Genomic DNA, 60,948 nt, shown 5'->3' with positions numbered 1-60,948 from the left:
CCACTAGAGTGGAGCCAGGGCTTGGCCTGTCTTGTGCCCTGCCATTGAAATTCAGTTCAGTCAGCCAATTCCCCGCCTCCATGCCGCCTGGAAAATCCCACTCTAATTACAGGCCCAGTTTGGGGCGAGGACAGTGGGTGGGATGGCAGGAATCATTGCAGCCTCCCTGAGGTGTTTAGTCGCATATTGGCAGACGGGACAGAGAGTCAGAGCTGGAAGGGTGCCAAGCAAGCATCCAGTCTGGGCTCCCATTGTACAGACGGGCACTGCCCTAGTGAGAGAGGGATCCTCGATCAAGTTCATGCCCTGGATGGTGGGGGCTACGGAGAAGACCCTCAAAGGGTTGAGGCTGCTGGAGACCTCCTTCCAGGCTCAGCATGCTGTGTGACCTTGCCCAACCCTCTGACCTTCTCTGGGCTTTATTGTCCCCGGTCTGTACTTTGGCTGAGATGGTCCCAAGTTCTGACACTGGAAGCTTCTATGAGTCCTCTCCTGAGTGGTGCCGACCTGCAGAGGGCCTGCAAGGGGTTAAGCTCCTTCTGCTCCCTCTCACTCTGCACGCAGACAAACCCCCTCCTTCTGACAAACACTTGTAGGAAATCAGGCTGGGCGCTTCCTGCCGAGGCGAGGCGGCCTCAGCCGCAGCAGGGGCGGGGAGAGGTGGGGAGCGATGCTAGTCTGTGAGCAGCGACTGGGGCTGGCAGAGCGGCCTGGAGGCGGGCCAGGGCGCCATGGAGGCAGGGGGCTCCCCAGGTTTGGAACAAAGACTCCACATGCAGGTCCCCTGAGCCTGGGCCAGCAGGATGGTGGCGGAGCCCGAGAGAGGTGAGGGAGCCGAGGAGGGCGGGGGTTGGGGGAGCCGCCTTCCCCCTGGACGGGCCAGTCACAGGCTCTCTGGGACAGTCCGGGCGGCTGGACCAGCCCAGCCAGGAAGTTGCAGCTGTGGCAGCTGTATTACTTCTCTCTGGCTTAGGGGAGCCCGGCGCCCAGGGCAAGGGTGGATTTCGGGGGGGCATTTCCTCAAGCCTCAGCATGCTGGATCCCAGCCAAAGCTCTGATTCTGATCTCTGTGAACTTGGGCAAGTGCTGGTCCCTCTCTGTGCCCGGGGTGTCCTCATCTGCACGTGGCGAGTTAGCCCCAGGGGCTGCTAAGGGGCTTCAGACATCAGCACGGGTGAGGAGCAGCCAGGAGGCAGCAGGGGGTCCCTACTAAAGAGTGGCCCCTTCTGCCGAGTAAGGACAAGGAGAGGAGCCAAGGATGGGCCGGCAGACCCAGCCCGGCCCTTCAGGCTGGCGGGACAAGAGTCCGCAGCAGCAAGGGGGGCATCTTTCCTCTTTCTCCTCGGCCTCTGCTGCCGCCGAGAGAGCTGGGGGCAGGGTACGTCCAGAGGGGGAAGTGGCTGTGCTACACGGCTGGCGGGAACTGGTTTCTACACAGCTGGCGGGAACCCCTTGAGAACAGTAGGTCTGTGCCCTGCCAGCTGCTCAGGGAGGGCTGCCGAGTATGGGGCTCTGAGCTCAACAGCCCAGCCTTTCTGGAGGGGCCCAGCCACTTGGTAAGGGGTCTTCCTTCCCCTTCCTCTCGCCGCCCCACCAAGTCTGATGGACTTGGTTTCGGAGTCACAAGCCCTGGATTTCAATCCCTGGCCACACTTCCAGGCTGCGAGGTCTTGTGAAAGGCGGCCACCTCTCTGCGGCTCAGTTTCCACATCTGGGAGATGTCAGGGACTGGGTGGGAGCAAGGGGGGTGGTGCCTCATAGAGCTCTGATGGAGAGTGAGGGGCTTGGGAGGGCATGAGGAAGCAGAGGTGGGCTGCGTTGCTGAAGTTGGCAGAGGAGAACCTGGGGATTGAGCCATAAAGGGAAGGGTCTCCACTTTTGGACCTGGGGGCAGAGAAGCCCCCTGGGGGTGGCTGAGCCACTCGGGAAGGGGACAAAGAGACCACAAGGGTCTCGCAGAACCTCGAGAGAGCCAGCGGCAGAGGTGGTGTGGATGGAGGGAGGAGATGTACAAAAGGACGGGGAGTGGGTGGTGCCTCCTTGGGGGGCTAGTTTCTCCAGGGCTGGCAGGGCCCCTGAGCCCTGGAGAAAGCAGTCCCACGGGGACAGCCCAGCCCTTGAGGGGGCTTAGTGCTCACGGGGCTCTCCTGGGCTCAGCCTCCCAACCCCACTGGGCCTTCACCCAACCCCACTGCCCCTCGGGAGCAGCCCTGTGCCCTCGAGAAGGCTGTCTAGAACCACCCTGTCTTTGGCCGCCATTCAGGGACCCCTGCCATAGCTCTCTGTCTAGTTCTGTTCGTACTTTCAGACCTCTGTGCCTTTGCCTGTGCTGTTCCCTCTGCCTGGAATGCCCTTCCTCATTCTTCTCCCCCAAATCCTCTTTGTCTCTAAGGCCCAGCTTAATGCTTCCTTCGACAGTAATCCTTCTGTACCACCCCCCATCTGAAATTTTGGAACGCTTTTACTCAGGTCTTTATTCCTCAAGTCTTGTGTGGTGCTTGGCACACAGTAGGAGATCATAGGTTTTCTTAATTTGCACCCACTGGGTGCTCAATATATATCTTTGTTACTCTGAAGTGGGACCTCAGGGAGGAGGAGGGGGTTAACTGTTTGGAGTCTGTGGTCCTCAGAAGCCAACAAGTCAACCAGGAACCTCAAAGTTCACTTAGCCCCTTCCCCTACCTCCCAGCCCACCCTAACAGGGCGCCGCTCCCCATGGTTGCGAGAGCAGGTGGCATTTTCTCCATCTTACAGTGAGGAAAACCTAAGCCCGGCAGTTCACGGTGGAGCAGCACCAGGGCTAGAAGCTGGTCTCCAGACACCCTGCCTGCTTCTCTTTCACAGCGGCCCAGTGAGCAGGCGTCCTCATCCCAGCGTGAGGTCAGCGCGTGCTTGGCACTCGTGTGTGTTTGTTGACTGACTGGCTGACGGACTGGTCCTGAACTCCATGGCACCCCGGGCTGTGGCGTGCGCAAAATGCAGAGCTTTTGCTCATGAGAGGCTCACAAGTTTGGGGGCCTGGGGAACATGTGCAAAACTCCAGCCAGTGACCGCAGCTGCCTCCAACCAGTGGCTTTCCCTGGTCACAGTGAGATTTCTGCAATGACTGAGTCATCCCAGGAGACAGGATGTTCCTCTTTGTGCACCCGAGGCCTCTGTGATTGGACGGGCTGCTCTGTGGCACGGCTAGAAAAAAGCCCTTTAGAAGTCAAAAAAACCCACACGCCTCCCCCAGCCACTTCCTTGGCGGAGGTTTCAGAAAGAGAAAAGCAAAGGCTTTTAGCACCTTCCACACCTGCCATCATGGCAGGGTCCGGAAGGCCTAGTCAAGGTCAAAGGGTGGGCCTTGCCTGGGGCGCTGGTTTAAAATGCGGACTCCTGGGCCCCATCCCTTCAGGTTGACCTTAGGGATCTGCATTCTTAGAGGATTCTTAAGAGCACTCAAGCTGGCACGGATTTCCAAGAGGGGTACAGGCGCCCCGAGAGGGTGTGGAAAGCAAGCATTAGAACTTCCTTTTAAAATATTTATTTTCTATTAGATCTTTTTAAAAATTCAATTTTAGATATATTTTTTCTAACACGTAATATATTCGTGTGAGAATGCATGCAGGTGATGTTATAAGAAATACATGTTAGGTATATGAGCAAATATATTTTTAATGATGAGTTGTGTGATTAAAAAAAAAAAAAAACACTGGAGACCACTCACTGGGCCAAAATCGACAGTTCCAAATCTTGCTGTCACTAACCAGCTGGGTGATCTTGGTCAAGTAACTATTCCATGCTAAGTTTTAGTTTTCTCATTTGAAGAATAGTTTTCCTATGACCTACTTACCTGTTTGGGGTGAGGGCAGATCGAGAACAGGCAGTAAAGCTTCTAGCCTGGGTGGCACAGCGAGGGCCCAGCATATGTGGCGGGGTCACGCGGAGGCTTACAGGGTGATCTGGGGGAAATTCAGGGAGGAGGGAGGAAGATTGTGTCGGGGGAAGAGGGTGAGGCCCCTGAGACCAGAGTGGGGACAATGTTAGTCCCCGTTCCTACCCCAGCCCTTGAGAAGGTGGCAGCCAATCCCTGGGGGACTCTCTATCCAGAAATAGTTGCCTGCTGACTTTTCCCAACGGTATGAACCAAGGCTCTGACCAAGACCCAGTCGCACACGAGGCTGCAGGGACAAACACAGGGCGTGTCTGTCCTGGGAGGCCTGGAGTTATTCTCATTGTCTCCACAGCACGGAGGGAAGAGCCGGGACCTGAGCTGCAAGGTAACCTCTCATGCCAGCCTTGTCCCGACCCATGTGCGGCTTCAGCCAAGGACCCTCTGCTCTCTGGGCCTCAGTTTTCCTGCCCGTAGAGTGGGTGCTTTGCATGAGCTCCTTGGGTGGGACCATGCCGCTGCTCTGTCAACCTTGTGTTTCCAGGGCTCAGAGGAAGCGCTTGGGGGTGTTGGCCATAGCGGGAGGGGAGAGGAGATGGGAGGGAGAGAAGGGAGAGAGGGAAAGGAGGAGAGGACAGAAGGCAGGCAGGGAGGAGCCCTTCTGCAGCCATCCTTCCTGTGCCACAGGTCCCTGTGCAACCAGGCTCTCCCTCTGGTTCATTCTCCCCAGGCAGCCAGAGAGAAACTTCTAACTGCACCTCGACGTGCTCTCCCGTGGTCTGCATGCCCACACTCTCTGCAATCAGAGCCCCAGCTCCTGCCCCCACTAGCACAGCCATCGGGAAACCACTTACATGTCGCCCCCTCTTGCCTCCAGGCCTTGGTACTTGATGGAACCCCTGCCTGAAAATTTTTTTTTAATTGAGATGAAATTCATATAACATAAAATTTAACCATTTTAAAATGAACAATTCAGTGACATTTAGTATACTTATAAAGTTGTGCAAGCACCACCTCTATCTAGTTCCAAAACATTTTCATCACCCCAAAAGGACGCCTGTGCCCATTCAAGCAGTCACTCCCCTCTCCCCACTCCCCCAGCTAAAGCACTAGTCAGCTTTCTGTCTCTATGGATTTACCTATGGTGGATATTCCGTACAGATAGAATCATACAGTATGTGACCTTTTGTGTCTGGCTTCTTTCACTTAGCATCACGTTTTTGAGATTCATCCTTGTAGCACGTGTCAGTGCTTCACTCCTTTTAGTGGCTGGATGATATTCCACTGTGTGGATAGACCACAACTTGTTTGTCCATCCATCCACTGATAGACATCTGGGTCGTTTCCACCTTTTGGCGATTGCAAATAGTGCTGCTAGGGAAGTGCGTGTACACGTATTCGTTTGAGTACCTGTTTTCAATTATTTTGGATACTGGAATGCTCTTTTCACCGGTCCCCCACTCACGATCTGAAATCTTACCCAAGAGCAGGTCAGGAAGGTTCCCAGAGGGCGTCGCCTCTAAATGGGACCTATCCTGACTTCCTGGGCCTGCCCTGGGCCCCCAGGGCCCCTCCCCGTGCTTTCCCATCGCTCTCACTTTGATCTCTAGTTGCCGGTTGATTGTCTGCTTCCTCCTGGGCCCTCAGTTCTCATGTGAGCAGGGCCTGTGCCCTGGCGCCCACGTGTGGAGCCTGGCACATGGTAACAGGCACCAGCACACATGGGACACCTGCTGTGTGCCGGCCGCTGGCCTCCTCATTCCATATCTCAGGTAATTTTATAAAACTCTTGAGAGAGAGAGGAATTATTACCCCAGTTTTACTGATGAAGAAATCCAAGGTGGAGTGATTTGGCCAAGGTCATGCAGCTTCAAAGGGGTGGAGCCAGGAGCTGAACCAGGGCTTCTGACTCCAGAGTTCCTGCTGGTAATTTCTGCTTCTGAAGAAAGGAGGGAATTCAAGGATTAATGCCTCTCCATTTGATTGTGTCCCCGACAGGCCACAGGCAGGATGGCTGGTGCTGAGAGGAGCCGGCGGGAACTCTGGTGCCCATAGGGGCAGCTCCATCTCCTGAAGATGAAGGGGCCCAGGTGAAACTCAGGCCAGGCCCAATGGCCAGCTCCGGGACGGAGGTCCACTGGGCCGAGTCAGGCCTGGGAAAAGGGCCCCGGCGGAGGCGCTGGGCCTGGGCTGAAAAGGGAAAGGATGCTGATGGGAGTGGCGCATGCAGCTTGGTAGAAGAGGCACCCTTTCCCAGTGCCACCAGCCCTGAGCTCCTGGAGGACTTCCGCCTGGCCCAGCAGTGCCTACAGCCACTGGAGTGGGGCCCGGACTCACAGCCTGATGGGCGCCCAGATCCTGAATCAGGAGAGTCTGCAGAAGAGGGTGAGACCGACTCCCCTGCAATCCCACAGTGGTGTCCCTGAAACATTCGCCCCTTCTGGCAGGAGGCAGGAATAGAGAGAGTTTCAAAAATTTTTTAAGTTAAAATCTACGAAGCCTACAATTTAAACTTTTTTTAAGATTTAAATTATATAAACAATACTGTTCATTGCAGAAAAATCAGAAAATACAAGCCAAAGGAGAAAAAACTAAAAATTACTTATTATCCAGATAGCTGCTGTCTTTCATATGTGTGTGTGTGTGTGTGTGTGTGTGTGTGTGTGTGTGTGTGTGTGTATAAATGTAGTATGAATATGCAACAGTATTCTACAAACTTTATTGTAACTTGCTTTTTTGTAACTTAATAGACATGAACGCTTTCCCAGCTTATCAAACATTCTTCCACAAGTCATTTCTAATGTCTGCGTAGGAATTCCGTGGTGTGGATATTCTGTAATTTCTTGGGCCAGTCCTCTTACTGCTGGGCATTTAGGTAGTTTCTCAGTTTTTGCTATTATAAATAATGCAGAGATATGTCATTAGTATATCTTTGCACACTTAATTTGATAATAACCTTGATATTTTAAATTGCTTGGTCCAGGGGTTCTGCCCATTTCTACGATTTTTTAAAATCCCATTTAGCAACGAGAATGATGGCTTCCCTTGTTTTCTAAAATAACTGTTTTCTTTGCATCAAGAACAACTGAGACTAAATTCCCAGCTTGGCTCAACAAGTCCCTTCTCCTCTCTGAATCTTGGTTTCCCCATCTGTGAAATGGGAGTAATAATACCTTTGAGCTTGATTACATAGTGATTATTGCATTCGAATATGAATGAAACGCCCCTGTTTTAGGATTCTGGAATCAGGCGGGCCCCCGTAGATGTCAGAGAAGCCGTCAGGCTGATAGTAGATTGTGCAGTGACCCCAAGTTCCTCATGCCAGGTCTGTTTAAAGTGGGGTTTGCCCACAGCTACCCACTCAGGAGCCTTTTCCGAGCTCTCCTTAGGGAATGGTGACGGGGATGCACTGGGATGAAAGGGCAGAGGCGTCTCTTCCTGAGGTCACATGATAACCCCCTGCTGTAATGTAACAGCTGCTGCCATGTCCTGTGCCCTTACTGTGTGCCAGGCAAAGGGCTGGGCAGGGCGCAAGCCATATCTCCACCTTTCCTCACCACCTTCTTCCAGGTAGGAGAGAATAGCCTCCAGGTAGAGTAAAGGTTGCCACAGAGGTCAGCTATTTGTTCATGGTGCCCTATGAGGCATCAGAAGAGCCAGGATTGAAGCCAGGTCTGCCCGGTTCCAAAGCCCGATCTCTTCATCCCACTGCATGACCCCCATCAGCGGAGACTAACTTGTCTGCATAGCTGGGACCTTGTTTCTAAGTCCAGGACTGCTCTGAACCACTGCATGATCTTTGGCAAGTTACTTAACCTCTCTGGGCTTCAAGTACGCTGCTGTAAACAAGAGAGACTCGCTGAAGGAGATTTTGAGGAGATGAAAGATGTAGAGGTGCCAAGGGTAGGGGAAAGAGCATGGGGAAGCAAAGAGTGATGTAAGGATTATGACAAAGGTGCATCTGGCCAGAGCAGAGAGTCTGTGCTTGGTGGTACCCAGACTGTATCTCATGAAACTTTGGATCTGTGCCAGAGGCTGACACAGGGTCTAGGACAGAGGAGGTGCTCCATAAGCGCTGACTGCACGGATGATGCACAGGTGGATGGATGAAGGGGTAGGTGGATAGGCAGATAGGTGGATGGACAGATGGATGGATAAGTGATAGCTGGATGGATAGGTAGGTGAGTGGGTGATGGGTGGGTGAGTGGGTGGATGGATGGACGATTGAAAGGATGGATGGTTGGATCAATGGGTGAGTGGGTGTTGGATGGGTGAGTGGGTGGATGGGTGAGTGGGATGGCTGAATGGATATTTCTTGAGCACTTACTATCTAATAATTATAACAACTATCCATTTTCTGGGAGCTTTGCATGCCTTATTGTCCTCCTTCCTTCTTTCTTTTCAGTCAACAAATATTGAGCACCTCCTCTGCAAATACAATAATAAATAAAAACAGAGAGCATCCTTGCCCACATGAAGCCTACGGTGTAGTGGGGGAGGAAAATATTAATGAAAGAATCACATAAATAAATGGAAAACTGAAGCTGTAATAAATATTTCAAAGTAGAGGTATTCAGTCATATGAAAGCCTATAAAAGAGAGCTTTTGACCTAAGTTAGAGAGATCAGAGAAGGCTTCCTTGATGCGGTCAAGGTTGAGTTAATGTACGAAGGACAAATAGGAGTTAACTAGACAAAGGGAGGGAGAGAGGACCCTAGCAGAGGGATCAGCATGTACAAAGGCCGTGTGGTAGGAGAGGATGTGGCATGGCTAGAGCAGGGAGAGACTGAGGGGAACCATGGAAAGAGATGGAGCAGGAGAGCTAATGGGGGGTGGAGACAGGGACCTTAGGACCATATTAAAGGTTCAGCTCTCTCCTGGGAACAACAGGAAGACAGTGAACGTTTTCATGTGGAGAATAAGAGTGAGGATTGAGATGATTAGGTGGCTGCTGCAGTGGTCCAGGCAAGAGAGGATGTAGACTTGGGCAAACCTGCTGGTTCTGGACTCTAGAGCAGCAGGTGAGTTTGAGAGCACCATAGGAGGTAATCGGGACAGGACCAGGTGACAGATTGGATTGTGGGGGATAGGGGGAGGGAGATGGCAAAGATGCCTCCCAGGTTTCTGGCTTGTGCAGTTGGGTGGGATGATGTTTCCATTTGCTGAGACAGGAAACGCTAGGGGGACAACCAGGTTTGAGGATTGAGTTTGGAGGACCTTTGAGACAACTAGAGATGTTCGAAAAGTATTTGGCCCTATGGGGGGATCGCTGGGCTTCTTGCCGTCACCATGTGATGAGGCAATGAAAGCCCAGAGGGGTGAGATGGCCTAGGTAATGTGACACAGCGAGTCCAGACCTGGCGTATACTAAGCAACGACCTGTCTTTCCAGAGTTTGAAGCAGAGGATGTGGACAGCCCAGAGAGTTCCAACTTGCCACTCAGCTGGCCCCCCCAGCAGGATCCTCAACTGGACATGACTGAAGAGGAGGCAGATGAGGCCGTGGGAGGTCCTGAGGTCCAGGAAGCTGGAGAGAGCTCCCCAAGGTTGGGGTATGAGACTGATCTCAGCTCGGGGGGCAATGGGAACACCAGCCCCATGGCTCTGGGCTGGGGTCAGCCCACAGGCTGGGTGGCTTCTGACGAACAAGCCAGTGGAGACAAACTTCCAGAACATTCTGAGGTCAACCCAACTGTTGACTTCAGCTCTGCCAGGTCATGGAGCAGTGGAACTGTGAGCCTCAACCCCCGCAGTGGCAGCCTGGATTCTACCTGGGAGGGAGAGACTGATGGCCCCGCGCCCGCTGCCCTGGCAGAAACTTCACCCCAGAGCTCCAGTCACCACCTCCTAAACCCGAACGATAGAACTGGAGGAAGCGTTACTCTGGCGACGGCCACGGAATTCCAGGAGTCCTCAGCCCCTCCAGCCCAGAGCGTCCAGTGTCCTGCAGATAGATGGCGGAGAGAAACCACCAGCCTCTCGTGCCCTCAGCCCGGGGACCAATCCTGGAAGCGGACACGGATATCACCTAAGCCACTCCCTTCCCGATTCACCGGCTCCATCAGCCCCCTGAAGCCTCCACCTAGGCCAGCTCGACAGGACAGGCCACCGCCCAGGCCGGGAGCCACTCTGGCTGGTCACTCATCTTCTGATGCCCCCAAGTACGGCCAGGGGCGGCTGAACTACCCACTCCCTGATTTCTCCAAGGTGGGACCCCGGGTGAAGTTCCCCAAAGATGAGTGTTACCGCCCCCCCAAAGCCAGGAACCACAGCAGGCTGCCGGAGGGCCCTGCCAGGCCACTGATCTTCAAGTCACCTGCCGAGATTGTGCGGGAGTTGCTGTCAAGCAGCGGAGAAGTCTGCCCGGGAGAGGACCCCCCTCCTACTCACCCCACCACCAGGGTACCCCGAGAATTTCAGACGCCTGAACAAGCCACCAAGCTGGTCCATCAGCTCCAGGTAAGCCCGACTTATTTCTACACCAAGGCACCTGTTGGTCTGGGTTGGAGGCTGGTCGGGGTGGGGGGCCTTGGGGCTCGGTCAGGGGTCCCCTGCAATGGGGACAGTCCCAAGCCCTTGGCTCAAAAAAGCAGTGATTGCACTCATGCTGCAAGGGTAGGCCGTGTTTGTTTGTTTTTAACTCCTCCTGCTATGAAAAACTCAAAACATATACAAGAGAGAAAATAGTATAACGAACCCCCATGGACCCATCGTCCAGCCCCTGGCAACCTTTTTCATCTATGGCCTCACCTGTTCCTCCTCTCACCCTACTGGAGTATTCTGAAGCAAATTTCAGGCTTCAAATCATTTACCCCCAAATATTTTAGTGTGTATGTCTAAAGGTAAGGAATCTCTCTTAAAGATAACCATACTCTCAGCATACCTAAAACTTAACACCAATTCCTTAATATCAACCAACGTCCAGTCAGCGTTCACATCTCCCACTCTGTCTCATAAATGGCTTGTTTATTTTGGTTTGTTCGAATCAGGATCCAAACACGGCTCAGATATTGTATGCGGTCGATGTGCCTTTTCAAGTCTCTGTGCACCACCTCCCCACCCTGCCTTTCTGTTTGCATTCTTGGGCAGATCTCTTTCTTCCTTGTAATTTATTTGTTAAGGAAACCGGTTTCTGTCCTGTAGAGTCTCCCACACTCTGCGGTTTGCTGATACACTCTTTAATATTTCTTCATGTGTCCCGTTGTCTTCTCTGTGTCCTGTGTTTGGCCCAGTTAGAGGCAGAGGCGTTTTCAAGTTGTTGTCGTCTGTTTATTTCCCCCCAGATCATGAGCTCTGTGCCGGTAGGGATTTTTTTTGGCAAGAGCCCATCATAGGTGGTGCCTTCAGGAGGTGTAAACGGCCTGCTGGTCTCTCATTTGTGGTGTTAAGGACCCCTGATGGTCGTCGTTGCCTTGATCCAGGCTTTCATTGGGGGTGACAGAGTGGTAGTGTCCTAATGCTAGCATTCCTTCTGCATTTATTTGCGGGAAATCTTCTATAAAGTGAAACTTGCCCTCATCAACTATTTGGTTACCAAGGCCTCGTTCACGTGGGAAAGACAGGAGAAACGCTTGATTCTGCCCTTCTAACTACCAGTGTTCAGAACAATGCCTCAGTTCCCTGGCCTCCTTCAAAGGCGACCAGTGACACTTGTTCTTGCTTTTCCCCTGTAATGACTTGTTTTAAGAAGCTCTTCAGTTTTGTTTATGGCAAATAGTGACTCTGAGTAAAGGCAACTGTGATTTTCAAGTCTTCTACTTTTCTACTACTGGACCCTTAGATGATTCAATCAGCCATTAAAAAATACTTATTAAACACATATTACTTAATTCCTGGGAACAGAGCAGTGGGGAAGACAGATCAGGGCAGGGAATTCGGACAAATAAGCAAGTTGCTATGGTTATGCATCGAGGCGAACCAGCCCAAAGGCCCTCATCCCTGACTCACTGTCAGGGGTGTAGAAGGGATGGTGGAGGAGTTGTCCTGCCACCTCCGACTCCCTAGAATTTGGCCGTGGGGGTCTGTATTGCACGTGAGCCTGAAGGGTTCTGCTGAACTACCACTACAGAGCTCTTTCACTCCGAGGGACCCAGAGGCCCCCTTTGGGGGATGGGTCCCCTGCGAGGGGTCTCACAGAGAGGGGCCTGGTGCGTGACCTCATTGCCCACCCCCATCTCCTGCAGGAGGACTACCACAAGCTCCTCACCAAGTACGCTGAGGCTGAGAACACCATCGACCAGCTGCGCCTCGGAGCCAAGGTACTGGGCCCGGTGGGGTGGAGGGGGGCGCTCGGGAGACCCTGGGGATAGGGGAACCCGGTCCTTCCTTGTTCTACCACAAGGTCACTCTGTGACCTGGGGCAGTGACCTTGCCTTCTCCAGACTCAAATCTCCTTTACTGTTGATGAACTTTGAGTCCTTGAATGCTGGAATCCAGGGTGCCCAGGAATTTTCACCAGAAGCTCTCTCCTTCTAGATGAGCTCTGGAGTGAGACCACCTGGGCACAACTCCTGGTTGCATTACTGACTAGCTGTGTGACCTTAAGGAAGTTACTTGGGCTCTCAAGCCCCAAGGGAGTAGCACAGAATTTCTGCTCAACCCCTGAGGCTGATACTTGCTAGATCACACCTTTGCCTTTCTCCTCCCCCATTTTCTCACCCACAGCTTCTCTCCTCACTGAATGTTTAGTGTGGGACAGGGGGAGGGGGGAGGCGGGGAAATCCACCACCCCCATCCTGCCCAGCCTCCACCCCGTCTAGGGGAAGCTGTGAATTCTGCATTTGGGACCTTCCCCTTTTCTGAGGTGAGGCAGGAAGTGGGACTCTCACAGCCCCTCCTGGTTTCCTGCTTACCTCTCCCCGCCTCTTGCCTGATGGAGGAGGGGTGGGAGCTGGGGTGCAGAGATGCAGACCCTCCCTCTCACTTGCCTCCTCACTCACGACCCCCCCACACCCGGGCTGTCCCCGTCACGCTCCGAGACCCCTCCCCCTGCCAGGCCGCTGCTCTCCACCATCTAGCGAGGCTTCTTTTGTGAAATGTCGCCGAGGCAGCCACGAAGAGGAAACGAAGGGGCCCTGTTCTAGGAGCAGGACTTCTGCGTCCCCATACCCACCTCCTGACACAGGCAGGTCCTTTCCATCCTGGCCTCCTTGGGCACAACTGTAAAAGGGGGTTAATCGGGCCTCCTAGGAGCCAACGGGCTCCCCTTCCTCCCCCCACCCCATGTCTTAAGGCTTCTTGCAGCTCTCTGAGCCAGTTTCAGGGGCCGAAGGGATGGGGGTGGGGAAAGGGGAGCTTGGTGAGGCATCCTCTCCGGGGAAACCACATTTTCACGGCCGCAGGCTCCTAGAAGGTCCGAGGAGAAAGGAACTGGTCATGGGGTCCAAATCCTCAGCTCCCCTATCTCCCAGATTGAAGAATCAGGACCCCAGGAGGGGCATAGGTTGCCAAAGGTCAAGGTCAGGGTCAGAGGCTGGGAATATCTCCTCCCTCCCTCCTTTCCTTCCTTCCCCCTTTACTTATTTAAAGGAATGAGTTCGTGTATGGAAAGTATGTACCTGGCACCTGGCAAGTACTTCCTAGGAGTTAGGGAATCTTATGGTGATTAATAGTATTAATATGAAGGTGTTCACTGGGTGCCCATGTGTGCCAGGCAGAGGGACACCATGGGGGCACAGCTGTGTGCGTCTCCTGGACGCTCCCCTGTCCCAGTGGGGACTCACCACGCGCACCTACACCGGCCTGGCTGGTGCCCCAGAGCCCTGCGTGTGTGAGGGGGCAGAGGAGGAAAGGTTGGAGAGGCCAGGAACGGTTCAGCACTAGCTCACCTGGTCTTGCTTTCTGGAAAAATGACTCCTTGGCCTGAGGGTTCTCCTCAAGAGAAGGGTGAGCACAGGTAAGCTGGACTCTTCTGGAAGCAGGACGATCCTCTCCGCGCCCTGGGACGCAGTACAGGCAGGGCTGAGGAGGACGTGGGGCCTGAGTGGGGAGGGGCCTTGCCGGGCTCCACAGAGCCTGAGGGAGCCGAGATTCCAGCCGGGCTTCTCACTGTGTCCGGACCTCTGCAGACTCTACCCCCGAAGGTTCGGGAACCCCCAGAGCAGCTTCCCACTCAGAGCCCGTGCCAGGGAGCCCAGTTCGCAGACACGGAAGCGGTACTGCTCCCCCAGGCTGAGCTGGCTGATGCCACCACCCCGGGGGCCCGCTGCACTCTGCTCAGAGCCCCCAGGGGGAGGGCTGGACCCCAGGCTGGGGATGTGGCCCTAGACACCCAGGCCAGGCCTGGCTCTAGGGCAGCAGCAGTGGGTGGGGACCAGGGGAAGGAGACTGGCATTTGCTGAGCAGTAAAAAGGTGCCAGGCCCCAGGCTGAGTACACTGCCAGAGTCATCTCATTTGATCCTCTTCACAGGAGGAAACTGAGGCTCAGCCAGGTGGAGTGGTTTGCTCAACATCCCACGGCTTGTAAGGGATTAAACTATGTTTGCCTGGTTCCAGAGTGGGCACTATTTTCCCCGTGCCTGGGTGTGCCCAGCTCGGGCCCTGGCAATGGGTATGTGGCAGAGGCATGACAAGGCAGAATGCTGATGTTACAGTGATAATATCAATAGTAATACATGATGTTTACAGACCACTGTCCTCAGTCATTTACCATGGGGGAAACTGAGGCACAGAGGTTAAGGAATTTGCCCAAGATCACTCAACAAGTAGGTGCCAGAGCTGGGGTTTGAGCCCAATAGCCCACAGCCCACTTTTTCTTTTTTTTTTTTTTTTTTTAGGTTTAACAGAGCCAGACTAAATGATTGTGAGCTCTGCCACTGGGGAGGCTGACCAGGGAGTTCCAGGACCGGGCCGGGGGGCACTACTGGATCCTGTCTGGGGTGCGGGCAGGGAGCCAGGGCTGGTCAGGAGTCACTGCCCGGTGACTAGCTTAGGGCCAGAGTTGATGGGGGTGTCCTGCATTCGCAGCTGTGTTGCCACCTCCCTCCAGCTGCTCTCCCCCACCTCAGCTGTAGGGGGATCTGGAGGGGCTGAGACCGGAAATTACCCCAGAAAGAATCAGGGGGGATGACATAAAACTGCCTTTCCTAAAGTGTGTGTTCTGATGGCCACCTGGTGGAGGTGAGGGTGGGAGTGGAAGGGGGGAGGGGGAGGGAAGCGTAAGGATGGGGTTGGGGGAGGGAGGAGAGGCTCGAGGGAGGTTTGTGTGTTTGGAGGAGTTGCGGAAGCATTTCCTAGTCTCTCCACTCCCCGCCCCATTCATAAAAGTCCATTAGCATTTTAAAGGCTGTGAGGAACCCATCTGTGCTGAGATTAGTCAGTTATTTAACCCAGTGTTTCCCGCACTCGTCCACCCTTCCCTGCTTAACGCCCCTGAGGGAGCCAATCCAGCCTCAGGGAGCACCGTGGGACACCCTGGTTTAAACAGGGGCCCTGGGGGTGGGTCCTGCCTGTGTCCAGAGACGGGTCCAGGAGGGACAAGCCTGAGCAGCTCGGCAAACCCACACTCACCCCGGCACCCTGCTTCCCGGGCCTCTGCGCGGGCCTTTGGTCCCTCTGTGCAAACAGAGGTGGTGAGAGCAGTTTGTTCCTGTCGCTCCCCCAGGTTGGGCCTTTGGTGGGCCCGGGCTGAGGCTGGCCGATGGGTGGGGTGGGACAGGGGGGAATGCAGGAGGACCGGGCCTCCCCCAGATTTGGGTCACCTTGGGAGGAGAGGGGTGCTGGTGGGCAAGTCCCCACAGGCGGGCCTGAGCAGATGGCCAAGGGGATTATTAAAATCCAGCTTTGTTCTCATCAGAGGCTGGGCCTGAAAGAGGGGGGGAGGCAGCAGGGTGGCCCAGCCACGGCTGAGCCATTGTCCCTCACTTTGGAGTAGATTTTTCTGCCACGGCCAGGACGTGAAGAGCAGCTTAAGCAGGGAGAGGCTGCCTTCTGTGGGCCTGGGAGCCCACCCTGAACTGCCCACTCCTGACCTTAGGGTAGCAGAGGGCAGTAAGGTAAGCTGCCTGACGTCATGAGGACCAGGGGACCCTAGGAGAGTAGCTTTTTTAGGGACCTGCCTCCGTGATGGCCACATACATGACAATGGTGATGATGATGGTGATGGTGATGGTGGTGATGATGGTGATAGTGATGATGATGGTGATGGTAATAGTTATAATATCGACGGTGATGAATGTGAGGGTGGTGGCTGCTATTGAATGAGCACTCACTTTGTGCACAGACAGGTGAGTTCAGTCAGCTGCTCTAGCACTCAGAGGAGGGTGGTGGTAGAGCCTCAGTGTGAACCCAGGCACTGCAGGGCTCACATGCTAAGCCAGAGATCAGCAAACTTTGTCTGTAGAGGGCCAGATAGTGAATAGTTTCAGCTTTGCGGGCCATATATTCTCCATGGTAACAACTCATTTTGGCTGTTATAGGATGAAAGCAACCACAGACGATACAAAAGCAAGCGAGCATGGCTGTGTTCACTAAAACCTTGTTCACTAAAACAGACCATAGTTGCCATCCCCTGCTTTAAACCACTTGGGTCTTTAACTTCAGAAGGTCTTCCTTGGCCATCTCCCTGACTCTCTACTTCTCTCCCAAACACTAGACTATTTACCATATGAAATCCATCCTCAGATGATGGAGATCTGCTACAACTGAGAGATAATTCCTTTACTTGTTGATTGACTCATTCATTCAAACAGTCATTAATTGCTGTTATTATCAATGTAATGATAAGTATTGGAAATATTTTTATTAATAACAAATATTAATTATTATATAATATAATTATACTTGTTTTATGTTAAATATTATATTGATTACAATATTTTTATGATCTGTTATAACAAATATTATTAATAAAATTATTAATATGGAAAACCATAGACTTTGGGGTCAAAGCAGAGTTATAATCCCAGCCCAAGGATTTTTCAGCTGGAGATTTTGAGTAAGTGACTCAACCTCTCTGAGTCTCAGTTCCCTCTTCTGTAAGATAGGCATATGGTCCCTTCCTCTCAGGACTGCCATAAAGAGAGAATGAAAGGATATGTAAGCCCTTGGCCCAGTGTTTGGCCCCCACCCAAGGGTTCCACTAAAAGGTATTATTTATTATACAAAGGCATGTTTGTTGAGCGCCTGAATGATGGCATGAATGAAGATGAGGCCTTTTGGGTGGGTTTGCCCCAACCCTTGGCTCTGCTGTGCCTCTCCTCCCTTAAAGGTGAACCTGTACTTGGACCCGCCCCAGCCCAGCCACAGCATCCACGCGGGGACGATGCCCCAGGGGACCAAGGTCTTGTCCTTCACCGTCCCACAGCCCCACTCTGTAGAGCGGTGGCCGGGCCCCGCCAAGGGCCTGCAGGCCTCTGAGGCTTCAGGTGAGTCTGGGAGAGGAGATGTGGCTGAAGGGCTCCTCTGTTGTGACCCTGCTCTAGGGACACTTGGTTCACCCTGGGGTGGCACTGGCTTCAGGCCAGGGGAGGGAGGGAGGTGAGGCCCCTCTCTGGGCCCTGTGACTTGAAGAGGTCAAATGGAGATGTAGAAAGTGTCTGCTTTGAGCCAGAGCAGCCTGGGCGAAGCCCTAGCTCTGCCACCTAGCAGCTGTGTGATCTCGGACGAAAGAGCATCGTCCCTGTAGAGCCCTCACCTGGTGAGGTCCCCACTGGTGTTACCCGACTGACAGTCAAGGAGACCAAGGCTCAGAGAGGTGAGGACATGTAGAAGGTCACACTGCTATGGGGGAGGGTCGGGATTTGAACCCGCATCTTTCTGAATTGGAGCCAACACTATTGACTGGAAACCCTGAGGCCTGGCTTGGCTCTAGCTGTGTGATCCGGGGCTGATCCACACCTTGTTCTCTCCTATAAGTGGGGACAGCACTGCCCAGGCCCCTTCCTCAGGTCGATGTGAAGATGGCACGATCGTGAGATGGCTGAGCTGTCATTCGAGGATGGAGGTGGTGGATTTGAGGTTCAGCAACAGTCTCTCAGCCCCAGGAAGGACTGCTCTTGGCCCCAGCATTTAGTGGTTGTATGTTCCAGGGTGGCCATCAGCTGAAGGAGACCTGAACCCCTCCTCGCCCCCCAGCACACCCGCCCTAGGGTGGCTTCCGGAGAACCCGGGCATCGCCCAGGACCAGCCCTCAGCGGAGCAGGCCCAGGAGCTGACTTCTCGGGCCAGTCGGTTCCTGGCCAAGGTGAGTGGAACCCCAACTTTGCCCACGAGAGATGGAACTCACCTGGAGAAAGCAGAGCCTCTGCCCGCTTGGATGAGGGGCTATCTGCGAGGCTCGCTCATTATTCCCCTGCTGGAGTTAACTTGGAAACAGAGCCCCCCTGACCCTGGTTTTAGAGACCTCCTGGCTCCAGCCTCCTCCTTGTCACCCAGTGCTAGATTTAACTCCCTTTTTGCCAGTGTGTCTCATCAAACTCTCTCTAATTGTGCTTGAAACTATCTCCAGTTTCGCTTCTGGGGGAGACTGTCTGCTTTTTCAGGATTCTGGAAGGGTTATGGGGCCTCTCTCTACTCTACCTTCCCTCCTCTTTAGGATAGATCACCTCACTTCCTTAGTTTCTTTCGTTATGGAAGTCAATGTCAGTCACTTCTCAAGGGGCCTTTATATTTTCATCCAAATAACTATGAATTGTTTGCAGGTCTGTTTATAACTATACACTTGGCCTTATTCCAAAAGTACTTTAAAGCAGCTTAGAAAATACATGCATTGTAACCACATTCTGAAAACGGAAGTGAGGAAACTGGGGCAAAGGGGAAGTAAGGATAGGAAAAAAATAAAATGAACTTAGGGAGAAGTGAATAAACAAAATGTTCTGCTGGACCCTGAATGCTTTATCAGATTCACATTTGGTTTTGAGCTTCCTAGTTGTCAATGCAGAAAGGGAAATGCGATAGTTACGTCACCATGTCCATAAAACAAATTCTTTCAAAGAAACACCACCATTCTTTCTTCCCTTCCTTCCTTCCTTTCCTTCTTTCTTTTCTGTAACATCTTTATTGAGACATAATTCACATAACATACAATTCAGTCATTTAAAGTTAATGCTTCAGTGGCTTTTAGCATATTCACAGTTGTGCAGCCATCAACACAATCAAGTTTAGAACAGTTTCATCACCCACTAAGAAACTGCATATGCATTAAGCAGTCACTCCCCATTCCCCTTCCCCCCAGCCCCTGGCAGCTGCTCATCTACTTTCTGTCTCTTTGGGTTTACCTATTTTGGACATTTCCTATAAATGGATTCATGTAGCATTTGTCCTTTCGTGTCTGGCTTCTTTCACTTAGCATAATGTTTTCAAGGCTCATCCATGTTGTAGCAGCATGAACTTTATTCCTTTTTATCACTGCCATTCTGGGTCCTGTAACTGGAGAGATGTTTCTCCTTGTCCTGTGTGCTGTAAAGTAAAGCAAAGCCAAGGTCACCACACTGAGCAAAGTCTGGGGCACCAGCTGACCCCTAATGATCCAGGCTGCCCTGTCCATACAGGAGCCACTGGTCAGGTGGCTAGTGAGTACTTGACATGTGGCCACTCCAAATTGAGACGTTCTGTAAGTGTAAAGCACATGCTGGATTTCAAAGACTTTGTGCAACAAAAAGAATATAAAATTTTCAATATATTTTTTTACATTGATTACATGTCAAAATAATATTTTAGGTTTAGAAAATGTATTATTAAAATTAATTCACTTGTGTCTTTTCACATTTTTAGTATGGCTCCTGGAAAGTTTTAAATTACATATGCAGCTTGCATTACATTTCTATTTTATGTTATATAACTTATATAATGTAATTATATTAGGTAAATTTCTATATTATATTTTGGCACTGATCTAGAGCTTTCCTAGAAATGCTAGAAATCTCCAAATTGTCTTTGCCTTTTTTTTCCTAATTAAAAAAATTTTTGTGACAGTGATAGATACCCATGGTAAAGACCCTCACACAGGACAAAGAATATATTCAGTGAAATCTTTTCTTCCACTCTTGCCCTTCTGCTTCATGCAAAATGTTTAACGCACACACATGCATTTATAGAAATGGTCACATGAGTATGTACACTATAATGTACCTTGACTTTTTTAGTGTCCCACATTTGAATATTTCTGGGTAGGCAATAAGTTCACTTTGTTCCAAGTTCAGAGGATACATATAGTAGAAAACCTTCCTCCCATCTTTGTACCCGCCCACCACCCAGTTCTCCTCCCTAGAAGCAATTAATATTTTAGTCTCTTGCATCCTTCTAGAGATAGTTTATAATATACCTTCTAGAGATAGTTTATAATACATAAGCAACTGTGTTTGTATTTTTCCTTCTTTGTTCTCTCCGTATCTTATACAGATGGTAGCCTACCATAAGCACTGTCCTGTACCTTGATTTGATGCTGAAAAGTAGGTCTTGGAGGCATTTACACATGAGAACACACACATGTGCCTTCATCTCCTGGATGGCTGCATACCGTGCCACAGATAGGCATTCAGACTGTTTCCTGTTGCCCCACGCCCACCATGCTGCTGTAGGTTTCATGCACAGGAGTAAGTGCGCTTTGCTGTCGATAAATTCCTGGAGGTTCCACTTTGATTTTTCCCAAGGCTGCCATGGCCAAGGCCAGTGGTGGAGCTTTTCTGGCACACGCCTCTCCGTGCTTGTCAGAAAACCCACATCCCAAGGCAGGGCCCAGCTCTCCGCACCAAAGTGTGACTGTGGCTAAGTGTGGGAGTCTGTAGGACTCACCTTCTGAGTCTGGATTAATGGAGCGTGTTTCCTTCCCTTTCCAATTCCCAGGTGGAGTCCTTTGTAGAACTGCTGCAAGCAGGACAGCTGACACCCCAGGACCAACTCAAGGTACTGCCCACTTCAAGAGATGCCCTTGGAGCTGCCAGACAGCTGCTCTGTCTCCCATGGCACAGGCTCTGAAGCCTCGTTTGCTGCAAGACAGACCAGAGAATCCCAGACATTGTGTCTCCTTTTAGAACAAACAGCCCCTGATTAGCTTTCCATGATAATGATCATTATATCACAATAGTCACCATTTATTAAGCAAAGATGCTGGTGTGCCAGGCACTGTGGTAAGCCCTTGATGTACATTATTTCATTTTATCATCATAAAAACCCGGCAAGGCAGTTACAGTCATCACCCCCATTTAACTGGGATGAACTGAAGCCCAGAGGGGCAGCTGGAAGGCCACACAGCCAGTAGACGGCACAGCCCAGACCCAGGCCTGTCTGATTCTCAAGTCCAGGGTCTTAATCGTTGCCCTGCACAGCTTCCCACGGATTATATTGCCTGTCGGCAACCAGGAAAAGGCCTTTTCTTTTTATAATTTTCCTTATTATAAAAGTAGTTGCTAAAATTTGAAAACTGGGGGGAAAGAAACCCCTAATCCAACCATTATTGGCTTATTTCCTTCCGGGCTCTGGTATTTCTAGATAACTGTGGTCATATATAAAATTTAGATTTCTGATGCATCAGCCAGGGTCCCAAGAAGGAACAGATGGAGCTCTCAGAGCTGCGGGTTTAGGGATCAGTGAAGGGACTATTAGCTGGGGTGTGGGCAGCAGCCTCAGGGAGCCCGGCCAGGGACAGGGAAGCCCAGGGACTAGCACCTGCCCGGAGCAGTTCCCTCCCAAGTCTCTTTCCTCCCATCCTGTGACCTCTAATAGATGCTTCCCCTAGACAGGCCCCAAGGGAAACCAGCAGGTCAGGAGCCCAGCTGATGCTCAAGGCGCAGAGCAGGGTGGGGAGAGGAGCTGAGGGAGGGTGAGCAGGGCAAATGCAACACATTTGGTTTGATAGTTTTTACTGTTAATATTATGTTACTAAGTATTATGTTATTATATAGATGTTACACACATTCTCCGATTACAAAATGTGATATGGATTGTATTATCTCACTGAGTGAATGATCAAGGACCTTGAAAATCAAAACCATTCTTTTTCTTCCCCCATCTCCTGATTCCCCCATATGCAGGGAGATTGAGAGCTGTTGGAAGATAAAGCTTGACTGGGGGCTAGACTGTAGGTTGTCCTTGGCCTCAGTCTATCGTCAGCATAGGATGAGTGAGATGAGGATGATAAAAAGCCAGGGATAATGAGCCCACCTCCCATAGTTTTAACCTCCCATGAGTTAGCTACTGTCATGTTTACTGTGGGGACCTAGCATAATCGTTGGGACCATGAGCTCTGGAGCTAGAGGGCCTGGGTTCATATCCCGACTCTACAACTTGCTCACTCACTGTGTGACCTTCACTGACTTAAGTAATCTCTCTGTGCTGTAGTTTCATCCTGTTTAAATGAAGATGATAAATTACCCCTCTCATTAGGGTTATGTTGAGGATTAAATGAATAATGCAAAGGGCTTTAGACAGAGCCTCAATGCTCCATAAATGTTGGTTATCATTCTCAACAGTATGATGGTGATGATAATACCATCTGTTGTGATAGTCTATAAGGATTTGGGAAAAGAATGACTAATGTTCCAAAATCTACTGTTTTGAGAATCGAGGATGAGGATCTAAGGTCTCTCAAGTACTAGGTCCTTATGGGGATATAGTGATAGCATATTTGGCGCTATGACCATCATGGAACATTGGGTTCTTGTAGGTCTACCCAGGAAGGACTGGTACCCTCTGGGGCTGGTGCCAGTGCTCTAAGCCGTGCCTCTGCCATACCAATCTGATGGCAGGGAGAGTGACCAGAGCGAGCAGGCTCCAGAGGGTACCAACCCCAGCCTTCCAGATATTCCGGGGCCCGGAGGCCTCCACAGTCCCAGAGTCCCATGCCCCTCCGCTCCCCCAAAGAGCTGTCTCGTCCACTGTGTCTGCAAGGATGGAGCCCACGGGGGCTGGGCACTCAAGTCTTCCTGGCCTGTCTGGTTTCAGGTCTTCCAGCAGCTAAAGGCTGCCCACGCAGCCCTGGAGGAGGAGTATCTGAAGGCCTGCAGGGAGCAGCACGTGGCCCAGCAGCTTGCCGGCTCCACGGGGACGCCCGGGAGATTTGATCCCGGCAGGTACATGCTGGGGAGAGAGGCCTCCAAGGACAGATGGGTCAGGCCCTGGGTTCCCACCAGCAGGGGGACAGTTTGTCCTCACAATTCACACACTAGGGGAACAGGGAGAAATCCTATCCCAATTAACAACATGTCCAGATGGGGGATACTTGAAGGCTGAGATTTGTGTCCTTTTTGAACTCCCTTCAATGAGAAGTGACCTTGGAGATAAGAGTTAAAGCCCCTCATTGGACAATGGGGAAACTGAGGCCAGAGGGGGAAGGGATTTCCTCAAGCTCCTGCAGCCAGATGGAGGCAGAAGGGGACTCAGGCTGAGGCCTCCTTATTCCCAGTGGTGTCCACTTTCACCTTGTTGATTTTGCTCTCCACATAATCTAAATTATGATGTCAGATGCACTCTCCATGGGCACCTCTGGGGCCTCTGCTCTGAAGCACAGCCTCCCAGACCTGCCTGATGTTTCCTCGTTCCAGGGAGCTGGAGGCAGAGATATTCCAGCTGGGAGTTCGCCTGGATGAGCTGAAGGGCCACATAGACCAGAGCCAGCAGGAGCCTGAGCCAGCCGGGTCAGACTCGGCTCTGGACAGCTCCCCAGCCATGCCCTCCCCCCACCAGCCAACGGGCCTGCCCTCTCCTTTGGAACAAGCCCCCACGCCAGCCATCCAGACCCTCTGCCCTGAGGTACCTCTTTGCCCAACCGTATTGGACTGTTCCTTCATTCACTGTTTTCTCCATTCATTAACTTCTTCATGACATATCTGAGAAGTTTGTACTATATGCCAAGACTCATGACACATGGTGGGAATTCAGTAGAAAACAACTGAAATAATAGGTGGCCTGTACCCTCATGGAGTTTTCTGTCTAGTTGAACTAGTTACCCAGTTACTTAACTATAATTTTGATCAGTGCTCTGAAGGAGAATTATGAGGTTCTACGAGAGTAGATAACAGGGTAACATATCTGAGTTTAGGGGGTCAGAGAAACTTTCCTTGAGGAAGTAATGTTTAAATGAGATCTGAGGGTGAGTAGGAATTACTAAGTGCAGAAAAGCCATCTGGCAGGAAAAACAGCCTGTGCAAAGGCCCTGTGGTTAGAGTATGGACCCTGAGGGGGGCAATTGTCTAAGAGGCAGGGGAGACAGGCAGGGAAGGGGAGGAGGCTGGGGAGGCAGGCAGGGGCCTCAGAATGTAGGTGTGTGGGTCACATCAAGGGGATGGTCTTAAACTCTGCTGGGTTTTTCAGCAGGAGAAGATACCAGAGGATTTGCAGGTAGGTCAGAAGTGGGGAGGTGGCAGGGCAGATGGAGAGACGTGCATGGACTTGAGAGAGGTTTAGAAGGTACATTTGACTGGACTTGGATTGGTGATGAGAGGAAAGGAGCAAACGATGACCTCCAGGCTTCTAGCTTTTAGTCCTGGGTGGATTTGGGGACTATTCACAGAGGTGGCGACACTAGAGAAGGGCTGTACATGGAAGGGGCTTTGTAGAATTCTCTCTAGCCCACGTCACAACCCCGTGAGAGACAATCATCTCGAGTGCATCATCTTGAGGGGCTCCCCTGCTCCCATGGTGATGGTGTTTTGAGGGTCTGGGTGTCCATGTTGGAATGGAAATCTGGGTTCAAATCTAGGCTCTGTCCCTCACTTCTGTGTGACTTTAGGCAAATCATTTGAGCCTCAGTTACCTGTCTGTAAAATGGGTTGTAATAACCTAGGTACTGGTGGGATTGTTGTGAAGTGATGTCTGTACAGTGCCTGGCACGTAGCAGGGGCTCAATCAATGGCAGTCAGTATCAAAGATCACATGATCCAGTCCCTACTTTTGCACACATGAAAGGATGATGATAGGTTAGTGAACCTAACCTATTTCTTACTCTTTGGCACCCAGCATGAGCCTGGCATAAGGTGGGTCCTTAAAAAGTGGTCTTAGGTGTCTGCTGAATCTCTGCCCCTCCTCCTTTCTGGCCCCAGCTCGACGCCATCAACATTGGCCCCCACCCATTGCACGTGAACTTGGATCTGAGCGCTACCGGCAATGAAGTAGAGGACAGGCCGCTGGGCCTCCCGACCCTGCTCAGGCACAAGGAGCTGCAGGTGGAGCAGGATTTCCACGGCCTCCTAGAGCGGTGAGTGCCCACCAGCAGTGAGGCCAGGGTGGTGGGCCTAGTGGTGGGATCTTGCTGGCCCTGCTGGGCAGAAGTCACTCTCCTCTGTGTTCTTCTGCAGGTACCTCAGTGTGAAGTCTCTCCCAGAAGCCCTGAGGCTGGAGGAGGAGGAGGGGAAGGGGCAGGGCCACACCCTGGAAGTTGAGGGGCCGGCTTCAGCTCCAGGAAAAGCGGCGGCCACCAGGCTCCCCACCAGACAGCCCCCAGCACAGGCTGAGAGAAGTCACGGGGGCCCCCTCGAGTATGTCAGTGAGCCTTCCCCGCTTGTCCCACACCAGCTCAGAAACCGCAGGGGTGGAAATTGTCATAGTGAGCTAGACAGCCCCTTACAGTTTAGAAATGGCCTTCCTGACCTGTAGCTCAGTGTCTCTCTAAAACGTGCAACATATACCATTGATAGCATTTGAAATGGTTTGGGGTGTTGTGGGACGAGGTTTCTGGTAGGACAGATGCAGCATTAAATAACATTACTCTCCTTCTCAGTCTCAGACATTCCATGTACATCAAGGAGAAATCTCAGGGCTATTATGTCTTCAGTGCCTCTCTTGATCTTCCTTTATAAATTTTTTTTTTTTTTAACTTTGGGTTTATTTATTTATTTATTTATTTATTTATTTATTTATTTATTTATGGCTGTGTCGGGTCTTCGTTTCTGTGCGAGGGCTTTCTCCAGTTGCGGCAAGCGGGGGCCACTCTTCATCGCGGTGCGCGGGCCTCTCACTATCGCGGCCTCTCTTGTTGCGGAGCACAGGCTCCAGACGCGCAGGCTCAGTAGTTGTGGCTCAGGGGCCCAGTTGCTCCGCGGCATGTGGGATCCTCCCAGACCAGGGCTCGAACCCGTGTCCCCTGCATTGGCAGGCGGATTCTTAACCACTGCGCCACCAGGGAAGCCCTTGATCTTCCTTTAAAAAGAGAGAAAGAGAGAGAGAAAACAAGCAGGCCTCAGGCCCAGAGCCTTTACTAGGCAACAGGATCTATCTAGACTATGATAATATTGTTTTCATGTTTCTTATATTTATTTGCAAAGTTAGTTTCTATTTGTAACACGAAATACTGGTCTTCTGTTTATAACAGTGACATAAAGTCTTTTTGAGTAGATTGAGGTTGATGGAAATGGCTGGAAGAGCGAAGATGGAAGGCAATTCCAGAAGCCTGGGAAAGGATGCTTTAGCGCATCTCTTTCCACACTATTTCTGCTGCAGTGTATAGGGTGGGTTTTGTAGGCATCCCCATTTTACAGTTGAGAAAACTGAGGTTCAGAGAGGGGAGGTGCCTTGCCCAAGGTCACACAGTGAGAGGGTGGCAGAACCAGGGTGGGCACACAGGGGTTCCTGACTCCAGAGCTTGTGCCCTAGACTGTGTGGCTACCGGGACAGGGCTGCCCAGCCCATGCCAGGGCTCAGGGCCAGTGTGCCTCTCCTTCCCTGCCAGGGAAACCGTGGAGCAGATGGCATCTGTGAAGCCAGCAGACTTCCACGCATCCGTGGCCAGAGACAGGCACCTGCAGGGCCTGGACAAAGCTGAGGCAGCTCCTTCAGGCCCAAGCAGGCCCCCCCGCACTCAGGGCACCAAGTCTGCGGAGTCCCACCAGAGCAGTCTGACCAGCCTAGAGGGAAGTGGCATCTCTGAGCGCCTTCCACCGAAGTCTCTGTGCCAAGCTGGCGGGCCCCACCTGGAGGTATGCGTCTGCACGGGGCATGGGCTCAGAGCCTCAGGGCCATTCCCGGCATCTCCTGGAGCCTCCTGCCTCCAGGCCTTTGCTCAGAATGCCTGCTGCTTCCGCCCCTGCCACTCACAATCCTGCCCAACATTCAGGGCTTATGCCGTAGCTCCCCACACCCCCGTCCCTCTGCCAGGAGCTCCTCTTTCTCCTCTGAGAGCTTGTGATTTGCAGGAATCACAAATCACTGTGGAAATGTGACTTATGTGATGGATCCTCCCATAGAAAAACACATACGTATGCATGTGTACACACTCACTCACACACACACACACACACACACACACACACCCCTGTAGTCCTAATGAGCCCATGGTAAGGAGTCTGTACTCGACCATGAACTCATTGAGGGCAGGCACCCGTGTCTCTCTGTTGGCCATCTTTGCACCTTGCATTAGATGCAGTGTGTCGGAGGTGTGCATATTTGATCAAGTTTATTTTCCCAATTCATCAGGCCCGGGCATTTCTGCAGTCAGGTAGGACCATGGTGTTCCAGGCCCAGCCCGGAAGCCGTGTGGACATGAGAATCCCATTCCCGCCACGGGACGTTTCTCCTCCTCTTTCTATTCTCAACTCAGGATATCTCTCAGTATCTCTCCCAAGGGCCCTGGCTCCCACTCCTCAGGGAAGCGGGACTTGCTCAGCGTCTTCTCGGGGCGCGGAGTCCCTGAGGTTGGCTGGGTGCTCGTGCTGCAGGACCCTCACACCCTGCGCCCGGCTGTTGGGAGCTGGGCCAGCCTCCCTGTCTGTGAGCCTCTGGAATGTAAGGCCCAGGCCAGGACTTGGGAAGGGTTTCCCAGTGTGCCTCAAGCACATTTCTCAGATTTAAAGGGACACTGTTTCTTTCAGGAGCCCTGGATGGCATCCCCCGAGACAGACAGTGGCTTTGTGGGCTCAGAAACCAGCAGAGTGTCGCCCCTCACTCAGACCCCAGAGCACCGGCTCTGCCAGATCAGGTATCCTGGGGACCCCATCAGTGTCATACACCTGAGATAGCCTGAGAATCAAAGTGCCTGTGAGCTCAGAACAGGGACAGATGGCCTGGGCGTTCTCAGAGCCCACACTTCATCCCCCCAAGGATGGTTCATTTCCCCCATCTTATTGATAGAGGGGAACTAAGGTTCAGAAAGGGAAAGTGACTTGCCCAGTGTCACTCCGCCAATCATCGACAGACTGGGAAATAAATATTTGTTGAGCAAATGGATGATGAAATGGTGAATGGATAAGGTCTGTAGGGAGGGTGACATGACAGAGCCACCAGATAGAGTGATAGTCTCCAAAGCTGGATGCAGGCCCCTCGGGCTACCCAGGGCTGCCTGGGAAGGAAGGATTACAAATTTTATTTCTTTGTATATTATCTAAAAACTAAGTTGAGCTTTATAATTTTGTGTGAGTAGGCAGATGTACAGTTCTGCGGTTTATAAAGAAAATGCACGTATAATGGGGGTGCATCCTCAGAAATACTGTACTGCCAGGGGTGCCAAGTCCCAAAGGTCAGGAGTTCATGGTTTAGCATGTGGAGGGTCTCGGCGGCTGTGGCCTCCTTCTGTGTGACCTCAACGTGTCTCTCCCTCCATGGTCTCCCAGCACCCGAGGGACATTAGCCCAGTCTTTCACTCCGTCTGTGCCCCGAGATGCAACCTCCCACCGCCAGACCAGGGGTCTTCCGGTACCCAGAAGAGCCTCTGAGCCCATCATACCCAGGAGCCGAGCCCAGAGGCCCCCACCTGGCCAGGACAGTCCTCTCGGGCAGAGGGCACCCAGCTTCTGCCTGGAGCGGGCACTGGCGGCTGAGATGGGTGAGTGGATACATCTGGGTTGGCCAGAACCTGGGGGTGGCTGGATTGCATGGGTTAAAAAAATCAAATCAATAAGAAAAGTTGCATTACCCTTTAGATGCAAAATATCATACAGGTTCATTGTAGGAAAATTTGAAATTGCTGGTAAGATGGACAAAAGGGAACAAAAGAAAAAATAATAAGCTAAAAACCATCACTGCTGACATTTTGGTGTAGAACCTGTGAGCTGTTTTCTTTGTCAATGTGTGTGTGTTTATTTACAAATACTTAAAACGGAAATGGGATATTATACATGAATATTTAATAACCTCCTTTTTTTTTGTTTGTTTTTGGCTGCATCGGATCTTAGTTGCAGCACACAGCGTCTTCGTTGCGGCGTAGGCTTCTCTCTAGTTGTGACATGCGGGTTTTCTCTCTCTAGTTGTGGCACGCGGGCTCCAGAGCGCGTGAGCTCTGTAGTTGGCGGCATGCGGGCTGTCTCATTGAGGCGCACGAACTCAGTAGTTGTGGCGCGCAGGCTTAGTTGCCCTGTGGCATGTGGGATCTTAGTTCCCCGACCAGGGCTCGAACCCACGTCCCTGCACTGGAAGGTGGATTCTTTACCACTGGACCACCAGGGAAGTCCCAATAACCTCCTTTTTTTCACTAAACACCGTGTCATGAACACTGTGTCTATAAAATCCGTGATTTCATTTTTTACCTTTAAAAAATGCATGTGAACTTTTTATTGAAATAAAACATACAGGAAAGAATATAAATTGATGAATTTTCCCGAAGTGACCACAGACCAAGAAACTCAACACGATTAGAAGCCCAGACCCCCCTCAAGCCCTCCCCAGTCACTCCCACACCTCCCAAAGGTAACCACTGTTCTCAGATTAGCTTTGCCTCTTAAGGTTCACCATTTAAAATTTTTAAATTAAACTTTAGTTAAAAGTTTAATTAATTAAAGAGTCACATGCAGTTGTAGGAAATAATACACAGAGATCCTTCCCCCAGTTTTTCCCAATAATAATATCTTGCAAAACCATAGAGCAATGTCACAACCAGATATTGACATGGATTCAGTCAAGACACGGAACATTTCCACCGTCTCAGGGTCCCTCATGTTGCCCTTTTATAGACACAATCACCCCCTCCTTAACTCCTGGTAACCACTAATCTGTTCTCCATTTCTGTAATTTTGTCATTTCAAGAATGTTATAGAAATGGAATCGTATAATATGTAGCCTTTTGGGATTGGCTTCTTTTTCACTCAGCATACTTTTCTGGAGATTCATCTAGATTGTTCCATGAATCAATAGTTTGTTCCTTTATATATTGCTGATTAGTCTTCCAAGGGCTCATTGTTTTAATGCGTGGGCCAGATGAGTGGTTTGTAACCTCTGGTCACCCATCCCTTTGAGAGGCTAGTTAAAGTTTTGAATGCTCCCCCAAGAAACGTGCACACAGGCAAAGGTGTGACTAATTTCAGAGGGAGGTGGAGGCTCCGAAGGCAGTCCCAGAGCAACCTGGTGATGCACAGGGTCTGGGGGCCCTCGTGGAGGAGCAGGGGGCTCTTTGCAGGGGGAAGGCCCTGGAGACTTGGATCTGATGCCAAAATGGTGGATGGCGGAGGGAAATCTAGTTATAAACAGCTCTGCAGGCCCGCTTTGCTCCCAGCAAAAACCACACCTTCTTCCTGTTTTGAGGGTCATCGACCTCAAGAGGAGCTTCATTCGTGACCTCAGCCGGGCCCCATCTCGTCACCCCCACCACCCTTCCACCTGCACAGGTTCTCACTTCAAGGGTCCTCTCTGTGTGAACTCACTCTGGCCCCTTTCTGCCTCCCTAGTGGTCCCTGGCTCAGAGTTCAAGGGGCGAAAGCAGCTTTCTGAGCAGCTCCCCCACGGCGCGACAATCAGCCCACCCCCGACCCTGGCCCCTGCAGCAGCCGCTCCACCCCATGGGCCCGCAGAGACCACCTCCACCTTCCTCCGCACCAGGACGGGGCGAGAGTAAGTTGCATACTTGGGCGCCGCGGATTCAAGCTCATCATAGAGACAGGAGGGTGGTGCCCACGGGAAGCACGGGCTTTCTAGGGTCTCCATCCAGTGGCGGCTGTGCTGAGGCCAGACGGACCCAGGCATCCTGCCTCCCAGCTCAGGGCTGCTCCTGTGGGACGTCATTGATCTAGATTCCGAGGACACTTCTCCAGCCGGTGGGAGATGACCTAGAGGTTCACCTTGCTGGTGCTAAGACCCCTCTGCCTGTCTCCCAACATTTCCCTTCCAAGACAGGTCTGCACTTCCCAGGGGTGTGTTTTCTGCAGTTTACGCATTCATTGTATGAAATGAGAAGGGACAGTTTTTTCAATTTTTTCTTTTTAATCCAAGTGCAGTTTTTCTACTGAGAAAGTTTTCTCCTCGCTTCGTTAAACAGAAATGGGAAAAGAGGTTAGTCAGTCCTCTTACTTCTCTTCTGAGTAGCTTTTGGCCAATAATCAATCACAGGCCTTTGTTGGGTTGGGGTGTTGGCTTCCAGGCCTGAGTTTAGTAAGTTCACTCCTGCAGTCTCCTCTGATATCTGCAAGGGAATGAGAGGCTTATTTACCTACAGTATGCCAGCCCCTGGGAATACAATAGTGGGCAAGACAGTCCTTGAGCTCGTAAGGCTCACCATCTTGTAGGATGGACCAAGAAGCAGGTGGTTGCACCCCCAGTGTGATGGCACAGGGCTGAAGGACTGTGGGAGCACAGAGAAGGGGCATCTACCCCAGTCAGAGGCTTCAGGGAGGGCTTCCTGGAGGAAGTGGTATCTCAGCTGAGACTGGAAGGAAGAGAGAGGGCAGAATATCCCAGCAGAGGGAACAACATGTACAAAGGCCTAGAGGTGAGAGAGTGCCTGCCACCGTTTAGGCACCAAATGCTTACTATAGCCAGATCCTCAAGTATGAGGTGGGGTGTTAAACAACAGAAGCAGAGAGGAAGACAGGGAGACCTGGGGGAGATCTCAGAGGGCCTCAAACACACTTGGTTAGAAGTTTGGATGATGGCTCTGCTCAGAAAAGGTGCTCACTGAATATTCATGAATGTAGAAAGTCTCATCTAAGGACAATGAGGGAGGCTTTAAGCCAGGGAGAGGTGTGGTTGGGTTTACGGTTTAGGAAGAATTCTCTGACCACTGTGAGGGTGAGAATAGAGGCCAGGGGATTGCTGAGAAGGCTGCCGCACCCAAGAGAGAGGTTATGGGGCCAGCGGGGAGGGAAGGGAGGTGCATTTGAAAAGAGATAATTAGCCATTGCGCCCACAGGACTTGGGAGTTGGTTAACTTTTGGGGTGTTCAGGGAAAGAGAAAGGTTTAGAATGACTCAGATTGTTGGCTGGCCAACCAGTTGGATGCTGATGCGGAGGTGGGGAACCTAGGAAGGGGGAGTAAAATTGCAGGGAAAGATGACTTTTAAGTGCCAGCTGGCACTCAGTCACTAAAGGATTAGGTCAGGAAGACCGAGATCCTGATAGAAACAAGCCAGAGAGGACAAGTGACGCCTAAGGGGGTATTCCAAACCCCAGGCTCTCGTTCAGCGGCCTTTGGCCTGGACAGGGAGCCAGAGCCGCCCCAGTCCTGCACCCAGCACGGGGCCTCAGCCCTGCCTTTCAGGGGTTAACTGGTGACCGGAGTTATCACTCTCCTGCAGCCGCCACCCTCATGGTTTGCCTTGGAAACCCCAACAAGCGTTGCCCTGGGAATTGCCAGGGGAACCAACTGCCCTTAGACGCACACAGCGCCAGGCCATAGCCAGAGAGAGGTCTCCCGCCTCCTCCGTGCACCCATCTGAGAGCTGATGTCTGCTGAAGGTGGCACCAGGAGACACTCGCCCAAGAGTCCAGGGGCCACCAGGCAAGAACTAACCCTGAGGGGAGCCCTCACCCCGGAAGCTGTTCCGAATAGTAGACGTAGAGCCTGCATCAGCCTGGAGGACGGCCGTGCCCAGCCCGGACCCTGATGCCCCGTGTGCAGGGGGGTTTGTGTGTAGCAGTGTCTGGGTGGAATTGGCTGCTGCAGTGCCAGCGACACCCTCAGAATGAGACCCTAGAGATTCAGGGACCGATCGGGGAGAAATGCAAACAGGATTTACTCCCAAGATGCTAGCGGCTCATGAGATACCTCGCCAGTCACAGGTTGGGCTGTGTTTGGGGGCTTCCCCAGGATGACAGCAGCCTTGCATGTGGCACCCCTGCAGCTTCCAGCCTGCTCACGTTCAGTTGGTGATGGGAAGCACCGTGTGTCTCTTTGTCCCTTCTCCACACACACACCTTTACTCTGCTCCCTCTTGGAGCCTGGAGGCCAGCTCAGTGACATTCTCTGAGCATCTATGAGGCCTCAGGGGTTGTGAGATGGGCAAGCCCGCTCCTTGCCTGCCAGGGGCTCACTGTCTGGTTGGGGAGACAGATAAACAAGCATCTTCCTCCAGGAGCAGGGAGCTGGGCTTGAACAACGTAGGAAATATTTGGGGGAACCCAGGAGGGAGTGCTGAGCAAGGGCGGGAAGGAACCAGGCCTGGACAGATAGTTAGGGTTTCTACAGACTGAGGTCGGGGAAGGGGAGGGCAGCCCGGGGGCTGAGGCAGGTCAGAATTGAAATTTTAACGTGCACCTTGAGACAATGCCCTCTCTACTCTGCATCCTCATCTCTATCTTGAGAATTTGTCACCTGTGTTTCAGAATAGTTACTCAGAGGCCCTGCATGCTAGGTTGGGTAAACCTCAAAGAAGGTTCTGCTTTGCTCACCAAATGTGCAGGGAGGGACATGAACTCAGAGGGGTGTCACGATATGTAGCAAGAAAAGCGGACACACGGGGCAGTTCGAGAATCCACTGACAGCAGAGTTGGACGGTGCCTGCTGGAAAAGGACAAAGACCCGACATCCAGGCAGCACTCTGGCGGCGGCTGCAGCTATGTTCACTGTGCATCTGTTCTTTCTCCTGTCCCACCCCCCGACCCCAGCCAGGCTATCCGTGAGCTGCAAGAAGAGGTATCCCGGCTCCGTCTCCGGCTGGAGGACAGCCTGCACCAGCACCCCCAGGGCAGCCCGAAGCGCCCAGCGTCCAACTTCGACCACCCCGCCCGGGCCCGGGCCCGGGACCAGCCAGCTGATTCCTCAGCCACTTGGGGCTCCCATTATGGCAGGTGGGTGAACCCCAAACTCCCGCCCTTGTGCCCTGGTGGGAGCTGCAGAAGGTAGAGTTGGCCGACCTCTGGCTCTCCCCAGACATGTGGACTCAGGCACAGCCACACCCCTCTCTCGCTTATTCACTCATTCATTCACTCTTACATTTTTTTTTTTACCATGTGATATTTGATACATAGAAGAATATATTAAACATATGTGTTAATAATAAAGCACGATACAGTGAATATCCCTGAACTCACCACCCAAGTGAAGAGCTAGAACATTTTCAGGACGCTCACCCTCTCACCCACTCACTCAGCAGCTATTCACTTATGGTGACTTATAAAATCATCTTCAACTAACTAACTTCCGAGTATTTCTATTGGAGGGCACTACGTTAACGTTTTTTAATGGACGTTGTATCATCAGTCCTTCCAACCACCCTCTGAAGTCATTGCTCCTATTATCCCCGTTTGACAGATGAGGAAACTGAGGGGCAGAGAGGCTCAGAGCCATTTTCTATGAGTCTGACTCCAGAGTCTTTGGTTTTGACTTTCGTATTCTCCTCTTTCCTTATGTTATAAGCGTTTCTCTGGGTTGGGCTTCTCACTGATCATCTTTAAAGGCTGCATGAAACCTCATCCAGTGACATCATCTCTCTCTCTCTCCCTTTTGCTAGTAAATCCACAGAGAGATCGTCTGGTGAGCCTGGGGGTGCAGAGCAAGCAGTCCCCGCAGGAAGGAGGCAAGCCAGGTCCTCCTTGGTGCCTCGGGAGGTGCGTCGATTGTCCCTGAGTAAGTGACCACCCGCCTGGACTGATTTTTGGAGGCCACAGTCTGGGCATGCTGGCTAAGTGGTCAGGGACCACAGCAACAGCCCTAGAGGAAACTTGGAGAAGGTTTCGGGTGTCTTTTTTAGGTAGTTGTAGTGCTCTGAAATACCATGTACTTCTAATGACAGCAACAGTATGCTCTGCACGTACTATGAGCTGCGGTTTCCGTAAGGGCTTTGTGTATGTGTATCATCTTGCTTAATCTTCACTGCAAGATGGGTCGTATTATCTACGTTCTGCATATCAGGACACCAAAGCCCGGAAGCACAAGGGACTTGCCTGAAGGAATATGGCTCTGGAATCGGTGGCCCCAGCTCACTCCTTTCTAGCTGTGTGGCCTTGGCCAGGTTGTTTACCTGCCCTGCGCAGTTAAATGGACAGCTAACAGTGCAGTGATAATAGCGTCCGCTCCTGGGGTTGCCGTGAGGGTACTTGACATGAAGCACGCCAAGCACTTAGCACAAGGTCAGGGATCCGGATGTGTCAGCTGTGATTACTAAGGGGCAGAGCTGGGTTTAAAATCTAAGCCTGCCCCAGAGCCTGAACTCGTGATCTACCCACTCCCTAAACTATGTGACCCCCCCCACCCCCTCCCCCTCTGATGCCCCTCTTTCCACCTCAGGTTCCGAATCCGAGCCAACCTCCCCCAGGCTGTTCTCTGAGAGGGGCAAGACCACCGAGGACAATCCACAGGCAGCTCGGGATAGAAGGAGAGGAGTGGGTAGCACCGGTCGGCCAGAGAGGGTCACCTTCCGGGGCCAATACACAGGTGGGCCAGGAGGGGGCGCTGGGTGGGCATGGTCCCCAGGGTGGTCTCTGTCCTGAGAAGGCTCTTGCATTTAGCCAGTGGGCCATTGAAATACTATCATTTTTTTATGCGTTGTGTGGTACAAAAACATCAGGGAGTATTGTCTCTTTGAATCTGGGTGCGTTTGTTTATTCATTCATTCAGCCAACAGTTTCTGAGACCTCCCCTTTGTCGGGGCTCATGCTTGGTTCTGGGGAAGCCCGTTCAGTTGGTCATTCATGAAGCGGTTTAGGGAGAGCTTGATGTTTACAGGACCTGGGTGACAAGGTGAACACGGAATCCCTCCTGGACTGCCTTAAGGTTCTGATTCCCCAGGGGGCCCCGTGTCTCACGGACTGGGTACCCGGCACATAGTAAGGCTTGAGGTGACACATAGTAGGATTTCAGAGTGCTTAACATTAAAACAAATACGGATACGGCTCCTACTTTCATGAATCTGACTGCATAGCAGAGAAGACCAGTAACAAATAAGCAATTATAGTAAATGTGTGAATTATAGTAAGTAAATTATAGACGTGGCTCTCACCCATACCTCACTGGGAGGGAGGGCTGTTAACCTCAGATACGGAAGGCTGAGTGATGCAGAGAAGGCAGGAAATGAGATACAATGTCTCCCAACAGAGCAGATAGAAGCCGAGGGTTAGAAGTGAAAGCAGCAGCGAGTCCAGGGGCCCCAGTGCAACACACACAGAGTATAAAGTGGGGACCCTGCACGGCAGAGGAGACAGAAAAAGTAATTAATCAGGCAATATTCTGAAGGTCTTATTTGAGACTCAGGGATGGACGAGGCAGAGGATGGCAGGGCTGGGTGCAGACCCAAGACCCAACCTTCTGATAACCTTGAGCACTTGACATCTGCCAGGCACGGGGCAGGATACCTCACAGATATGACCCCATTCAGTCCTCCCAACAAGCCTATGAAACCCACAGTATGACTATCCCTATTTTCCAGCTGCTTGGAGCACAGAGAAAACACCACTGACTCCATGCCCAAGCCATTCTAATCCTAACCAGCAAGCCGGGGTATGGGGGTGTAGCATCACACTTTGTCATTGCTTATCATGTCTTCCTGGCCTGCTTTCCAATCCTGACTGAGCCTGCGTTTGTTGGTTGCTTCTGTATATCAAGAACTAGGCAGCTGGTCCCTAAATAGGATCTGAGATGAAACAGGAGTCTGGAGGGAGCTTACAATAAACAGACAAATAAATGTGTTTTTATGTAAATGTGTATACGTACATGCACACTTATATAGCTACATATTTATGCACATATATCACGTGTGTGCACGTGTGTGTGTGTGTGCATGAGAAAAAGATTGAGAGGGAGACTGTTAAACCATTTGGAGGAAGAGGAGAGATATCCTTATTCTAAATCGTCCCCAATTCTGCATCCACGCCCCGCTGACACTGACTGTTCTGGTTTCTTCCCCAGGCCAGGAGTATCATGTTCTGACCCCCAAGACTGTCCCAAGAGGCACTGGCCCAGTCTCCTGTCCCCACTGCCGACCCGCTAGGACAGAGGATCCAGGTAGGGGATGGTACCTGGAGAAGCGGCCAAGGCTATGAGGCTGCAGCTTCTTGCCTTTGGCCTTGGGGGTGCAGTTGGGCCAGACATGGGCCACCCTGAGCTCTGCGCGGGTCAAGATACAGACAAGGGAAAGAGATTTTTTTTCTGGTCTTTTTAGCCCTCCCAGGGAGTCCTGCCCTCACATCTATTCCTCCAGGTGCTTTGCCTGATGCCACTCTCCTTCACCTTGACATAGAGAAGCCATGAACGTGATTCCGGAAGGTCCTGATGCGGGGAGGGGTGCAAGCAGCAGGGGGGCTGGCAGCATTGATTGTCTTATCTCCCCTCTGTCCTCCCTCCACTCCTCACCCTTTCCCCCAAACCCAAGAGTTTAGTGGAAGAGCAGTGGGGAGAGAAGTGGCCTGAGAATACGGACACCAGGTTCTAGTCCCAGTTCTGCCACTGACACACTATGTGACATTAGGCAAGTTCCTTAACATCTCTGAGCCTCAGGCTCCACATCCATAATGAAAGGTTTGGAGATGGTCTCTGAGGCCCTTTCAAGCAATAATGATGATAATGATGGAGCTGTCATTTATTAAGCCGTTACTATATACAGGGCAACATGCTAAGGGTTGTACAAACAGTAATCCTCACAACCCTATGAAGTAGGTTTTGCACATTTTATTACTATGTCCATTATATGAGTGAAGAAACTGAGGCTCAGAGAAGTTAAGTAACTTGCCCAAGGGCACACAGCTTACAAGTGGTAGAGGCAGGATTTGAACCCAGGTCTTTGTGACTCTAAAGCCCTGGCTCTTCACCACTACATTGCTGCGCCTTTGCTAGAGTCCCAACAAGCCTACCACTCATTCATTTATTCAGCACCTTCCCGTACTGGGCCCTGGGCCTTGCCCCTAACAAACTCTCAGCTAAGCAGACAAAACAGAATGGTCAGAACTGGGATGGGGGAGCACAGGGTGGGGCTAGGGAGCACATAACTCAGCCCGGTGGGTGGTGGGACTCCCCAGAGGGAGTGATGCTGAGCTGAGGCCTGAAGGAGAAGCAGATGGACCCTGGAATTCTCCCAGGTGTGGTGTTGAGGATTTGTACAGGAAGTAATCCTTTTGTACAGGAAGTAACCAGGATGCCCACTCTCCTCCTGCTCACTAGGCCTCCACTGACTCGCCCTGGTACCCAGGGGCCGTTGTGGGCTGGTCCCACCTGGAGAATGGGCCTGTGTCACTGTGGAGGATGACCATAGGTACAAGGGCTCCAGTCGGGAGAACCAGGCTTGAGATCAGACGGAGGACCACTGCTTCCCAGCTCTGAGACTTGGCAAATTATTCAACCTTTTGGAGCCTCAGTTTCCCCATCGGTAAAATGGGGGAGTGATGATGGTACCTAGACCAGTGGCTTGTTGGATTTGATCAACTAATGCATGAAGACCCTGAGCAGAGGGCCTGGCTCAGGAGATGCCTCTCAATGTCATGGTTACCATCAATATTGCTGTCACCCAGTGGAGGCCGCTTGTCTCCTATGCAGTGGTCCCTGAGGGAAGCTCAGTGCTGCGGTAGGCTTGTGGGGGCCTAGTGACTTAGACATAATCCTCTCCTGACGTCTCTGCCTCCTCTTCCAGGTGATGCTGGCACCAAGGACCCACTGGGACCATCTCACACTGAGACCCAGCGATGTCCCCTGTGTGGTCGAGTTGTGTCCTCCTCCAAGGCGGAGGGCCCAGACTCAGCCAGCTCTGGTAGGGACAGATGCTCCGTCTCTTCCCCCAGCTCCCCTGGATTCCGGTGTGGGCCCCTGGGAGGGGTATTTAGCCGGGGTGGCAGCTTGCGCAGTCTGGGATGGAGCAAACTGGATGAGAGTTGGCTTCCCCAAAGCGAGGCACTCCCGGCATGGCCGGCCCCGTGTCCAGCTCTAATGGGGCTGGTGGGGCTGGGAGGACCCTCTGTTCTCTGTTAGATCTTCCCAAGTGGTGAAACTGTGTCTCTCTGGTGTCCCTCCCCGACAGCACCAGAAATGGCTGCCACCAGGAGAAACGCATCTTCTACCTCCAGCCCCAAACAAAGGAGCAAGCGGGCAGGGTCGCCACCCGGGCCGCCTCCTGCACTGTGGTATCTGGCTGCCGCGCCCTCAGCACCAGCCCCTCCTGCCTTTGCCTACGTCTCCTCGGTTCCCCTCATGCCTTATCCATCAGCCACTGTGTAAGAACCTTCCGTTCCAACCCTCCTAGCCTTTCTGTTTGAATCGCTTAATAATTAGCATTCAGACCTGAGTTGGGTAGCTGAGAACTCGGGCACTGAGTAGTCCTGTGTTTCCCCCCCCCCGCCAACACTCATGTAGTCACTCAACAAACCCTGAATGCTCCCTGGGCACCAGCGGGAGTGCTTGGCCCTGGGGACCCAGCAGTGAAGGAGGCTGGCAGAGGGCCCTGACCTCTTACAGCCTCAGGGGGACCTAGGACCTTAACCATCTTCCATCTCCTTATGGGACTTCTCAGCGAGCAAGTAATACTTTTTCAAAAACTAGGCTTTATTTTTAGAACAGTTTTAGATTTATAGAGAAATGGAACAGATAACACAGAGAGTTCTCCTATACCACCCCCCAAACACAGTTTCTTCTGTTATAAACATCTCACCTTGATATGGTATAGTGCAGTTAGTGAACCATTATTAATACATTGTTATTAACTAAAGTCCATAGTTCATTCAGGTTTCTTAGTTTTTACCTGAAGTCCTTTTTCTGTTCCAGGATTCCCCCCCGCCGCCCCACAAGTTACCACATGCATTTAGTTGTCACATCTCCCAGGCTCCTCCTGGCTGAGACAGTTTCTCAGACTTTCCTTGTTCCCGATGGCCTTGACAGTTTAGAGGCATACTGGTCAGGTCCACGGCCAGAGGAGCAATCACTTTTTACATGGATTTGGTTGTACCATCAGTCAAGACATAAAAAGCACAGCAGTTGAGGCAGAAATGGTCCAGGTTTTAGAGTCAGAGCTGTACTGGAATCCTGTCTGCCGCTTATTAGTGGTGTGGCCTTGGTAAAGCTACTTCCTCTCTGAGCCTCGCTTTCCCCGTCTGTTAAATGGGGTCAGAGTCTCAGTCACGTACAGTTGTATGAGGATTAAATGAGGCAGGTGGCAAGAGCCCCAGGAGCTGTTTGTGGGGTTCGTAGTGCAGTGCTAGCACATGCTCTTTGCTGAATAAAGAGCAGCTTTTGTCATCACAGCAAATGCTTCTGCTGTTAATATTGTCATTAGTAAGAGGGAAAAATGAGGAAAGGTGGCTTCAACATGACGGTATTGTGCAGGAAAAAAAAGGCCTGGACCCTGGAATTAGGAGATCTTTCTTCTTCTCCTGACTGTCATCAGCTAGTTCTATGCCTCAGTTTCCCTCACTGTTAAATGACTGGGTCAGGGGTCCTCTTCAGTGGTGTGTTGTCAGAAGCCTGTGTCTGTGAGCAGCAAGAGGGCAGAGTTTCCACCAGGGCTGGCGCTTGGCAGGAGCAGAGGCCCAGGCGCCATCCAGCTCCATGAGGAGTCCTGCCTACAGCGCGGTTTCTTGCTTTCCTCTCAGCTGAGACCGGGTGGGTCGTCAAGGAACCCTCCGCTCCAGCAGTTAAGAGAGGCCATACTGCATGCTCAGGCCTCTGATTCGTTGGACAGGAAAGGGTTTGCCTGGAATTTGGTGGCCCAGGAGAAACCTCTGAGTGTCCACGGTAGCCATGGGTCTCTACTTCTGAGGCCATTCCAGATCCTTCCAGGCTCAGACCTGTGGGCAGAACTAACCAGGCTGGTGTCCAGGCCGTGGGGAAGGGGAAAGACCCTGAGCTTTAGTGCCCGACAGACCAGGCCAGCAGTAACTAGATAACCTGGGGTAGGTCACTTTGCTCCTGTGCCTCAGTTTTTCCCTCTGTGAAATGGGTTGTGGTGAGGATTAAATGAACTGATGCGTAGCAAGCCCATAGTACATAGAAGGTGGCCAGTAACCACAGTGCTTCTAATGCTACTGGAATTGTGGCTGATGCCACCCTGAAGTTTCTCCAGCTGCCCATCAGCAGGACTGAGCATGCTCAGTGGCTGAGGCCAGGAAGCCCTTAGAAAGCTGAACGGGCCTGTGCTGCCACCTGCTGGCCAGCCACCTTATAGCCTCTGCACCAGAGGCTTTCTAGCCAGTTTTTTGGTTTGGGGGCGTTTCTTGGTTGTTGTTTGTTCTGTTTTGTAGCTTCTGCCCTAGGGGCAGTTTGGGGTAACTTTCAGGCCAAGCTGGTCATCAGAATTATCAGAAGGCAGGGGTGTGTGGGAACCCAGTAGTTACACCAGCTAGTCTGTCCTTAAAGGAGGGAACTGGATTCAAGAAGCCCATTCATTCAGTTCAGATGATACGTATCAGCATCTCCTGGGAGCTAATTAGCTCTGGGTTTAAATCCAGTACTGCTCCCTCCAGCTCTTTGACTCTGGGGGAGTCCTCAGTAGCTGACATTTACAGAGCACTGGGCATACAGAGCTTTTAACCTGAATTTTCCTATTGGATCTACCCTGGGAGGTAGCTAAATATGGCTGTTTTCCATGGAGAAACGGACCCCTTGAAAATGAAGTAGCTTGTTCACGGTCGTGCGGGTGGCCAGGATTTGGGGAGCTTCCTGCATCACTTAGCTTCTCCGAGCTTCACTTTGCTCATCTGTAAAATAAGCATAAAAGTACCTACCGAATAAACAAGACAGTGCTGGTAAAGGACTTATCTCAGAGCCTGGCAAATGGGTCCTGAGGGTGAGGATGCCAGCCCCGGGCTAGGCACTGTGTTTAACTGAGGAACTGTCAAACTGCTTTCCGACGTAGTGGCACCATTTTACATTCCCACCAGCAGTGTTTGAGGGTTCCGATCTCCCCACATCCTCACAGACACTCATTGCTATCTTTTTGCTTTTAGCAATGAGTGTCTCTGAGGACACCCAGTGGGTGGGGAGTGTGTGAAGTGGCATCTCATGTAGTTTTGATTTGCATTTCCCTGCTGGCTAATGATGTTGAGCATCTTTTCATGTGCTTGTTGGCCATTTGTACATCTTGTTTGGAGAGACATCTGTTCAGATCCTAGCAAAGGCCTTTTTTCACACTGTGCAATAATGCAAATTAGAAAGTGAAGGGTCAGGAATAAGACCAGAGTTTAGAGCGTGCCAAGCAAAACACCAGTGAATGTCTCTGGCCAAGTTCTCCTAAACCCATTCCTGCTCTATTTAGGCAACATGCTTCTTTGTCCCCCTCTTTCCTACACACTTTACTCTACAACACAGGTGCCACACCCTCTTCTTGCCCAGCATCGGTTTCTTTGAACCCTAAACTTGGCATCCTTGGAGGAATGCAGTAGTCACTTCTTGGAGAAATCTGTGCTTCAGCTCATGGCTCCTCAGCCGGTTTTCCCCAGAACTTTTAAACAACACCGTACATTCCTGCAGGACCAGGCTGGGGGGGGGGGGGGGGGGGATGAGTGGAGCCAGACCCTCTCACTCCTGCAGAATCCTAATTATTATTATCACGTTTCTCCAGCGCTCCACAGCTGACAAATAGGGCTCCATACATTACCTCTCTGATGAAGGGGGTTTGCTCCAGAGCCTGGGGTGATCCTGGTCTCCCTGAGACCAGGCTCTCAGACTAGAAGCTCCAAGAAGGTGGCGGGCTGGGTCCGTGTTGTTCATTCACCATGGTAACCTCAGGCCCTAGTCCACTGGCTGGCACATATATGTTCCATAAGCATTTGTTCAATGAACGGGTAGGTGAAATGGACCATTTTTTGAGGACTCTTCTGGTTCAGGCACTCCCGTTTACCTTGCTTCACCCCTCTAACACATCCCTCAGTGGGGGTTATTCTTCCCATTTTAGAGGTGAAGAAACTGAGACTCAGAATGTAGGGGGCCGAGCTGGGGCTGAGAAGCCCCCAGCCCTCTCCGTGGTCAGTGAACGCCCTTGCCTCTCTCCCCAGGTACTACGCGCCTCCAGCACCTACCTCAGCCCCCTCGGCCCGAGCAGCTGCCGAGTGGCCCCCCGCAGTCTCCTGTCGGCCGGCCAGGAGACCCCGGCACTCCATGCAGCTGGACCTGGAGGACCTGGAGGAGCTCAACAAGGCCCTGAGCCGAGCGGTCCAGGCTGCCGAGAGCGTCCGCTCCACCACCAAGCTCATGAGCCGCTCCCTGTCGGCCGACCTGCGCCAGGCCCGCGGCCTGCGGGGCTCCTGCCTCTTCTGACTGCGCTCAAGGCTCAGAGACGCACGGCGGGCAGGGGTGGGCAGTCCCCTGTCGCCCTGGGGGCCCCGCAGACCCTCATGAGGAGGGCTCCCTCCGCACCGGCCCTGCCTGCTCAGCCTCCGTGTTTCCAAAATGGAAAGGGTATCAGCTGGTCCTCCAGAGACGTCACTTCCTAGGGACCAGCCCTGAAGGAGGTGCTGGGACTGAGGCCACCATCTGTCCGGATGCCATCTCTGGGAGGCTCCTGGTCCTGCATTTGTCCATCTCCGGCTAACAATATGTATTTTATATAGGGATGGACAGATTTCTTTTTTTCAGACTGAAGCATTTTCCTGGTCTTGGATCCTTCTTAGGCCAGATAAGAAGGGACAGGGCCAGGGTCTCTGGCGAAAACTTGTCCACCACCTGTGACCAGCCACTCCAGAGTAGGTGTCTCTGGGAAGGACATGGCGGGGACCTTTCTCCTGGTGACTGGTGGTCAGTGGGGCACTTTGAGGCCACTGGGATATCTCAGGATGACACACACCCAGCTTCTCCATGGTTGAGAGGCCTTTCCCATGGGTCTGCTGGGATGGAGACACCCCACGGAGGGCCCAGAAGGCCGTCCACCATGGTCCCCCTCAGCACCTCATCCCGAGACCCCCGGCTCTCCCCTGGGACCCCCTTGGAATTGAGCCAGTGGCCAGCTTCCTGCCAGGTCCTTGTCTGTGGCCATGAGGCCAGGCCATCTCCTGCTCCCTGACCTTGTAGCAGCTCAGACTTCAGCTTTTCTGGAATGTGTGTGCGTCAGTGATATTTGTATATTTGGGACATTAAAAAATCTATTTTCGTTATGAGAGCAAATAAAGAAGAGTGAATATTGATCTTAAGAAATGAAAGCCAAAAAAACCCAAAAACATTCCCAGAGCCGCCCACATCTGTGGTGTGTGTCATCCACTTGTGGTTTCTAAAGTCAAGTTTGTGGGGTGAAAGATTTGGTGCCAAGTGGAGCCCTCCCCCGAGGGACCAGTTGGGTGCACATTTCCAGACTCTGCCTGCCTGCCTCCCTTCAGTGCCTTCTGTCTCTCCAACTTTCCCCCTCAGAACCATAAAGCTTTCCACTGGAGGGGCCTGTGAGGAGAGGCCGTCTGACCAAGCCTCTTTTATGAGACACACAGCAAATTGGTGTCTGCAAGAGCACGAGCCTGGACTCTCTTTCCAATGCTCCTTTTGGCAGCAAACAGCAACAACAGCTGCCATTTACTGAGCGCCTCCTAGATGCCAATCCTTGAGCTAAGTGACCCACTGTGCGCCCATTTTATTGATGAGGAGACCGAGGTTCCGAATGCCCAAACTCACGATGGTCTGACTCCGAAGTCCATATTCTTTGTCACTGTTTTTTTCTCTCTAAACCTCCATGACTTTTTCCTCCCCAGCTCCTGCTTCCCCTTCCCTTGGCCTTTTCTTCAGTCTTCCCCACCTCTCATCTCACTTGCTTCTCCTGGCCCTCCAGGACTCATTTCTATTTCATTTTTCAGCTGATCCTTCTCAGGAGAGTTGAAAACGGCATCTTGCTGAGATGGGAGATTTCTTGTTGGTTCTGAGCGTCCAGGTCCACACCCTCATGGGAAGGTGGATGGGAAGGGGGAGCCCAAGGTGGGGGGCCAGAGCAGTGTCTCCAGCCTCAGTGCCCTGGGCACAACATGGCTGCAGCTTTGAACAAAGGATGCTGAAGTCTTGGGTCTGTGGCTCTTTGGAGGACGCTGGCCTGTGAGCCACAGGACTGGGTGTCGGGAGCCAAGGTTATGGTCCTGTCCCTCCAAATGGCTTAGGACGCTTGCACATAGAATTACTCCAATCATTCAGCCCAATTTCTCTGCTACCTGTGTGGTGCTGCTTCCCTCACATGACCGTCACAAAGCCCTTGGGTCTGGAAGGAGACCAGCCTTCCTTGTTGGAATCCTTCAGACGCTCAGTCCTCTTTATGCCTCTAAGTGGGCCAGCCTCAGACGTGGCCCCATGGCGAGGGCTCCAAACACATTTGCAAGATGGCTGGATTCGAGAGACCAACCTTACCCTACGTATCCTATCTTCCTCCTGGGTGTCAGGTGGGCAGTCTGGGGACACCTCATGGAGACACACAACCCCTCTGACCTGGCCCCAAGTCCTCCGAGTCTCCCCCATCCTGCCCCTGCCCTGGCCCAGACACCCGCCTCTTCCAGGATGCTCACAGCAGCCTCCGCGTAGGTCTTCCTGCCTCCGGTCTGGGCCCTCCTAACTCGCCTCCCCAGATGGCCAGGCTGACATCTAAAGTAAAGGCCCTACGCAGTAAAGGGAGCTCGGATGAGAGTCCCCTCGCAATCTCATGCCAGGACCTCCAGAGCCCCCTCCACAGGGCCTGCGGCCTCTGCTGCAATTCACTTGCTCACCCGGTGCCCTCAGGGCAGCTGCTCCCCAACTGCGGTCTCTTACTCCTGCCCTGTCCATGCCTTTATCCCACCGTGTCCACTCGTCAGGATCGTCCCAGCTCCCTCGCAAAGTGAAAGACTGATCTTTCCGTTTTGTTCCCGAGTGTGAATGAGCCCCAGGCCCTTCCCGGGGGCCCAGGCTTAGATCAGAGCTGAAGGAGACACGTGGGGAGTAGTGGGCGTCAGGAAGGGAGGTTGTCTGTGACGTGCTGACGTTAAAACCAGTTTCCTCCTCAACAGCGTCCAAACTGGGCAAGCCTTGCTGGGTGAAAAACTGAAAACGTACAGCTGAGTCTGAAAGAAATGAACAGTGGTCCAAATGTGCTCGTGTTTACACGAGTCTCCCTCCTGTCTCACCTGCATGGACTTCTGACTAACGTCGCGTCTTTTATGTTAACTCCTGGTGGTGTCTTGAGGTAGAATAAGCTCAGTGTTTTCCTTCGGCTCAGACGGCTCTCTTTTTGCATCCACTGTTTGCTGAGGCAGACTCCCTTCTCTGATGGAGCCCTGGGCTCTAGGTAGGTAATTCTGTGAGTGAGCGCAAGCCTGGCACAGTGCATACGCTCGGACGTGTCCGCAATTAACTTCGCCTGATGTAAGGATGGATGAGAATCTACTTACAGATGAAGACTAGGCAGGCGAGCGTGGTTTTGTATGTAAGCAAGACCAAAATGAAGACGATAAGCAGAAAACTGTGGAATTTTGTGCTCTGAGGAATAAAGTCCCTTAGGAGGTAAGTTTTCTAAAGCAAAGTCCTTGTTAGGGCCAGGATGTTGGAAAGCACACTAATTGGTTCAGGATTAAGGTTTGGTTTCCTTTTCCCTCTCCCTCCAGACCCAGCTACTTGGGGATGCTGCCGTGCGTGGGCCAGCCTGCTTCCTGACTTGGTAACAGGGCACCTCCGTGACCTTCATAATCAAGTGACAGAGACTCTATTTCATGTACTTAAGAGGAGAAACTTTCCTTCATTCCTGAAAGGATTTACTTTAGGAAACGCGATCTGATCTGATAAGATTCTTGAAAAATCGTTTAAAAAATATTGATCATCAGTTTCTTGGTGACACCTGGGAGAAATTTTGATATGAATGGTGAAATGTTGACAATATCTCATGAATTGAGCAAAAATAAAACCAAACTGATTCATCTTTAAAAAATACATAAATAAAGTAAGGGCCCTTGTGTTTAGCACCACACTCCTGAGTCCTCACCACCCTCTATCTACCTGAACTCCTCTTCAGGGTCCTCTGCTTCGATGTTCCTTAAACAGGTCTTTGGCTTGCAGCGGGAACAGCAGGTGTTATCAAGCTCCTAATCTTTCTAGAGTGGTTCAGATGCCCCTTCCAGGTAGCCTTCCCAGACTTCCCCACTGGAGAAGAAAGCTTCCCCGTGCTGGGCTCCCACAGCACTCACTGCATATAGTCATCCATCCTGGCACATGTGCTGGGAATTATAGCAAGGGCCCTTCCAACCAAGGATCAGCTCAGGGCAGTGGTCGGCCGGGGCTCAACTGAGGCGGGCACAACATGAATGAACGAATGAACAAACGAACAAGCAAATGACAACCTGACTGTACCACAACAGACGCTTTATTGATGCAACTGAGGGAAAGAGCTGAGGTACAAAGCGTGAGCCGGGGGCTGAGGATGGGCCCACAGAGTCCCCAAGGTCCTAACCCAATGCTAGGACCCTTCCTTTTCCTTCTTCCTTTCCTCCTCATGCTGCATATGCAGTGGCCCACACAGATCCTAGTGGGAGAAGACAGCACATGATCGGGTAGGGGCTCTTCTGGGGGAAGAGGGAAGTAAGCTCTGTACTGTGGCTCCAGCCCAAGCAGGGCTTCAGCTGGGTGACCCTGGGCAAGTCATTCTCTCTCTCTGAGTCTCAGCTAATTCACCTCTGAAATGGAGGCTCAAACCCTTAACAACTGGCATGTCTGAGCACTTATGACTTGCCATGCCCTTCTGTTGATCTCCTGGATTCCTCACACCATTTTGAAGATGGTGCGAGTGAGGCTCATGGTGACCTGCGGCCTGTCTGAGGTCCCCCGGCCAGTGGACGGGGGCGGCAGGCTGCTGGCCACGGGACCAACTCCGGTGTCTGTGTTCACACGCCTTTGCCCGGGGTTCCCGAAAGCAGGGGATGATTTGTGCCACTGGTGGTCACGGGAAATGACCTCTGGTGGCACAAATCTGTCTAGATGGAGACGTTTTTATTTTAATAATCAGGAAAGTATTTCACATGTATCCAAAAAAGTGTAACCAGTTTTTGGTTTTTGTAACCAGTTTAAATCAGCTCTGTGATTTCAGATATTATTGCACAGGACAAGACCATGTAAAGCCTTTCATTTAACACAGGTTTAAAGGAACGTATTAAGAAGATTATACAGATAATGCTCAGTTCCAGCAAAAATCGGGACGGTGGTCCTGGACTTGCAGTTTGGGTGACACCTAACACCACAAGACTGATTCGCCATCACATGGGCATTAGAAGCCTGGGCTGTGGCAGGCAGCTGTAAATGATCGTTCCCCGTGTGCGTGTCTCTTTCCCAAGTTCACCGCACCTTGGCTATGCTCTTCCCCTCCTGTTAGCCTTTACAATCCTCCCCACCTGCTCCAGGCGTCCTCCCTGATTCCCAGTGACTTTTCCCTCCTGGGCACTCGTCCATCACCCGGGGGCCCTGCAGTAAGGCAGGTGCTTAAACAGGATATCCTGCCTCGCTGTGCAGCGTTGACTGACAGCTTCCCTCTCTGGGCCTCTGAGGCTGCCCAAGGTGGGACCACCCTCAGGGTGAGCACTACCCAGTCCTCCTTGCACTTACCTTTTTCTCATCGCTGTACGTGATTTCTGACTCGTGGATGCCTATGCACTTGATGGTATCAAGGAACTCTTTCTTCTGCTCCTGGGTCACCTCCGGCTTGTCGGCTACAGGATGGAGCAAGGGGGCCGGGTGAGGATGATGGGGGACCTAAGTGGGAGGCCAGGGAGGGCTGGGGTGCTGGGGGTCCAGCCCGAGTAGTGGTGGTCCTGGGGTGAGGCTTGGGTAGAGTGGGAGGTTGAGGTGTCTACCATAGAAGGACATCCCCACGTTCTTCTTGCCATTCCAGGAGGCAGAAAGCATGAAGGTCTTGGGGTGCTTGGTGAGTAGCAGGTCAGCAAAGTGTTCTCTACCCGACTCTGGAGGAGAGAGCCTCTGATGAGACCACGGAGGCAGCACAACAGTTCCTATCTCACGGGGGAGGAACCTGGGTGTGCCCAGGGCCACACAGCCAACCAGTGAAGACCAGGGGTTCTCTTAGGCCACTGGTCACTCGCTCCTCCTGTGTGCCAGGCTCTGCACTGAGCACTCTCTATGTGTGGAATCATAGGAGCCTCACATGGACCGTGGCTGTCAGAGCCTTTCTCCCCATTTTACAGATGAGGAAATCAAGCTCAGACAGGAGCCTCGGGGCTGCAAAGTGGTGTCCGTTCAATTCCATCGGCACTTGTGTGCTCCTACTAGGTGCCCTCTCTGCAGTGATGGTGGGGAAACGGGCGAAGTCACTGCCTGCCCAACGCAGGCTCCCACCCTTAGCTCCCCGAAGATAAGGAGTTTTCCCCGAAGATAAGGAGTAGTTGACGGAGAGGTAGGACTGGAGCCAATCTGGGGTTTAGATCCTAGCTCTAATTATAAGCTGTGTGACCTCGGGGAAACTACTTGATGTCTCTATTTCTCTATTTCCTCATCTGATCACTGTAATGTCCTCTTAGGGTTGTTTGTGAGTATTAAGGGGATTAATCCATGTAAAGCACTTCAAACAGTGCCTGGCACATAGTAAGAGCTCAACAATGTTGGCAGTTATTACTGATTATTTGCTGTGTGCAGGCACTGGGGCCACAGAGATATAAGAGGTGGGCCTGTCCCATGTTCTCTGTGTTCAAAGCCCCCAGGGCCTTAGTCCAGGCCCCCCTCTTTAGGCTGGACAACCCCCCATCTCCCCACTCCACACAGCAGCCCTCCTCCTGAGGGCTGGCCCTCACCATACATAGACATGGTCCCATTCTCGCGATAGACTGTCAAGGAGTTGGAACTGTAGACGCACTTGTTCCCACTACAGTCAGACAGAAGAGGGGAGAAAAGCAGTAAGATGGTCAAGAAGTGGACGATCACCCATCACAGTCATTGAGGGCCAAGAGTCAGGTGGCAATTGGAGTCAATACCCCCCATCCCTCCCCACCTAGTCCATCAAAGGGAAGGCTGAGGCCGGGAGGGAAGATGGACTCGCTCTAGGTTTTTCTGCAGCTGGGAGTGGAAGCCGGAAGCTGAGGCTGGGGGTGAGTTGGTGTGTGGGATCTCACGTGGTCTGGTACTCTCTGAGAATTATCTTGTCCTCTGCGTGCTTGGGCTCAAAGTAAAAGAAAGCCGCCTGGATCGATCTAGCCGACTCATTGTACTCGGGGTTTCGGTAGGCTGAGCCGATATAAAACCACTTGCCAGAGAGCTGGGGAGAAGCCAGGAACTGGTGATGGAGGCTGGAGCTGAATCCTTGAGAGTCAGCTGGGATGAGACTCAGCAGATCTCTCCCCTCATTTTACAAACAAGGAGAGTGGGACCCCAGATGAGGAGTGGACGTGCAAGAGCTCACTTGGAGGACCAGACATCTCCCCTCACCCCCCCCCACCCCTGGGCAGCCCCTCTTTGCCCAGTACAGAATGTTCCCTGCTGAGGGACCTTGCAATGAGGTGTCTGAGTTTGGAGGCAAAGAAATGCCTCCAGAGGCTGGTCAGAATTTCACCCCAGGACCCAGGATAGAAAAGGATGGCATCAGGAGGGCAAAGGGAAGCCCAGAGATGGAAGCAGCTGCCCACGGCACTCAGGGACTTGGGCACTCACCTTGTCCAGGGTGGCATTGGTGATGGGCGCCACCGCCGTCAAGTTGGCGCACGCCGGACTCTGGGCGTCCAGCAGAGGAAGGAGGCTCAGGACAGCGAGGGCCCAGGGCAGCACCATGCTGAAACCAGGAGGCACCTGCAGCCAGGCAAACTGGTGGCTGGAGGGTGCCAGTGACCTTTAAAGTAGCTGTGGGCGGGGCCCTGGGGGCAAGCTATGACACAATCTGGTGAACTCTTGGAAAAGGTCTTACACAAAACCTTCCCTCCATCCCACAAAGCCAGCTATAGGTAAAGCCTTGCAACCCCAAGTCTAATTTGGGTCCCTGACCTGGAGGGGTTACAAGGGTCCAAAGGTCTGGCTGTTCAAAGCCAAGGTGAATGTGGGCCGGAGTGATATTAGTTAATGTGTTTAGATATTGATAGAGGGGCCTGTAAGCAAACTCTCCTGTTTTCATTCAATTCCTGTCCTACTAAGCACCAAGACTTGAGAAGGACCCAGCCATAAATCAAGGGCTGAAGGCAACTTAGAGAATTCCCAGGTGAGCGTAGGGGAGGGGGGAATGAGTGGGGGAGGGGTTTAGGGGTGGGAGGTGAGGGCAAACTTGGGATCAATTCCAACTGAGTGTGGTGACAACTGTGAAAGAGCAAAAGTCCAGAGGGCCCCCAACCCAGTGCTGGAGGCAGGGACCTTTCCAAAAGAAAGGGGCTTCTAAGTTGAATGTCTATTTCCAGTAAATGTTTTACTTGAACCACCTCTCAGTATCTAAAACAGGAAATTACCTCTGCGATGTCCCCACCCCCTGCTATATGAGCAGGGAGCTTGCCTCTCTTTTCACCCATATATTCCTAGCCCTGGGACAGTGCCCAGCAAGTAGTGGGCGCTCAGTATATACCATGGCATAAATAATTCCATTGCCCATTTGCATTTCTACATGACGGGGTCAAATCTTTATTCAAATAAATAAATACTTTCCAAGAGTACTATTATGATAAGCTTACAATTTTGTATTCTTATTCATTTCATGTATTTTGAATACTTTTTCATGTGCCAGTATAGTCAGCAGTAATTTGAATGGATGCATAACCTTTCATTCACTTCTTGGATTCTAACTTCCTTGAGCATGTCCTCTCTTTATATGTATAGCATTTTATTTTATTTTTTCCAGCTTTACTGAAATATAGCCGTCTATAGCATTTTATATTGTGATTTTTCCTCTGATGATATGTGTCAGAGAGCATCCAAATTTCTTTCAAGAGAAAGAAAAGCATATGTCTTTAAAATGCAAGACTTTAGCAATATTTAAAATTGCCCCCCAAATACATAAATAAATAAATAAATAAATAAATAAAATAGCCCCCAAACTAGAAACAATTCAGATATCTGCCAACAGGAAAATGGAAAAACAAACTGTGGCATTTTCATACAATGGAATATTACTTAGCAACAAAAAGGAATGAACTATGGATACATGTAACAACATGAATGCGTCTCAGAAACATTATGCTGAACAAAAGAAGCCAGACTCAATAGTGCACGGACTGTATGATCCCATTTATACAAAGTTCTAGAACAGCCAAAACGGATTATAATGGTAGAAATCAGATCAGTGGTTGCCTTGTCATTTGACCGCCAAGGGGCATGAGAGAACTTTCTGAAGTAGATGACCATGTGCTGTATTTTCATTGTGGTGGTGTTTACACACGTATGTATATTTGTGAAACTCTTTGAACTGGAAGCCGAAAATGTGTGCATTTTATTGTAAGCCAATTATACCTCAATTAAGTTGATTTTAAAAAAACCTCTCCCCCAAAAGAGAGAAAACAAAAACATGATAAATAAAAAACACTAACGATTTTTAATGCTGCACCAATCTAGCAATGCAGAAATGAATCTCTTTCTCTACGTCCTTGTCAGAATTGGAATTTCCCTTCTTTTTCTTTTCTTTTCTTCTTCTTCTTTTTTTTTTTTTGCCAGCTCAGTTAGTGTTTTGAATTTGCATTGCTCTAATTGGAGTCTTGCAAACATGACTGGAGCTCTTCAAGAGGGAAGAGTGAAGGTGAGGGAGAGTGTGGTATGTGAAGGACCGGGACGGTCTGTGTGGTTGGAGCCTGTGATGGGGTCAGAGTGATGGGGGCTGATGCTTGGGGACGTTGATGGGAACCCGAGCTGCAGAGCACAGAGGCCAGGCTGAGGAGTTTGCAGTGGATTCTGGGGGTACTGGGGAGAAATGGAAAATTTTTAAGTGAGGTGGAGGGGGGTTGACTAGTCAGATGCTCTTTAGAAAGATCACTCTGTCTGTCTACAGTGAGAAGAACAGGGAACAGGGAGGGCAAGAACAGGAGAACTTGGCAGAGCAGTTGGACAGTTGCACGGTCCAGGTGTGAGATGTTGGGACTGGGCACAGATTCAAGACACTATTTTACGGAGATGCTGGACACTATGTGGGGACAGTGCCACCTTAGACCTGGGCCACTGGGGCTCCTACTTGCAGCCCAGAGCTTTAGAGGCCCTCACATACCACACACACACGGACACACACATACAAGGACACACACATGCAAAGTTCATTCAGCAACACATAAGCACCTCTGTCACTTGGGATCTGGTACCTGGTATTGGCACAGGGTGACCCATAGCCCTAAACATCCTTCCTCACAACCAACCGTGTTCAGACCCCAGGGGAACAATTCTTCCCATCTCCTACTCTATCCTTGAAACATCAGGCATTTGGACATTGTATCCAAATGTCCTGAGGCTTTGCGCCTGATGCTACTGCTGATACAGTAGACAGACATCGCTTCAGAATTCAGGGAGGATTTGAGTGGACTTGGAGGTAATGAAACTGAGCAGGACCCTGTGGGACCCTCCTGGGTTAAAACAAAACAAAACAAAACATGTTTCTTGTTCATAGAAAGAAAACAAAGTGGGGGAGGGAAGACTTTAGTCTCCTAGGCCTTCCCTGAGTTCCAAAGAGCCGGCTCAAGCAGTTAATCATTAGGACTATAGAGACACAGGACCCCTCGTCCCTCCTGAAGGGATGTTGACAACAATCTGATGCATATCTTTGAGCTGCTTTGCAGAAACTAAGACTCCAACCCAGGCGGAGGATGGGGACTACATCCTGACCACAAGCACGTAGACCCCAAACTAGTTGGAACCAGAAGGTTGATGATAAAGATTCCTGAAACATCCCCTTGTTACCTCACCACCAACCAATCAGAAGAAGGTCCACGAGCTGATCACACATCCTACAACCGTCTCCCAATTACCCTCCTTGCCTTTAAAAACCTTGCGCCCCAGCCAGCTAACGAGATGGATTTGAGACAAGTCTAGGTCTCCCATCTTCTGTGTTGACACCTCCTCGATTAGTAAACCTTTCCCTGCTCCAGACTCTGACATTTCAGTTTGGCCTCACTGTGCGTGGGGCGTATGAACTTTGGTTCAACAACAGAAAGAGAAAAGGCAGTTAACTTTCTCATTCTTCCCTCTCAGCCTAAAGGCAGTAAGTTCTTGCCACATCAGCTCTTGCTTCCCAATAGTACTGAGAATCCATTTTTTGGTTTTTTGCAACGTGTGTTTGGGGAGGCCCTCCTGATTTAGAAATAGGCAGTATTTGCAAGAGTTGCACATGGTAGCTGAGAGATATTTTGCAATGTGAAATCATTCGTATTCCTCTTAAATTCATGTGTAGGTAGATGTAACACACATTAGGCATGAATCTGATTCTTGATATCAGCAGCTAGAGGTTGAATGCTAGCATTGTGAATAATTTATAGCTTTATAACATTTTTGAACAAGACTTAATCCATTGATTAAATTTCCAAAACTTAAATTGTAAAGAGTCAGCTTTATTTAAAGACTTTTGATTCATAACCTTTAGGTATTTAGACCAATGGTCTTTGGGCCTTCCTTTGCTCGTGTGAAGAAATGCTAGGGTTGCCTGTGTGGGGGAAGGGTAAACACGGAGGGCCAGTAAGGAGCAGGACTCCGTCTTTCTTTTATCCAGAGCAATTCAGCTCTGGCCTAACTTGCATGCCTCTTGAAGCAAAACCACAGACAGTGAGTGCGATATACAGTAAGTCCCCTACATACGAACCTTCAAGCTGCGAACTTTCAAAGATGCGAACGTGCGTTCCATCCATGTCAGGCATGAGTGAAATTGCAGCTTGCCCTCCATCTCCTATTGCTGACGATCCTTCAGCTCTACCATCTCCCACCTCCTCTCCCTCCTCCAGTCAGTAACTCTTCTTGCCTGTTCACTCGATGCCAGCCCCTGTATGCCAGCTGTTGTACCATACTACTATACTTTTCAAGGTACTGTACTGTAGGATTAAAAATGTTTATTTTTTGTGTTTGTTTTTTATGTATTATTTGTGTGAAAAGTATTATAAACCTATTACAGTACAGTACTATATAGCCAATTGTGTTAGTTGGGTACCTAGGCTAACTCTGTGGACTTATGAACAAATGGAACTTACGAACATGCTCTCGGAATGGAACTCATTTACATGTAGGGGACTTACTGTAATGCAAAATACATACTTGGTCTCTACCTCCCTTTCCTGGCACACAGCTCATAAAACTCTTGGGCCTCTCCAAAGTGATACTTGTCTTTTTGTATGCTAATAAGATGTCTCTTGGGTGGGGGCTCCTGGATAGACTCAGGATGGGAGCTGGTTACCAGGGGAACCAAGTCTGTGATTAGAGGGTTGGAACTTTCAGCCCCACCCCCTCACCTCTGGGAAAGGAACTGGTGCTGGAGATTGACTTGGTCACTAATGATGACCAGTGATTTAATCAACCATGCTCACGTAATGATGCTTTCAGTAGAGTGCTAAATGATGGGATTTGGAGAGCTTCCAGGTTGAGGAACATGTGCAGGTGCTGAGTAGGTGGCCAATCCTGTTGCCAGAATCTTGACTCTCTGTGCCCCGATGCCGAACAGAAATACAGAGACAGAGATTTTGGAGGATAAGAGGGATGGCTTTATTCCTTTGCCAGGCAAAAGGGGAAAACACAGCAGGCTAGTGCCTCAAGAACTGTGCCCCCCCTCCTGGGGAATTACAGGGGTGCTTATAGGTGGAGCTCACAGTCCGAAGTGAGTGATAAGGATCAAAATGGTGAAGGTCTTGCATTCTTCTTGCATTATTTCAAAACAGTCACCGCTGGCGTCAGGCAACCCGTAATTGGGTCCGTTTGCCTCTGGGTTATCAGCCTGTGACCTTCTTTCTGAAATGCAAACAGCTACAAGGGGTGATTTGCTACAAGAGTGTGTAGGGAGAATAAACACTAGAATTCACACAGAGAGTTAGGGAGTGATTCATGCAGGATGTAATTCACACAGAGAGTGAGGAAGTGATTTGTTCAGGATGTAATTCACATGGGGTTAGCTTTGTGAAGGACAGATCTAGTTACAGATACTACAGATTAGTAACAGTTAAAATAAAGCTAGGAGTGATTAACTCTTTCAGACCCCTTTATGTTTCTTCTCTGTTCCATTTACTTTCCTTGTTCTCAGGAGAAGAAAAACTTCATTTCTATTTTAGCTGCAATCCAAAGAGGGCGTGGGAGCTCCATGCCCTTTCCCACATACCTTGCCTTATGCATCCCTGCTATCTGACTATTCCTGAGTTGTATCCTTTTATACTAAACTGGTAATCTAGTAAGTAAACGATTCTCCTGAGTTCTGTGAGCTGTTCTAGTAAATGGCCAAACCCAAAGAGAGGGTTGTGGGAACCTGTGATTTACAGCTGGTCAGTCAGAAGCACAGGTGACAACCTGGACTTGTGATTGGCATCTGAGATGGGGACAGTCTTGTGGGACTGAGCCCTTAATCTGCAGCATCTGACACTAACTCAACTCTGGTTAGCGCTGAAACCGCGTGCCCCTAAAACCGAGTTTCCTTACTGAGTTTATGATTAATCTCTCTATCCAAAATTTTATTGCCTTTCTTGTGCAGCCCCTGTTCCCCTCGGGATTGAGGAGAAGCAAAGAAAAGGGGAGACTGAAACTGAGCAGGACCCTGCAGGGTCTTCCTGGGTACAAAAGCCTCTTCATGGCCCCTGTTTCTTTTTTTACTTTAATATTTATTTATTTATTTTTGGCTGCACTGGATCTTCGTTGCTGTGCGTGGGCTTTCTCTAGTTGCGGCGAGCGGGGGCTACTCTTCGTTGCAGTGCGCGGCCTTCTCATTGCAGTGGCTCCTCTCGTTGCGGAGCACGGGCTCTAGGTGCGAGGCTTCAGTAGTTGCAGCGCTTGGGCTCAATAGTTGTGGCTCATGGGCTCTAGAGCGCAGGCTCAGTAGTTGTGGCGCACGGGCTTAGTTGCTCCGCGGCATGTGGGATCTTCCCGGACCAGGGCTCGAACCCGTGTCCCCTGCATTGGCAGGCGGATTCTTAACCACTGCACCACCAGGGAAGCCCTGTCCCCTGTTTCTTGCTTGCTGAAATGAAGGACCTTCCTAAGCCTTCCCCGAGTTCCAAAGAGGAGGCTCAAGCAGTCCTCCTGAAGGGATGTAGATAACAATCTGATACATATCTTTGAGTGGTTCTGCAGAAACTAAGACCTGCACCCAGGTGGAGGATGGGGACTACATGCTGACCACAAGCATGTAGAACCCAAACTAGTTGGAACCAGAAGGCTGATGATAGAGATTCCTGAAACATGCCCCTGCTACCTCATCATCAACCAATCAGAAGAAGGTCCATGAGCTGATCATACATCCTAAGACCCTCTCCCCTAACACTTTCTTTTAAAACCCTTGCCTGAAAGCCATTGGGGAGTTCCAGTCTTTTGAGCATGAGATGCCCATTCTCCTTGCTTGGCACCTGCAATAAACGCTGGACTTTGCTTCACCACAACCCGGTGTCAGTAGATTGGCTTTGCTGTACGTGGGGCAAGTAGACCCAAGTTTGGTTCGGTAACAGTGTCAGAACTGAACTGAAGCGTAGGACACTCAGTTGGTGTCTGGAGAGTCAGAGAACCACTTGGTGTCGGAGAAAATCCACACACTTGGTGGCCAGAAGTCTAGTGAGCAGAGGAGAGAGAAATGAAAGTTTTCCCTTACAGTGAGTAAGCGGAGTGCCTCCCCTGGGAAGGAGTGAGTGGTCCTCACTGTCCTCAGCCTCAGGCTGCCCCTTGAGGGGCTTCTCACTCTCCTCCCAAGAGGCTAGCCAAGTAGTTTCTCCAAGCACACCCAGCACTCACCCTGACACAGTACAATTTCCTCTATCTTCTTACATTTTAAGGATGCTTTAGTACCTCCATGAATCGAAGCCTTGGGCAGCCCTCCCCCAGCCTGCCTATCTGTCCCTGGCACAATGTTAAGAGAAGTTTGGCAGAAAAGAGACAGAAAAGCAATCAGGGCCGTGTAGGATGCTGGTAAAGAGTTGTCCTGGTTCTACCACTTGCTAACTGTGTGACCTTGGGCAAGTTACCTAACTTCTCTGTGCCTCAATTTCCCTACTTGTAAAATGTGGATAATAATAATAAACTCCACTTCATTGGATTGTTATGCATATTCAATCAGTTCACATTTATTTTTTTTTTTTCAGGGCACCAAATTAGTATAATTAAAGTAGAAACAGGAAATTATATATGATAAAATAGAGTACAAATATTATTATCCTCCTTCCTCCAGTTGAGGAAACTGAGGCACAGAGAGGTTAAATTACATGTTCAAACTTAAAGAGTTAGGAAGGGGCAGAGCTGGGATGCCAGCCGAGGCCATGTTTCACCCAGGCCTGCGAGTATCCCCTCAGCCATACGGTCACCTAGGGCACATTTTTTTTTTTTTTTTTGCCACCACCAAAAAGGATTTTTTTTTTAATGTCTGAAACATTTATATTAACATATTTCCATACATATTTCCATACAAATACAAATATAAGATTTTTAGAAATTTCATGTAATGTCTGAAACATTTATATTAACATATTTCCATACAAATAACCCAATGAAAGTTTAGTATTAGTTGTTTTGTTTGTTTTTTTATACTGCAGGTTCTTATTAGGCATCAGTTTTATACACATCAGTGTATACATGTCAATCCCAATCGCCCAATTCAGCACACCACCATCCCCACCCCACCGCAGTTTTCCCCCCTTGGTGTCCATATGTCCATTCTCTACATCTGTGTCTCAACTTCTGCCCTGCAAACTGGCTCATCTGTACCATTTTTCTAGGTTCCGCATACATGCATTAATATACGATATTTGTTTTTCTCTTTCTGACTTACTTCACTCTGTATGACAGTCTCTAGATCCATCCACGTCTCAACAAATGACTCAATTTCGTTCCTTTTTATGGCTGAGTAATATTCCATTGTATATATGTACCACAACTTCTTTATCCATTCGTCTGTTGATGGGCATTTAGGTTGCTTCCATGACCTGGCTATTGTAAATAGTGCTGCAATGAACATTCGGGTGCATGTGTCTTTTTGAATTACGGTTTTCTCTGGGTATATGCCCAGTAGTGGGATTGCTGGGTCATATGGTAATTCTATTTTTAGTTTTTTAAGGAACCTCCATATTGTTCTCCATAGTGGCTGTATCAATTTACATTCCCACCAACAGTGCAAGAGGGTTCCCTTTTCACCACACCCTCTCCAGCATTTGTTGTTTGTAGATTTTCTGATGATGCCCATTCTAAGAGGAGTGAGGTGATACCTCATTGTAGTTTTGATTTGCATTTCTCTAATAATTAGTGATGTTGAGCATCTTTTCATGTGCTTCGTGGCCGTCTGTATGTCTTCTTTGGAGAAATGTCTATTTAGGTCTTCTGCCCATTTTTGGATTGGGGTGTTTGTTTCTTTGATATTGAGCTGAATGAGCTGTTTATATATTTTGGAGATTAATCCTTTGTCCGTTGATTCATTTGCAAATATTTTCTCCCATTCTGAGGGTTGTCTTTTCGTCTTGTTTATGGTTTCCTTTGCTGTGCAAAAGCTTTGAAGTTTCATTAGGTTCCACTTGTTTATTTTTGTTTTTATTTCCATTACTCTAGGAGGTGGATCAAAAAAGATCTTGCTGTGATTTATGTCAAAGAGTGTTCTTCCTATGTTTTCCTCTAAGAGTTTTATAGTGTCCAGTCTTATATTTAGGTCTCTAATCCATTTGGAGTTTATTTTTGTGTATGGTGTTAGGGAGTATTCTAATTTCATTCTTTTACATGTAGCTGTCCAGTTTTCCCAGCACCACTTATTGAAGAGACTGTCTTTTCTCCATTGTATATCTTTGCCTCCTTTGTCATAGATTAGTTGACCATAGGTGTGTGGGTTAATCTCTGGGCTTTCTATCTTGTTCCATTGATCTATGTTTCTGTTTTTGTGCCAGTACCATATTGTCTTGATTACTGTAGCTTTGTAGTATAGTCTGAAGCCAGGGAGTCTGATTCCTCCAGCTCCATTTTTTTGCCTCAAGACTGCTTTGCCTATTCGGGGTCTTTTGTGTCTCCATACAAATTTTAAGATGATTTGTTCTAGCTCCGTAAAAAATGCCATTGGTAATTTGATAGGGATTGCATTGAATCTGTAGATTGCTTTGGGTAGTATACTCATTTTCACAATGTTGATTCTTCCAATCCAAGAACATGGTATATCTCTCCATCTGTTGGTATCATCTTTAATTTCTTTCATCAGTGTCTTATAGTTTTCTGCATACAGGTCTTTTGTCTCCCTAGGTAGGTTTATTCCTAGGTATTTTATTCTTTTTGTTGCAATGGTAAATGGGAGTGTTTCCATAATTTCTCTTTCAGAATTTTCATCATTAGTGTATAGGAATGCAAGAGATTTCTGTGCATTAATTTTGTATCCTGCAACTTTACCATATTCATTAATTAGCTCTAGCAGTTTTCTGGTGGCAGTTTTAGGATTCTCTATGTATAGTATCATGTCATCTGCAAACAGTGACAGTTTTACTTCTTCTTTTCCAATTTGTATTCCTTTTATTTCTTTTTCTTCTCTGATTGCCGTGGCTAGGACTTCCAAAACTATGTTGAATAATAGTGGTGAGAGTGGACATCCTTGTCTCGTTCCTGATCTTAGAGGAAATGCTTTCAGTTTTTCACCATTGAGAATGATGTTTGCTGTGGGTTTGTCATATATGGCCTTTATTATGTTGAGGTAGGTTCCCTCTATGCCCACTTTCTGGAGAGTTTTTATCAGAAATGGGTGTTGAATTTTGTCAAAAGCTTTTTCTGCATCTATTGAGATGATCATATGGTTTTTATTCTTCAATTTGTTAATATGGTGTATCACATTGATTGATTTGCGTATATTGAAGAATCCTTGCATCCCTGGGATAAATCCCACTTGATCGTGGTGTATGATCCTTTTAATGTGTTGTTGGATTCTGTTTGCTAGTATTTTGTTGAGGATTTTTGCATCTATATTCATCAGTGATATTGGTCTGTAATTTTCTTTTTTTGTAGTGTCTTTGTCTGGTTTTGGTATCAGGGTGATGGTGGCCTCATAGAATGAGTTTGGGAGTGTTCCTTCCTCTGCAATTTTTTGGAAGAGTTT

At 50.5% G+C, this 60,948-nt stretch overlaps 2 protein-coding genes across 4 annotated transcripts; one reads left to right on the top strand and one right to left on the bottom strand.

Moving 5' to 3' along the window:
• The first annotated feature begins 748 nt into the window (after positions 1–748).
• Positions 749–43,210, top strand: AKNA (AT-hook transcription factor). Of its 3 annotated transcripts, XM_059925438.1 has the most exons (22): positions 749–825; positions 5,873–6,259; positions 9,266–10,332; positions 12,057–12,131; positions 17,082–17,238; positions 17,902–18,056; positions 20,657–20,716; positions 22,754–22,881; positions 23,353–23,560; positions 24,850–25,004; positions 25,105–25,284; positions 26,475–26,721; positions 27,613–27,719; positions 28,351–28,562; positions 30,397–30,559; positions 33,548–33,730; positions 34,393–34,508; positions 35,169–35,315; positions 36,786–36,881; positions 38,500–38,616; positions 38,884–39,076; positions 42,848–43,210. In XM_059925438.1, exons 2-22 carry the CDS (start codon positions 5,986–5,988, stop codon positions 43,107–43,109), a joined length of 4,302 nt encoding a protein of 1,433 aa, XP_059781421.1. In that variant the 5' UTR covers positions 749–825; positions 5,873–5,985; the 3' UTR covers positions 43,110–43,210. The 3 variants fall into 3 exon arrangements, 2 of the variants coding, with proteins under 2 accessions (XP_059781421.1, XP_059781422.1); XM_059925439.1 differs by lacking the exon at positions 38,884–39,076 and having other exon boundaries at positions 42,848–43,088; XR_009503758.1 differs by lacking the exons at positions 38,884–39,076; positions 42,848–43,210 and having other exon boundaries at positions 34,393–34,489; positions 38,500–38,584.
• A 4,025-nt stretch (positions 43,211–47,235) lies between these two features.
• On the bottom strand, positions 47,236–50,543 carry LOC132367945 (alpha-1-acid glycoprotein-like). The gene is made up of 6 exons (XM_059926549.1): positions 50,427–50,543; positions 49,892–50,034; positions 49,574–49,644; positions 48,623–48,730; positions 48,375–48,478; positions 47,236–47,301 (listed from the first exon to the last, which is right to left on the bottom strand). Exons 1-6 carry the CDS (start codon positions 50,541–50,543, stop codon positions 47,236–47,238), a joined length of 609 nt encoding a protein of 202 aa, XP_059782532.1.
• Between the last annotated feature and the right edge of the window lie 10,405 nt (positions 50,544–60,948).

The sequence above is a fragment of the Balaenoptera ricei genome, chromosome 6, assembly GCF_028023285.1.
Source record: "Balaenoptera ricei isolate mBalRic1 chromosome 6, mBalRic1.hap2, whole genome shotgun sequence".
NCBI lineage: Eukaryota > Metazoa > Chordata > Mammalia > Artiodactyla > Balaenopteridae > Balaenoptera > Balaenoptera ricei.
This window is presented reverse-complemented; position numbering and strand designations above follow the sequence as displayed.

Coding starts and splice junctions, on each gene's coding strand:
- AKNA (XM_059925438.1), top strand. CDS start 5,986: ATGGCCAGCTCCGGGACGGAGGTCCACTGGGCCGAGTCAGGCCTGGGA. Junction 26,722..27,612: donor CTGGCGGGCCCCACCTGGAG/GTATGCGTCTGC, acceptor TGTTTCTTTCAG/GAGCCCTGGATGGCATCCCC. Junction 39,077..42,847: donor CCTTATCCATCAGCCACTGT/GTAAGAACCTTC, acceptor CTCTCTCCCCAG/GTACTACGCGCCTCCAGCAC.
- LOC132367945 (XM_059926549.1), bottom strand. CDS start 50,543: ATGGTGCTGCCCTGGGCCCTCGCTGTCCTGAGCCTCCTTCCTCTGCTG. Junction 49,645..49,891: donor CTCAGAGAGTACCAGACCAC/GTGAGATCCCAC, acceptor GTCTGACTGTAG/TGGGAACAAGTGCGTCTACA. Junction 48,479..48,622: donor CGTGGGGATGTCCTTCTATG/GTAGACACCTCA, acceptor TCCATCCTGTAG/CCGACAAGCCGGAGGTGACC.